Source organism: Lycium barbarum, chromosome 9, assembly GCF_019175385.1.
Source record: "Lycium barbarum isolate Lr01 chromosome 9, ASM1917538v2, whole genome shotgun sequence".
In the NCBI taxonomy this organism is placed as follows: domain Eukaryota; kingdom Viridiplantae; phylum Streptophyta; class Magnoliopsida; order Solanales; family Solanaceae; genus Lycium; species Lycium barbarum.
In genome coordinates this window covers 39,869,735-39,941,823 of record NC_083345.1, presented here as the reverse complement: position 1 = coordinate 39,941,823, position 72,089 = coordinate 39,869,735, and the positions used below count along the sequence as shown (strand labels likewise).

The 72,089-nt window shown below is 39.5% G+C and overlaps 1 long non-coding RNA gene across 1 annotated transcript; it reads right to left on the bottom strand.

The window, feature by feature from the left end:
- Positions 1-43,878: 43,878 nt before the first annotated feature.
- LOC132610257 (uncharacterized) lies at positions 43,879-53,182 on the bottom strand. The gene is made up of 3 exons (XR_009571070.1): positions 53,012-53,182; positions 52,561-52,618; positions 43,879-44,150 (listed from the first exon to the last, which is right to left on the bottom strand). It is a non-coding gene; the product is annotated as an uncharacterized LOC132610257 (long non-coding RNA).
- Between the last annotated feature and the right edge of the window lie 18,907 nt (positions 53,183-72,089).

Sequence of the window (72,089 nt, the reverse complement as noted above, 5' to 3'; positions counted from 1 at the left end):
TTCCCATCTTCTCATTTTCTCGCCAAACCTCAAGAACCCTCTAGAAATCTCTCCACACTTCATCTACAAGAATCCAAGAGAAATTAAGGATCAACTTCATCAAACCAAGGGAATCAAGAACATAAATGCTCACTAGGGTTGCACAAGGCAAGAAAACTCTTTGGATTGAAGCTAGGGCTTTCCTTGCAAGTGAAATATTTTCATCCAAGCTTACTCCTACACTATCAAAGGTAATTTTTATGATTCTTCCATGTTATTTAGACCATTGAGGGGTTGAAAGACTTGGATTATGGAAGGGAATAGAAAATGAGTTACAAGTATAAGAATAGTGACATTGTTGAGTAGTAGCTTAATATGAATCATGATTCTTAATATGTTGTGATTATAATTATTTTATAAATGACATTAAGAATATGGGAGAAACACCATATGAGGATGAATGTAATGTTGTATTATGACCATGGTTATGGATGATTTGAAATGGAATTGGGAGACTTGAATAATGTGGGTTGAAGGAAGATTGTTGAAAATGATATGATGATGTTAATGAAGTAAGTTAGAATGCATTATTTCTATTTTAAGTGACAGTCAGGTACACATTGTTCCTCACTTGATGTCTCCTTGTTTCATCGATATATTATTGTTGTTTATGCCTTACATACTCAGTACAATGTTCATACTGACGTCCTTTTCTTTGGATGCTGTGTTCATGTCCACAGGTAGATAGGGAGGTGACCCAGATTCATAGGAGCTATCAGTAGATTTACAGCAATACTCCATTACTCTGGAGGTGCTATTTTGAGATATTATTTTGTGTACATATTGGGGCACGACGGGGTCCTGTCCCGTCCTTATGCCTAGTAGTCTAGTAGAGGCTCGTAGTTACATATGTGTGGGTAAGTTGTGTCCCGTGATGATGTCAGTGTACATTTTGTATATCATTTTTTGTAGCCGTAAGGGCTTATGTATATAAATGTAGATATGCTTAGAAGTGAAAAATGGTTTTCCCTATAACTAGCAGTGTGAGAGTAATAAATGAATACAGGATAGGTATGATGACTAGTAGAATGAGTGTGTTCGGTAGTCAGCTCCGAGTACCCTTCATGGCCCCTATCCGGGTCGTGAAAAAAGTGGTATCAGGGCAGTTCCGTTGTAGGGTGTGTCTATGAGTCGTGTTTAGCAGAGTCGAGCTTATGGGTGTGAAGCGCGCCACACTTACAAACAAGAAGCTGCGGGGCATTTAGGAAAAATGACCATTCTTCTTCTTATGAGATCGTGTGATAGAGCCATGTTATAAGATTTTCTCTTCCCTAATTGTGCGTTATGATTTCGGTGATGCCGCCAAAGAGAAAAGCTACAGCCGCCCTGAAGGGCAAGGCTACGACAGAATGCCAGATAGAAAGGGAGCCGTGGAAGAAGGTGAATCACATAATGAGACTCCATCTAACACCTCTCATACTCCACCTATTATAGAAGAACAAGAGGGGGCTTCAGTTCCAGCTCCTAAGCCTACCATTCCTCCACCGGCAGCTTCGGTCAATAAATGACGGAAGCTATTCATCTATTGACACAGATAGTTGCTGTCCAGGCACAGCGACAGGGTACGGGTCTAAGTGACAGAGCGGTTAGTACTCGAGCAAAGGATTTTATGAGTTTAAACCCACCAGAGTTTTTCGGGTCAAAGCCGGATGAAGACCCGTAAGGTTTTATTCATGAGATGTTGAGAACGTTGAAAATTATCCATGCCTCTGAAACTGAATCCATGGAGTTAGCATCTTATAGACTCCGGGATGTGGCGGTTCTATGGTATAATAACTGGATATCCTCCAGAAAGGAAAATGCACCTCCTCCAGTTTGGCAAGAATTTGTAGATGCCTTCATCCGCCACTATTTGCCACCCGAGGTCCGTCGAGCTAGAGCAAACAGATTCTTAAATTTGAAGCAAGGGAATATGAGTGCCCGGGAGTATAGTCTTCACTTTAACTCATTGGCTAGATATGCTCCGACTATTGTGGCTGACATGGGAGATAGAGTACACAGGTTCGTGAGTGTTCTAGGGCCACATTTGTTCAAAGATTGTTTGACAGCTGCGTTGCAAGAGGGGATGGATATCTCCCGTATTCAGGCCCATGCCCAGAACTTAGAAGAGAAGCAACATCCGCAAAGGGGTAAGCGCGATATTGATAGAGGGCAGAGTAAGATTGCTAGATCTATGGGTGCCAGTAGCGACTATAGAGGGGGATCGAGACAGTCACATTCTAGATACTCAGGCCAGTCGGCGACTAGTGCACCTCCTCGGTTTGTCGGTAGGAGATTTAATTGCCTCGTTTATTTAGGACAGGGTCAGAGTTCACCAGTCTCAGGCTCTCAGTTTGGAGACGATCTTAGCCAGCGGAGACCACCAATGCCGCGATGTAGCCAGTGCGGTCAATTACATTCTGGTCAGTGTCGTCGAGGTTCAGATGCTTGCTATGCCTGTGGCCAGGTTGGGCACATGATGTGAGATTTTCCATCAATGGGTGGTAGAGTTGGGGTTCAGCCTACAGGATCAGCGGTTGGTTCTTCTTCTGTGGGCCTGATAGGGCAGACTCCCCAGATTCTAGTAGGTCGAGGTAGAGGCAGAGAGGGAGCGTCCAGTTTAGGTGGTATTCAGCCCCATATTTATGCTCTAGTCGGACGACAGTATCTTGAGTCCTCCCCGGATGTGGTCACAGGTATACTATCTATATTCTCTCATGAGGTTTACGCATTGATAGATCCGGGTTCCACGTTATCCTATATTACTCCATATATTGCTTGTCGTAGTGGGGTGAAACCCGAACCAATTAAACCTTTTGAGGTATCTACTCCGGTTGGTGATCCCATAATAGCTAGACAAGTATACAAGAATTTTGTAATTGTGGTTTGCGATCGCCAGACTAAAGTTGATTTAGTTGAGCTGGAAATGTTAGATTTCGATGCGATCATGGGCATGGATTGGTTGGCCTCTGGTTATTCCAATATCGATTGCCGAATGAAAGTTGTTTGATTTCAATTTCCGAAAGAACCCGTGCTTGAATGGAAAGGTAATACAGCGTCACCTAGAGGTAGGTTTATTTCCAACCGTAAGGCAAGGAAGATGATAGCAAAAGGCTACATTTATCACCTAGTCCGAGTTCATGACACCGAAGCAAAGTCACCGACTTTTCAATCCATCCTGGTAGTGAATGAATTTTCAGATGTATTTCCAGATGAACTTCTAGGCCTTCCTCCGGAAAGAGAGATTGATTTTGCTATGATGTGTTACCAGATACTAAACCAACCTCTATTCCTCCTTACCGAATGGCTCCTGCAGAGTTGAAAGAGCTAAAGGCACAATTAAAGGATTTGCTTGAGAAGGGATTTATTAGGCCCAGTTCATCACCGTGGGGAGCACCAGTCCTATTTGTGTGAAAGAAGAATGGTTCTTTACGAATGTGTATTGATTATAGACAGCTGAATAAGGTGACGATAAAGAACAAATATCCTCTCTCGAGAATCGATGATCTGTTTGACCAATTACAGGGTGCCGAGTGGTTTTCCAAAATAGATCTGAGGTCAGGTTATCATCAGGTGAGAGCTAGAGAAGAAGATATTCTCAAAACAGTTTTCAAGACGAGATATGGCCATTATGAATTTCGGGTGATGTCATTTGGGTTAACTAATGCTCCGGCAGTGTTTATGAATCTAATGAATAATGTATTCAGGCCTCTCTTAGATCTGTTCATGATTGTATTCATTGATGATATTCTTATATACTCTCGGATAGAATCAGAGCATGCAGACTATTTGCGTATTGTCCTTGGAATTCTTTGGACTCGAGACTTGTATGCAAAAAATTTTAAATGTGAATTTTGGTTAAATTCTGTGACTTTTCTGAGCCATATTATTTCAGCTGATGGCATTCGGGTTGATACTCAGAAAATTGAGGCTGTGAAGACTTGGCCAAGGCCTACAATGCCTACAGAAGTCCGTAGTTTTCTGGGATTGGTAGGTTACTATAGAAGATTTGTGGAAGGGTTTTCCTCTATCTCAGCACCATTGACAAAGTTAACTCAGAAGTTAGCAAAATTTCAATCGACTGATGCCTGTGAGCGCAATTTCCAGGAATTGAAAGACAGATTAACCTCAGCTCCAGTCCTGACACTCCCAGAAGGGCCAAATGGATATGTTGTATATTGTGATGCCTCTGGTGTTGGGTTAGGATGTTTTTTGATGCAACATGGTAAAGTCATTGCCTATGCTTCAAGGCAGTTGCGAAAACATAAGAAGAATTATCCGACCCATGACCTTGAGTTGGCTGCGGTTATCCATGCACTAAAGATATGGTAGCACTACTTGTATGGTGCACATGTTGATATTTATACAGATCACAAGAGTCTCCAGTATATTTTCAAACAGAAGGAATTGAATCTTCGACAGAGACGGTGGTTGGAATTATTGAAAGATTATGATGTGAGTATTTTGTACCATCCTGGGAAGACGAATGTAGTGGCTGATGCACTTAGCCACAAATCAATGGGTAGTCTATGTGAAGTCCCTTTAGAGAAGAAAGAATTAATTCATGAGCTCCACCAACTAGCCAGCCTCGGTATTCGCCTTATTTATTCAGGCAATGCAGGAATTGACATTAGCAATCCAACTTTTCATCCTTAGATAGGGAGATAAAAAAGCGTCAATATCAAGATCCTCAGTTGAGTCACTATAGAGATACATTTTATGAGAAAGAGAAGTCTTCATTTGAAATCTATACGGATGGAGTTCTTAGATACTGAGACAGACTATGTGTTCCAAATGTTGCGGAATTGCATCATCAAATTCTAGAAGAAGCTCATTATTCTCGGTATTCTATTGATCTAGGAGCGAGAAAGATGTATCACAATCTTAAGCTAATGTATTGGTGGGATGGAATGAAGAAAGACATAGCAGAATTTGTAGCTCAATGTCCAAATTGCCGACAAGTGAAAATCGCGCATCAAAAGCTAGGAGGATTATTGCAAGCAATGGAGATCCTACCTGGAAATGGAAAGTGATCAACATGAATTTTATTGTGAGGTTACCTCGTTCCCAAAAAAAGTATGATTCCATATGGGTAATCATGGACAGACTCACGAAATCAGCTCATTTTCTTCCAGTTAGAACCACATATTCGGTGGAAGACTATGTGAGGTTGTATCTTAAGGAGATTGTGCGACTTCATGGTGTCCCGATATCTATTATCACGGATAGAGGAGCCCAATTTACAGCTAAATATTGGAAGTCTTTCCAAGAAGGTTTAGGTACTCAGGTAAAGCTTAACACAGCTTTCAATCCACAAACTGATGGGCAAGCCGAACGCACTATTCAGACTTTGGAAGATATGTTACAGGCACGTGTGATAGATTTTGGGGGGGTAGTTAGGATGACCAATTACCCCTTATTGAGTTTGCTTACAACAATAGCTATCATTCAGGTATTCAAATGGCTCTGTATGAAGCTCTATATGGAAGAAAGTGTAGATCCCCAATTGGGTGGTTCAAAGTAGAAGAGGTACAGCTAATAGGCCCTGAGTTGATTCGACAAGCAGTGGAAAAGGTCAAGACTATCCGGGATCGATTATTGACAGCCCAAAGCCGCCAGAAGTCCTATGCGGACAACCGTCGGCGAGACTTAGAATTCCAAGTGGATGATTGGGTATTCCTGAAGGTATCACCAATGAAAGGCGTGATGAGATTTGGTAAGAAAGGGAAATTGAGTCCTCAATACATTGGCCCTTACAAGATTGTCCGCAAGGTGGGTCAAGTAGCTTATAAATTGAACTTGCCCTCAGAACTTGAATCAGTCCATCCGGTTTTCAATGTTTCAATGCTCCAAAAATGTGTTGGAGATCCTACTGGGATTGTGCCGGTAGACGATGTTCAAGTGACGGAAAAGTTGGCTTATGAAGAGGTACCTATTGTCGTATTAGATAGGCAAGTAAGGAGGCTTAGAAACAAAGAAGTGGCTTCAGTCAAGGTTTTATGGAGAAACAATAACCGAGAAGAATTTACTTGGGAAACGGAAGAAAATATGAAGTCCAAGTACCCGCACTTTTTTCAACCCCCGGAAGAGATCCAAGATAAGGCATTAACATCATAAGGTATGTATGCTTTCTTTTTATGCTTTCGGTCGTGTGTGGCCATAAATTTATTGCTATTGTGTTGTATCCATGTAAGGCAATGTTATTATGGGCTGTTGTGACAGGATGGTAGCGCCATATTACAGGGGAAACTCTAGTGAAATTTTTGTAGAATTCCTAAGAACTTAACATTCGAGGACGAATGTTTTTAAAGGAGGGAAGAATGTTACACCTCGAAAAAATTCATGTCATTGCACAGTGAATAGATTAATGCAGGGAAGGAAGTATAAGATGTTTCCACAAGTAAGAATTAGTACATAATGGTTTCCATTAAGATTCCGAAGACGTTTGAGGCAAGAGAAAGAATGTTCGTCAAGAAATGTGAGGTATATGTTGTGTTTGGGAAAGGATTTACAAAGTACCAAGTTGATGTTGACTTAATGATGTCTTAATAGAAGATTTATAACGCCTCTTAGATTGCTAATAAGGTGTTAAACAAGTGTTAAGAAGGTTCCATAAGGATTGGAGATCAAACGAGTCATCGAGGACAAGTTTCGGAGAACTGAGAATCATACGGACTGTATAAGCTGTCCAGAATTGGAGCCTCTACTGGAACAAATGTACGGTCACACATACGGACCGTATAAATTGTACGGACCGTATGTGTGTCCGTATAATTGTGTCGGGACAGAATTTTAAGGTTTAAATAAGTGACCCAAGTTCATTATTTTCATTTCCCATCTTCTCATTTTCTCTCCACACCTCAAGAACCCTCTAGAACTCTCTCCACACTTCATCTACAAGAATCAAGAGAAATTAAGGATCAACTTCATCAAACCAAGGGAATCAAGAACATGAATGCTCACTAGCGTTGCACAAGGCATAATAAGCAGTGTGAGAGTAATAAATGAATGCAGGATAGGTATGATGAATAGTACAATGAGTGGTGCTTGGTAGTCAGCTCTGGGTACCCGTCATGGCCCCTAACCGGGTTGTGACAAGAGAATGCCATTCCAAAGTGGAAGTGGGAGAGGATAGCGATGGATTTTGTGGTTGGTCATCCGAAGACCTTGGGTAAGTTTGATTCGATTTGGGTCATTCTCGATAGATTCACCAAGTCTGCTCATTTCATACCAAATTAGCCATACTACTCAGAAGTTAGCCCATATTTATATCCGTGAGATTGTTCTTCTGCATGGGGTGCCTATTTCCATCTTATCTGATAGAGGCACGACATTTACATCTCGGTTTTAAAAGGCTTTCCATTTAGAATTAGGTACTAGATTGAACAATAGTACAGCTTTCCACCCTCAAACAGATGGCCAGTCTGAGCGAACTATTCAGGTCCTAGAAGTTATGCTCCGAGCTTGTGTGATTTACTTCGGTGGCCATTGGGATCAGTTCTTACCATTGGTTGAGTTTGCATATAACAATAGTTACTACTCGAGCATTGATGTGGCCCCGTTTGAGGATCTTTATGGGAGGAGATGTACGTCTCCTATCACGTGGTTTGATGCAGTTGAGGTAAGGCCATTGGGCACTGATCTTTTGAGAGAGTCATTAGATAAGGTTAAGATTATTCAAGAAAAGCTCTTGGAGGCTCAGAGTAAACAGAAAGAATATGTGGATCGAAAGGTCCGAGATCTTGAGTTCATGGTTAGAGAACAAGTTTTGTTAAAGGTCTCACCCATGAAGGGTGTAATGAGGTTTGGGAAGAAGGGTAAGCTTAGTCCCAGATTCATTGGACTATTTGAGATTCTCATTGTGTGGGGGATGTAGCCTATGAGTTAGCTTTGCCTCTAGGTTTGTCAGGTTTTCATCCGATGTTCTATGTCTTTATGTTGAAGAGATATCATGGTGATGGTTCATTTATCATTCGTTGAGATTCGGTCTTGTTGGATGAGAATCTGTCCTATGAGGAAGAGCCTATTGCTATTCTAGATAGAGAGGTTCGTAAGTTGAGATCGAAAGAAATAGCTTCAGTAAAGGTTCAGTGGAAGAACCGTCCTGTTGAAGAAGCTACTTGGGAGACCGAATCCGATATAAGAAAGAATTATCCCTAGCTTTTCACTGAGTCAGGTACTTTTTCCCTTGTTTATCTTTTTCGTCCATTCGGGGACGAACAGTGTTTAATTGATGTCTGATGTGATGACCCGCTAGGTCACTATAGGGGGGAGGGGGCGCATCTTAAAAAACTAGACCTCCGTTGGGAATTTTGAGGCCACGGGTGAGTCCGCAACACGTTTTTATACATACGTGCATGTTTTATTTTGCGTTTGTATGGCCTCGGATTGGTCTTAGGATTTGTGGGTGAAAACTGGCGGGAAAAACCCGAGCTACTGGTCAAAATGGACCGCTGCAGCGGGTGTGATACTGATGTAGCGAGTTTGTCATAGCTGGGCGAGGCTCGCTGCAGCGAGGGTGGGGTAATAAATGAGGTACGCCATAGCGGGACCGCTGCAGCGAGTCCAGCGGTCGGCGCAAGGCAGAATCTGTGTTTTATATTCTTTATTCTGAACCCATTCCCCACACAACTCCAAAAACAGTTTCCAAAGATCTCCTGTGGCGAAATTCTAAGGCTAGCGCTAAGATACTCCTGAAAAGTAAGTCTCAACCCTCTACTTTGTTTATTCCATCATTGTAACACCCCAAAATTTTTTAAAACTAGCACTTGAATTTTTGATTGACAATATCTTGATAGTAAGGCTATATTTTACTTCACAATTCCTGAATGTGAACTTGACGATATTTGAAACTTGTTTGAAGTGTTATGGTGTAGTTATATAAACTACTCCTACTATGATTATCTTAGTAATTTATTAAATGGATTAGATATTTATAAAAGTGGGCAGCCCCTTTTTATTTTATTTTATTATTTTTCATCCTTATCTTACTAAGTAAGATATATACCCTTTTGGCTCTTATCCTCTCCACCACCCCTCCAATTTCGGTTTCTCCAAGGAAACAAGACACCAAAACCTCTCTCCTCCCATAATATTCATCCTCTAAATCAATCATCAAGACTTTCTTTGGTTGAGCCCCAAACAACTCCCCACGATTGAGGTAAGTTACAAACCCATTTTTGGACTGGACTACTGTTAGTGTTTTCAGCATAACTCCTTTTACAAAGCTTAGTTTTAAGTGATGAAAGATGTTCTAGAAATCTATTTCATAGCCTTACAACTTTCGTTCAGGCTCCAAAACCCATATTTTCTTTTATTTACTTGAAAAGGGGTGATGAAGTACAGGGCAGGTGCTGCCCAGATTTCTGTTTTGCAAACCCTACATGTACTACTATTAGTATTTTGAGCATATCATGTAGTACAAAACTGTTATAGGAGTGATTTAAATTTCTCTGAAATCCCAAGACATATATCTACAACTTTTATTAAGGTCACAAAGTCTATTTTTGCCGTTTACCCCTTTGAAACTGAGTGACAATACAAGACAATAGTACTGTCCAGAATTCTTGTTTTGATAGTTTAGGGTGATTTTCACTGATTTCATGTTTAGTTTCGATGTGCTGAAACCATTGAATCATTTTGATTATGCATTTAAGCTATATATGCTCTTGTACAAGCTAAAAGGAATTGATTGACGAAGTCGACTTTGGTTGGTCTATGGCGTAGACGATTCGAACTCCTCGAGTTGTGGTAGAACTTGTTGTGTGGTAAAACTCCAAGGTTTGTGTATAAACTTGAACTTGGAAAATCTTTATTTTTTGGAATTTTCGAAGTATCTTGATGGGTTGTTTCCTTGCTCTTCATCTTATCATTGTATGGTTATTATCTCAAGTATTGCAAAACGTTTGCTAAATTGCCCACTTGTACAAATTGCTTGATAATTTTGCATTCTTGTTGGGACTTTGTCCTTCTTGTTGCGGTGACTTTTTCATCGATATCGGCAAGCCTCTCGATTCGGATATTGCCCATCTTGACTGTGGATTTGCATTTTGTCTTAATGATGGATTTTCGTCCATTTTCGAGTACGAGTGGAAAGCCACTTTCAACATGGCTCTTGATTCTCTTGACTATTGGGTGACGACTCTTCTTGATTTGGGTCTTTGGTCCATCTTGATATTGATTGTGCTTGGTGTGATGGCATGGCGTACATATTGGGCGAAATTGGTTATTTGACAAACTCTCTTGAGCCTTCGAATATTGATATCGATATTTTGAAACTCTTCAAGGTTTGGTATTTGATACTTTCGATATACTTGGTTACTTGATTTATTTTTATCTCATTGAGCTACCTACGACGGATAAAGGAATTAGAGAATCTAATGGCTCCAAGCCCAAAGTTTATACACCACTAAGCTCTATGCTTAGTGATAGTTGTTTTCTATCGTAGGTAATGTACGGGAAGAGATTTGAAGATGGCCATTTGGAGTACACTTTTGGGAGCCTTAGTGAAGATCACATTTGCATATGCATCTAGGTCTTGTAAAATTTTGAGGACTTGTACATGATCCATATGTAACACTTATGTATGAAATTTTGGAGGCTTGTTGGACACAAAACAATATTTTTGTAACTTGAACTTGGTGACTTGTTTTGCTATTTTAGAGTGTGCTTCCAACCCAAGTCATGCCATGTACTGGGTTTACATTTTTCCTTGCAATTATGCACAAAGAAAGATACAAGTTTCTGTGATAATCACAAGTTTGAGTTTCGTGTATCTTATGGACCCGCAGTGGTGTTGATCTGAAAATATAAATTTCAAAACGAAGTTTCTTAAATGTGTTGACTATTTGAGAAGGGTATTACCATTTTAAATTGATACTTTGATATTATATTTCATCTGAGAAATATTTTTCGGAGGGTACAATGGAAAAAAAAGTCGCACTTTCAACCCTTTTTCGTATGGGCCTATTTCTGCTATTAAATATTTTTGTGAATAGATTTTGGCATAAATTTCTTCTAAACATTATAAGTGTGAAATTAGCTTTTGTTTCGTAAGTGGTATCCTCCCAAAGGAGATGCTACAATCATATTGCTAGGTTCCATGAGGAGTTAAAGGTTTTCTAATAGTGAATGAAAGGTTAGAACCCTAGAAACTTCAAACCCTTGAATAATTGATGGGTTACCGATGTTATTGTTGTTTAATTATAGGAGTATATATTATCACTTCCTAGGGTGATAAATTAGTTATTAATGATGGAAATTGTTGATTGAGACTTAAGGTTTCATAAAGATGGTAACTTTAGCATAAAAACTGCTTTTAAAAGGGTTGAAACGATTAGAAAACCCATGAATGGATAGAATATGATTATTGGGATTAATGTTAGTATAAATTCACACTTAGTGATAGTTCGCCCATTTGAAAAGGGTAGAAGTAGTTGGGTTCTTTTCTCCAATTGATGTATTGTTTGAGTAGATAATTTGAATACTCATGTAGCGCTATATTTCTAGACTTTGAATGTTCGGAAGCTTTACAAAAGGGGAAATCTATCGCGGAATGATTGCATCGTCCCAATTCTGCTTTGAGGTAGGTTACGGTCTACTTGCATTAGACTTTGATTAGTTGATTGTATATGTTACGAAACTGATAGGAGAAGCATGACTAGGGCTTCGGACATAAAGTGTGGTTGGAAATTTCTTTATTTGATATTTCTTGATTGATTATATGATTAACTATTATGATACGATAAAGAAGGAGCTAATGAAATCTCTTCTTGTTGATTTGGAGTAATTCCTTGTTCATGCTATTGATGAAATGATTCTTGAGTCTTGATATGACTTGTGACATGGTGACTTATGTTCCTTGATATTGATTTATAGATTGTTCACATTCCTTGATTGATTTTGGAACATAAATACATTGTGATGAGAAGGATAATATAAATTTGAAAAGGCACATTTGACAGGGGGTGGGGATGTGGTCTAGTTATGGGCTCGTGCTCCGAGGTCAGTTCCGGAGCGAGTGGTACATAGACACCACGGGTCCCTTACAGGTCATGGCTATTTGGGAAAACATTACCATTTAGCATGTGTGTAAGGATATGTGACAGAGTTGAGATAATTCGTGAGTTACTGTTGTGATGGTGATTACATGACTTGAGTTACTCTTATTGATTACTAATTGTGTAGATTTATCTTATTCCTGTGTTGGCTATTGATTGCTAATTGTGTAGACTTGTCTTATTCCTGTGTTGGCTGATAATTCCGGGTTGGAGGATTCTTGTTGATAATTTCATTTGGTTATGTGCTATTGTGCCTATCTGTCTAATTTATTGATTTTATGATTTTATGAATGATACTAATCTTAGTCAGCCTACGATATCTACCGGTACATAGTGTTTGTACTGATACTACCTTATTGCATTCTTTTGAGTGTAGATTGTGATCCAGAGATGTCTACCAGACCTTATATTTAGCGCGAGGCCAGTTTCCGCTAGATTTGAGGGTGAGCTCCTATCCATGCCAGGCCGCCTGAAGATCTTTCTTATTTTGGATGTCTATTTCATTTCAGACATTTATGTTTAGTTCAGGCAGTTGTTCATTCTTTAGACGGTTATGTTTTTAGAGTCCTAATACGATGACTTTCGGATTTTAGGGTTGTAATAGTTAGACTTCCGCATTCGTTAATTATTTATGCATTGACTAGACGTTTTGGATGGTTATTACTTTTGTTATATTCTTGATATGTCTAAAAGTGGCTAAGTAGTTGGTAATCATTGAATGGTTGGTTAAGGGGATTGGTTCGCCCACCAGGTGAATTAGTGTGGGTGCCACTCATGGCTACTTGGGTCGTGACAAAACTAATTAACCAATTAATTTCCTTTAAAATACGGTCATTGGCATAAAAAGAGTAATAATTGCAATTATAACCCTAATTGATCCTTAATCATGTAATCGGCTATTTCAAATATAGCTACAATCAACACATAGCAACTAATTGACTATTTCAATTGTAACCACAATTAACTAATTATAGTCAATTTTGAAAAATAAATGCAATTATAGTCATGCAAATTGAAAATTTGAGATGCAAATTGATAATTTATTTAATTAACCAATTTTCTTTAATTAACGGAGTAAAATACTTGTCAATTTGATATCTAATAATTTAAAAAATTAATTGAATAATTGTTTTGAACTATTTCAAAATAATTTTGTAAAAATAATTTTGTTTTACATATTTCTCTTCGCTTGCGATTCAAGAATTACGGATAATTAAATAATATTATTAGAGGGAAAAAATTAGGTGTCAACAACTACCCCTTCACTGTTCAGGAATGGCAAGCCCATGCCTGATCATCGAAATTTGATAAACCTAATTTTGGCCGACCAAATGTCAAAATACTTCTCTTTTGATGCAATTTTCCAAATTTATGGTCAGACTCTGGTCTTTGGATTTTCTACACGTCCCAGGCTATATGAGAATTCAGGTCATTTGTAGCTCGACTCAAATAGACTTCTAATTTCAAATTCAAACAAATCCCAATTTTCCCGGTGTCAAAACTGAGAAACCCGGAGTGGTTTTGTTGGAGTGTAACTGACTCTCTGATATTGAGTCCACCTACATATCTTTGTTCTTGGGACTCAAATCACTTGTAGTTCGACTCGATCGGAGGAAGAGGGTATCCCTTACGCGGGAATGCCTTTGTTTTTTGGCGTGTATCCGACCAGTTGCGGGGATTTTGAAAAGAAAGAAAATAAAGCAAACAAATAAAAAATCAAATTTGTACGGCTAAGCAGGGGGTTGAGTGATCTTCGAATTCCTGGCCGGAGAGCTTGACTTTCATGGGCACCCTATCTCAACCGGCTGCGTAAGAAAAAGTTTCATGTTTCCTCCGCATACGTCTAGATCTGGTTTGATCAGCCCGCTCCTCTTCTTGGTGACTGCTAACCTACTTCCATTTGCTGGTAACATTATGGTTGACCTCTTGGCCATTGTTTTGCTTTTACCACCCTTTCGTAGTTTTGATTGTACCATTTTGGTTTTGTCTTTGATAGGTGACCATCTTGGCACCATTTAAATTGAATGACCATCTTGGTATTCTATCTTTGTTTTACCACCCTTGCGTGGTTTTGATGTCATGGCCCTCTTGGTTTTTTGCTCGAAAGTGGGTGACCTTCTTGGTACCATTTGATCTGTTTGACCTTATTCGGACATCATCTGTATGAAATGGCCCTTTTGGCAGTGTTTGTATGAATGTCCTTCTCAGTATGTTTGTATGAATGACCCTCTCGGCAGTATTTGTATGAATGGCCCTCTCAGCAGTGTTTGTATGAATGACCCTCTCAACAATGCAAACGAATGAATGGCCCTCTTGGCCCACATATATTTGAATGAATGAATGGCCCTCTTGGCATGCATATGACAGATATGGCCCTTTTGGCTAAATCGTCTTTCTGTTGTCCTTTATGTCGTTGTGACTCCCTTGGTCGGATGTACCGTTTGTTCCTTTATGACCCTTTTCGCCTGATTTTCGCCCTTATGGCTTTTTTTTTTGGTCTTTTTGTAGCCCCCTTAGCTAGGTGGTTTCCCTTGTGGCATTTTGGTCCTTTGTAGCCCTTATAGCTAGATATTTTGCCCTTGTGGCATTTTTGTGCTTTTGTATAGCCCTTTTAGCCAGATTGTTGCCCTTGTGGCATTTTGTACTTTTGTATAGCCCTTTTGGCTAGATGTTTTGCCACCCTTGCAGTGCTTTTTGTTCTTTGTAGCCTTCTTGGATTAGTCGGGCCACCCTTCTGGCGTTCTTATCTTTGTAGCCTTCTTGGCTTAGTTGGGTCACCCTTGTGGCGATCTTGTCTTCATAGCCTTTTGGCTTAGTTGGGTCACCCTTGTGGTGCTTCCGCTTCTGTGTGGCCTTTGGGCTCATCGTGGTCTAGATTCTCTTTTGACAATTTGCATATTACCTGCTTTATCATCATAAACAAATAATGTTAGCAATAAACGGTCATCCTCCTGACGACACTGGAGACCTGCATCAAAAAAATGTATGTTCCTATAAGGTTGATCCATATTGTTCTCCTCTGTTGTGTCTTTGCTTTGCCGGCTTGGTTGCTTTCCTAGATCCGATCCTTTTGGATTCGGTAATTTTGAAAGATGAATTTATAAAATATTCTCGCAATTGTTCATCATAAATTTTATCAACCTTTTGTTTGAAAAAGTGTAATTTTTGAAAAATGTTTAAATTAGTTGTCATGACATGTGCATTTGAATGAGGAATCTTCCGCCTTCTGTTGCATCCTATGGTTGAAACTTCAGCTTATTTGAGTGGAATATTTTAGACCCTCTCAATAATGTTGCCCCAGTTTAAAGTCTTGTTTTTGGCGAACTCTCATGCCGAATCTTGATATAAGAAATTTTGAGAGGATCTCAAAATTTCTACCCCTGGTTTGAAGTCTTGTTTTGGCAAACTCTCGTGCCAAATCTTGATGTAAGCAATTTTGAGAGGATATCTCAAAAGTTTTGGCCAATTTAGGGTTGTGGGCCAGCTAACTCTTGGACCGGACTATTGTGAAGGAATTTTTTAGAAGATCTCAAAAATTCTGCCCCAGTTGAATATGTGTGGCAAACTCCTTGGGCCCACTCTGAGTTCCTCTTGAAGTCTTATCTCTGTGGCTTCCTAAGGGTTTCTTATTTTTTTTCTGATTGGTACGATCGAGCTCAGAGAGCGCCTACGTATCCTGTCGCAGCAGGAATTAGGTCAAACGTAGTTCAGACCAAAGTAATTGAGTTTTGGTTTTTTACTAATAATGCGACCGGGTCCCAAATGGACTGCCTACGTATCCCACTGTGGGAAAATCAGGTCATTGCGTAGTTTACATTACAAGGAAATCATATGGTTTTTTCTATCTATTACAAAATTATTACAAGCAAATAAATAACTATTGCAAATTGAAAAGCATGTCTTCACGCGTAGTACTGCTTGAGTGCGTGTGAGTTGATTGTTTTGGGCCATTCTTGGCCATCCATTTCTGCTAGTATCACCACTCCTCCGGAGAGTACTTTGCAGACCACGTATGGACCTTGCCAGTTGGGTGCACATTTTCCTTTGTATTTATCTTGGTGTGGCAACACTCGCTTGTGTACCATTTGTCCTATTTGGAGAAGTCGAGCTCCGAATCGTTTCTTGAAGGCATGTTCCATTCTTTGTTGGTATAATAGGTCGTGATAGGCGACAATCATCCTCTTTTTATCCATTAGAGTCAACTGCTCGTATCAGTTTCGAACCCATTCTGCATTGTCCAACTCTACTTCTTGAATGATCCTTAGTGATGGTAATTCTACCGTGGCAGGTATGACTGCTTCAGTACCATAGACAAGCAAATATGGAGTTGCTCCTATTGAAGTCTGAGTCATTCCAAGAAATGCATAAGGCAACTGTTCATGCAGACAATTGTAGTTGTCTGTCATTTTCCTTAATATCCTCTTGATATTCTTGTTGGCTGCCTCTAAACCTCCATTCATTTATGGCCGATAGGTGGTGGAATTTTGATGGGTTAATCAAAATTGTTCACAGATGTCCTTCATCAGGCGACTTTTAGATTCCCTCCATTGTCCGTTATGATAGACTCTGGGATGCCGAATTAGCATATGATGTTGTTTTACACAAAGTCAACTACTTTCCTCGTTACTGATTTGCGTGATGTAGCTTCTACCCACTTGGTGAACTAATTGATAGCGACCAGGATGAATCCATGTCCATTTGTGGGGGCAGGCTCGATAGGTCCAATGACTTCCATGCCCCAGGTGACGAATGGCCAACATGAACTCATGACATTAAGTTCACTCGGTTGGACCCTGATAAGATCTTTTTGCCGGTCTCGTCGTGCTGTCCTAACACGCATCCAAAGGCATTATCTGATACTGACAGGTATAGCAATAACGGGCTCCCAGGCCTAGGAGGCACCAAGACCGGCGGGTTGGACAAGTATTTCTTAATGGTGTCGAGCCCTTGCTGACACACCTTAGTCCAGTTTGTCGGTGCATCTTTCTTCAGCAGTTTGAGTATTGGTTCCGCAATGATGGTGGACTGGGCTATGAACCGCCCAATGTAATTGAATCTTTCCAGAAAGCTCACGACCTCTTTTTTAGTGCTTGGATGTGATAGCTCTTGGATAGCTTTGATATTAGATGGGTCTTTGATCTTAGATGGGTCTAGTTCTATGCCCCTTCGGCTGACTATGAATCCAAACAGTTTTCCGGCGGGTACTCCAAATGCACATTTGGCCGAGTTTAACTTCAGACTAAATTTTTGGAGTCTGTCAAAGAACTTTCGTAAGTATGTAGTATGCTTCGATCTTTCTCTTGATTTGATAATGACATCGTCCACGTATGCTTCAATTTCCATGTGGATCATGTCATGAAAGATGGTGGTCATAGCCCTCATGCAAGTGGCGCCGGCGTTCTTGAGACCGAACAGCTTCCTCTATAGTGGTACGCTCCCCATGGAGTGATGAAAGCTATTTTTTCTGCATCCTCCTCGCTCATCAATATTTGATGGTGTCCTGCGAAGCAATCCACGAATGATTATAACTCGTGCTTCTCGCAGTTATTAATGAGTTTGTGGATGTTTGGGAGCGGGAAGTTATCCTTTGGACTAGCTTGGTTAAGATCGCAGTAGTCCACACAAATTCAGATCTTTCCATCCTTGTTTGGTACTAGCACTATGTTAGCCAATCATGTCGGATTCGAAGTTACTTCGATTGTCATACCCCTTTTTAACTGGGTTAAATTAGAAGTACGACATATTGGTGATTCCTATTTTTTGTTTATTTTAAGGAGTCACCACCTAATTATTTATGGTGAATTAGGACACCTACAATTTATTAAAGTTTTTTTAAAGTTAGTTTTAAAAGTCTGCGAAATTTAAGATTCTAGGTAAGGGTTCAATTAGTCTAAAGGGAAGGTATTAGGCATCCTTTAAGACCCATTAACAATGGTTAACCGACCGGACTTATGTTATTTAATTAAGGCTAAAAATGTAGATATAATATTTAAATATTTAAGAAAATATCTTGTAAGTATTGTTAAAGTTATTTAAAGTAAGACTTGTAGAAAATAATAGTTGCATAAAAGAGTTTAGTTACAAATATGCTAAAAGAAACGATGTGTAACGTTTATATGTATTTGGAGAAAATGACTAACAAATTTAAAAGTTATTTAATAAAATTTTAAAGGTTTTATAGAAAGACTATTGATTCAATGTATGTTGTGCGAAGATTGTTTTAAACGAATATGTTTTTGAAATGTTGGAAAGGAACTAAAGTGGGACAGTTATCCGTTGAAGCTAGTTCGCCTTTTATTTCATAGAATAAGCTAACGTTAGTGTAAAATTTGCGACGTTTTAAACTTCTAAGATAGTAAGCATAAATTATGATTCCTTTAGCCAAAATATGTAGTCATGCTATTCTGAAAATCAATTATTCTAAAAAATAAAAATATAAAATATTATAGATACTATAAATAATCATAAAAGGGAAATGAAACCCATGGAGCTAATTGTTAGTTTCTCTTTGAATTAACTACCCATTACTAAAACTAAATCCCACTAATCTGCTGAAGTTCATCTAAATTAACAAACAAAAGTGTTAGTCACACAATACAAGTTAAATGTACGAAAGAAATAAAATGGAGGAATAAGATGATTTAGATGGGCTCAGCCCATCTTAAGATTGCTATCATCTGCTGTTGTTGGGCTTTTAGCCCAGTAATTTCTTTATATAGGTTGTTGTGGCTGACTCGAGGGAGAGTAGTTCACATTGGGCTTTTTAGCCCAACACCAAATGCGGGAAATGACGAGTTCCTTGGACTCGTAAGCAAGATATCATGCATAAAAAAATGAAAAGAAAGGATTAGTATATAATCAATAATAAGACTAAATATATATAATGTAAAAAAATAGACCAGTGGACTGGGCGTATACCATGTATATTCAAACAGATTCATTATCTAAACAGTGTCAACATTTAGCAATTAGGCAGAATGGGGAAGTGTCAACATTGGGCATTACATCCAGATCATAGAACACAAAAGCAGAGGGATGAAAGAAAGAATTTAGAAAAAGGAAAAGAAAAAAGAGGAAAGCAGCAAGCGTAATGGAAGCAGGTTTGGCAGTATGTGAATGTGTTGGATTCAAGTCATAGTAAAGGTAAAGGAACAGTGTCGTATGCATTTACTCCATTTACCCAAGTCTACAGAACATACCATGAAACAGAGAATGACGCAAAGAGAGAAGAAAGAATGGCCTATATGATTTTGACGTAAACGAAAGAGGCAGTATTATAGAATGATACATAATTTTCCTGACAGGTTACATATGTCATGAAGGTGTGACAAATATAGCATCCAAGGAAACAAAGCACGGAGCAACAAAATTAGAATTAACAGGAAATGGTCCAAACAATATGAAGCAAGAAGAGATAAGTTGTGACTTAAGGGAACCAGATTTCAGATCTGGGGACAGTTTAATGCAAGCAGTGCAAGATCAACATTTTGGTTTATGACAAACATTTCATTCACAAATATGAAGAAGACATAAATGGACAATAATTCATAAGCACATTTCCGGCTAAAGTGACATGGGACATGAGAATGCGAAGGCAACATGAGGCAATGACAAACATGGTAAATGAAGATGTCTGGTATCCCTTCCAGCAAACAGAAACAGTATCAAGGGAGTGCTAACTTATCTAAACACAATTTCACTCATTGAGTTTACGCCTGAATTATGGTGGATGAATAGTCAAGATGTCACATACCATCACATTTATATGTTGGGATAAGAATCATTCTAGTTTGGACTAGGAAAAATTAAGATATCAAACTTATTTCAAACATGTGCAGGCTGCTAGATCAAGCTGACAGGCTTCAGAGATTGGACAAGGAAATTGTGGACTTCATGGATTCGATAAATTACTATAATGCAGGGGTTTTAAACAGAATCCAAGTGTGACAACAAACAATGATTAAGAAGCTTTTAAAACATGGACATACAAAAAGTGACCCCAGGCAATCGGTAAACCAAATCAAAGCCAGGCAAATAATATGTAGAATCAATATGCATGACACACAAGTCCTGAGATTCAACAGAATTGAAGCATTTTAAGGTGCAACATAAGAACTGAAGCAGCATAAGGTGCAACATAAAAAAAACAGCAATAAAGAACATACAAACAGACCAGCATTCAGCAGCCTATTTCGCATGATCTAAACAAACTAGGTGTTACTAAAGAACTTGTCCTAAAAGAATCAAAGAGCATCCATAAGTTCCTACTGAGTTTTTGACCTCCAAAGAAATACTTAGTCCCACAGACGTCCATTCCTCAAATGGAGATTATTTAACACACATCATATGATCTGTTTTTATGGCAAAGGGAATCCTAGATCCTAGCTTAAAAATATTACTGGAAAGCATCAAACAATGCAAAGTAACAGCACAAGTGGTTAACAGCAGCCTAACACAGAATGAGGATTTAAGACGAAATGAAGCCAATAGACATGCTATATAGTCATTTCACTATATCTAAACCAAACAGAGAAATCCTTATTTGAACTTCATAATACTATACAAGTATCGACAAGGGGAATGCTCGACGTCTCTTCTCACAATATATCAACACGACATATATCAAAATATCGACACAAGTATCAGATATTTAACATTAACATGCTCCGAAGGCCTGATTTTACACTAGAGAACTCTAATTCATGCTTTTACTTCAAAAGAGCAGATTAATTATACGCTACCAGTGAAAGAAAACAGAGAAACGATTAAAGCTTAAGATTCACCGACCTTTTGTGGGTGCAGTGAACGGGGGTCGTCGGGGTTTCGGATTTACGGTCGAACTCGAATTAACCCGAACCCGATTAAAGTAGTTAAAGTTTCAAAACGAAAAACGAAAATAGAGTAATTGTTGGTCGCGGATAAAGTTCACCGGAAAAGAAAACATCATGTGCGGAAGATGGTATTTGTCCCTTCCAATACTCAATATTCCCTCTTTCTAAAAAAAAACGTTGGATTATTGTTCTTTTTCTCCGTTTTTGTTCTGTTTTTTTTTTTTTTTGTTTGATCTCTGTCTTTCGGTTTTTTCTCCTCAAAAATCCTCCCCTCAACGATTCAACTTCCTCTCCATTTATAGGGTTTTGTTTGTATTAAAGTAAAGATAGGAGCGTATGAGAGAGACGGGAGCGGGGGACAGGCGTGGTGGAAGTGGCAGAGAACGTGGGGGACAGGGGTGAGTGGGAGAGAGCGTAGGAGAGAGGAAAGGGAAGGGGGGCGGCGGTGAGGAGATGAAGAAGAGAAAGAGAGGGCTGAAGAGAAAGGAGAAAGGGGTTAGGTTTTAGAAGAAGGAAAGAGTGGGCCGAGTAGGGTAATTTAGGTTGGGCTGGACCGGGTAATTAAATAGGGCTGATCTCTTAAGTGGGTAGTGTAGAATAATGGGCTGGTCGGATTTGGGCCATGTGTTTGGCATATTGTGATATAACTTGTATAATGTGTATCATGTGGTTGGTGTAAAAAATAAATATTTAATTTAACAAGTCCGAATCCGAAAATGAAACGATGACGACCATTTAAAATTTGTGATAAAGTAATGCTAATAATGTTGATAGTAAAAAATAGTGAAAATTAATAATAGTGAAAATAAAGTGTTTAGCTTGTCAATAAAATTAGAAGCCCGAATAAATAAATTGAAATCAAGGAGGGACAAAATTGGGTGTCAACAGATGCCCCTCTTCGACCGGAGACGATGTAAGAGTTTTCGGGCGAAGAAGTTGACGTAGTAGCCAATTTTGTTCCGACCAACAAATATGAACTCGGAAGAACTTGAAAAAATATGGGTTAGGAGAATTGGTGGAAAATATTATGAAGGCAGAAGGAATTATGGTCGAACCTGTTGAGCGAATGTTATTTATGGACTTATAACTTTGCAAGGGTTGTAGACGGGTGACGAGAATGGAACATATGCTTCTATCCTCCTAATTATAAATGTGGCATGCAATACACCTATAAGTAGGACTCTTCTAGACACGATGTAAATTCTCAAAACAAATGCCCCAGTGTTGAGTTATGGGGACACTGGGATATAGAAAAGGATACGAGATTTATGAAAAGAGTTGATTGAGTAGAGTCTTGGCGGTGTATATGAAAGAAGAATTTTGGATAACCTACGTATCACATGTTTGTGGACGTAGGCGGAGTCGAGTTCGAGAGTAGATCCGTGTCCTTTGCTTATGAGTTTGACATTCCTCTTCAGCGTATTTGCCCCAGTTCACTGCGTAAGATAAAGTTCCACGTTGTGTTGCATCTCTACAGGTTGTACATTCTGCCAAAACTGAAATTCATGTCAAAATTAGTAATAAAGTTGAAAGTGTAAAATTATAAGGAGTGTAAAATGATAGTAAATATGAGTGTGGGAATGAAGATGAAGCCGTGTGGCTTATAATGAGGCAGTGTGGCCAATGTTGTCTCTGGTTGTCTTCAGGGACTTGAATGAATGTGATGCGTATGCCGAGGATGTAATAATATCTCTAGTTGCGGTTGAAGATGATAGCAGTAAGGCCTTCGGCTGTCTTCTGGTACTCGATGATGTCTGCGGAATTTAAGGTAAAGTCGTTAAAGTAAGTAAAGTAGATAATGAAGTAAAGTCATAAAGTAAAGAGTAAAGTAAAAGTGTAGCCGTTTGGCTTATGCAGATGAGGCCGTGTAGCCATGTGATGTCTCCGGTTGTCTTCGGGACTCGATGATATGATATCTCCAGTTGTCTTCAGAGATTTGATGAGAATTCTCATACAGTCCGGGGTAAAGTTGTAAAGTGGATGATGTCTCCGGTTGTCTTCGAAGATTTAATGATAATTCCTGCAAAGTTCAGGGTAAAGGCGTTAAAGTTGGTAAAGTGAATGATAAATTAGAGAGTAAGTTCATAGTGTAGCCGTTCGGCTTATGCATGTGAGGCCGTATAGCCGAGTGATGCCCCCGGTTGTCTTCGGAGACTTGATGATAATCCCTGCAAAGTTCAGGATAAAGTCGTTAAAGTTGGTAAAGTAAATGATAAAGTAATGGATAAAGTAGGGGGTAGAGTAAGAGTGTAGCCGTTTGGCTTGTGCAGAAGAGGCTGAATAGCCAAATGATGCCTCCAGTTGTCTTCGAAGGTTCCTCCAGTTGTCTTCGGAGACTTAACATTGATTCCTGTAAAGTTCAGAGTAAAGTGGTTAAAGTTGGTAAAGTATATGATAAAGTAATTGATAAAGTATGGAGTAAAATGATAGAATAGCCGTTTGGCTTATGATGTTGATGGTATCGTGACAGGCCGAACTAATGACATGTGATCCTGATTTAATTCGCCTTCAATTTCGTCAACCTACAAAAACAGGTATATAAAGTCATAAAGTTATTGTGATAAAAATAAAATAAAATTAAAGATAAAGTTGGAAATAAAGCCGTTTGGCTTTTAAGGCGAGGCCATAATGGCCAAGCGATGCTTTTAGTCGTGATCGATAGACTTGACTGTTGGTCTCGCGGCCTTTTGATTCCTGCACTCGAAGAAACATTCTTAGTTTGGGAGGGGGAAGTTGATTCGTGTTGACTTGAAGCTTGACGTTGTTGGCGCTCCATTCGTCTTGTTTGTTTGGATCTCGTGATCTTCGTTCAAGCCTCGGTAGATAGACAGTAGTGAAAAAATTGAAAGAAAGTATTTCATTTGAAAGGTAGGTATGTAAGTATATGTATAAGGAAATGTAACTATATGTGTATAAGTTGTGAAATATATATATGTAAAAATATGTATGTAAGTCGTAAAATATTTCTGCCAACTTCAGATTGTGACACTTCTGAAACAATTGAAAACGTCATTTGTCTAAAATACTTCTTGTCTAATAGCCTTAATCTTGTCGATATCTAACTCTAATCTTTCAAAATATGCCCCATTTTTTATTCAGAAGGGTGTACTAAACCTATGTTATGGTGTGACCGAACCTTATATAGGTTGCCTACGTATCCCTCCAAGGAATCAAGTCAGAACGTAGTTCGTAATGTACATAGAAATGGCTTGAAACTTTCTGATAAAGGGACCGAACCCGATGTGGATTGCCTACGTATCCCACCGAAGGAATCAGGTCAACGTAATTCTGTTATGTAAATGGTAAAAGTTTGTCGGATTTCTACCTAAATATGACTGACCCGTATGTTGATAGTCTACGAATCCCGCCGAGGGAATCAGGCTATGTGCAGTTCATCCTTGCATAAGGATTTTGGATTTTCTGTTATAATGCAACCGAACCCTATGTGGGCTGCTTACGTATCCCACCACGGGAATCAGGTCAGCGTAGTTCGTACGATTGTTAAAGGAAAGGTTGCAAACTAGGCTGTCTAACCTATATTATCTTTCAATGTCTTCTTGACTGATAGCTTTCATGCTTGTGTCATTGTCTATCGGCTGTTTCAATTTCTTCCAAGTGGAATCTTGTCTTGTCCTCTAGTTTTCTTTGTTAGTCTCTCAGGATGTATGTTGTCTTCATCTTATGTCACAATCATAGAGTTGGAAGATAAAGTACAAAATAGCAATAATAGACGTTTAAGGAAAATCAACAATGCATTCATAGATTTTGCAATTAAGCTTCCAAAAGGTGAAGCAAAGCAAACAAAAGTTTTAGGCATGATTCAAAGCCTCAATTTAAAAAAAACAAGTTCACTACATGTTCAAACTACCAAGACTCCCAGCGAATCATGGACGGAGTACTAGTCCAATTCTTTAGAGTCTCTCCTAGTTCGGCACCTCGGATGGTCGATGTCTCGGTATTGTAAGTAGTTGTAGCAGTAGTCTTCATGTGTGTTTGTTTTTGGATTGTTCCCACGGGAGCGACAAAAGTTGATGACATGCCCCTTTCCATCCTTCCAATTGACGTAATAACTTCTTTCAAACTTTGGCATCTTCGTGAGCAGGTAAAGGATTGTTGACCACATTGGGCTTAGCTCTAGTGAGCTGGACTACTCCTTCCTTAATCAGGGCTTCGATTTTGTTTTTAAGCCCATAGAAATCTTCAGTGGCGTGCCCAGCAACTCCAGAATGGTATGCACAGCGCTTGGAACCATCAAACCAATTGGGATAGGATCGAGAATTTTTCCTTCAATCGGTTGTATTACGCCTGCTGCTTTCATTATTTCAAACAATTGAGCCAATGGTTCAGCCAACCGAGTGTATTACGAATGTTTTTGGTGTCAGCGTTTGGACGGGCTTTATGTGTGGTATGTGGTCGATTTTGGTAAGTGGGAGCTTGGACGGGTTGATATGGACGTGGATTTTGATATGGAGGTGCTCGGGGTTGGTAGTAATTTGCTTGGGCGTTGTAGACAGGGTAAGGAGTTAGTAGAGCTTGGTAGGGTTCGGTGTAGTGGTAAGGGTAGAAAGGTTGTTGTGGGTGGTTAAAGTATGTAATGGCTTGGCTTGGCCTATGCCCTTGGATGTTCATGACTGCAGCTACGTCTTCTTTCTTCCTTTTAAACCCGCTGATAGAACTAGATTGAATAGCTTTGTTTACTGCTTGCAAAGCAGTAAGATCCTGAATCTTTCCTGATTTGATTCCTTCTTCTAAGGCTTCTCCCGTTCGGACAACTTCTGTGAATTTTTGTCCCATCATACCTATCATTTTCTCATAAAATACGCCAGCCTGGCATTCAATGAAGGTAGCAGTCATTTCTCTATCATTCATCGGAGGTTGAACCCTGGCTGCTTCTGACCTCCAACGCAGTGCATATTCACGGAACGACTCAGTTGACTTCTTAGTTAACTTAGTCATGTAGACTCTATCTGGTGTGATATCGGTGTTGAAACTGAATCTGTCCATAAATTCTTGTGCCATATCACCCCAACCATGCCACTTACGGACATCCTGTTGTGTATACCAGGTAAGAGCCTCACCAGATAAGCTTCTTATGAATAGCTTCATCCTTATATTTTGGTCTCTACCTACTCCAACCAGTTTGTCACAATAGGCCCTTAAATCCGTATGAGGGTCGCCTGTCCCATTAAATGTGTCAAATTTCGGTGGCTTGTAGCCTACGGGAAAGTCGACGTCAGGCTGAACACACAGATCTTCGTATTCTACACTCTTTCTTCCTCTAGCAACTTGAAGATTTCTCATTGCTTCTTTGAGACTGCGGATTTCTTTTAACAACATATCATCTGTCCTTGCTTTTGCCTCTTTTTCCATTTCCTCGTATTGATCCACCTCGGGTTGGAACTTGACCGTTACTGGGTTGGTAAAGGCTTGTATTTCTGCGGCATATACCGGAGGAACATATTGTGCATTAGGAGTGACAAAATGTGCCCCTTGTATATGCTGGGTCGGATAAGTTTGGACGGTGGGAGTGTTTTGGACTGGAGGTGGTGTGATATAAATGGTGTTTGTAGGTGGTTGATTTGGTAGGTTTAGAGGAGTAGTTGTAGGTGGTAGATTAGTGTTGGTGGGCAAAGGAACATAGGGAGTGTGAACTAGCGATTGACTTGGTGGGTTGACGGGTGGTGGATTAGGAGTAGCATAGGTAGGGTAGGTGGGTGGTTGACTCTGTGGAGGGGTATAGACGGATGATGGATTTGGTGGATTTGCGGGGGTGATCGGAGGTAAGTTGTTGTTGGTAGGCGCGTTATTTTGTGGAGGGAAATGTTCAGGGACTGGAGATTCGACTGATGGAAAACGAGGTGGATTTGGTGCGACAGTTCTGGGTTCGGGAGGCGGACTTTGGAGTGTGATGGATAAATTGGTCAAGTCCCTAACCCGATTCAGTTCTCCACGTAGATCCTCAATCTCTTGAGTCAGGCGGGCGATATGTTCATCACGTTGAATAGTAGTTCCGTGTTCGGAAGTCTCGGGGGGATCACTAGAGATCACGATGTTTTCCACACCAGCTAAAATAGATGCGGCAGGATCAGACATAGTAATTTCATTTCCTTGAACAACCCAACTACGTTCAGGTAACGATGACGTCTTTGACCTTGTGAGGTAAGGATGGTCGGCCATCGAGTGTCAACACGAATCAACTCTCTTTGGAATAAAAATAAAATGAAACTGTCACACCCCGACTTTACTAGGGTGTGATGGGCACCCGACCCCATATCTGGAGCCGAGCGAACCCGCTGACTCTTGTTACATACTTAACTTCCTTAGACTCTTATATCAATAAAAATGGAAAACATAGTAAAACTTTCAAGAGATTTTTTTTTTTCCATCGTACTCAAGTCAAACAGAATCTGCAATCACATGGACTTTATGATACAACATATTATCGACACTCTATACCCACGACTCTGTCTGAAAAGTCTCTAACATCAAACAAACATCATGGCTCAGATACTCTGACTCGGCAGCACTCCAGAACAAGTGGAGCCTGCCAACTCCGCTGGAACACCTTCTATGATAGCTGTGGCTCATATGGTGTACCTGCGCGGCATGAACGCAGCCCCCGAAGAAGAGGGGTCAGTACGAGTAATGTACTGAGTATGTAAGGCATGAATAGTGACATAATAAAGGAATATACAGTATGATTAATAACGGAATAGACATATGGAGATTATCTTGGACAGAAGTAACCTATACATATGAATGCCTTTCAGGCAGATGCCATGCATGCTTAGTCCCTTTTTTCAGAAAAATAGTACTTCTTATTTACATGTACATAAAACAGAACATTTCAGAAAACGGTATCCTTTATTCATATTTACAGACGCCGAGTACATCGGCTCTCCCACCCCCCTCCCCAACAGTGTAGACGCCGTATCCGGCTCTCCCATATCCCGCGTCCGGGCATCCCGCGTCCGGGACGAAATCCAGCTGAATCAGGTAGTGATATAACAGTGGCCCTTCCCCTTTTTCCCCATATGCATATACATATACATATTCACATTCATATACATATGTCATACCATTGGCATGCATGAGAGCTCAAAGAAAGTCATGTGTCCATCGGAGTGACGGAAGGTCGGTAGCCTCCGATTACATTATGGAATAACCATAGTCGCTTTGTCTCACCTTGAAGGAACGAGTATTATGAGGCGAGACTACCAATGAAAAGTGTCATTATGAGGAAAACATCAAATAGGGTCATAGGGTACAGTTTCATATACCTAGGACCTTTAGAGTAGTCATTACCTGTAATAGAGTTGAGATATCAAGAATTAGTTTAACGTTTCCATATTTTCCTTTTCATAGCAGAACATTTTGCCAACACCTCTACCGTAGGCATTTTCTCATCTTGGACTACATCGTTATCATTATAAGATCATATTCATCATCTTAGTCATGGAATCATCTTGGCCATACTTATCATAGGCATATTCCCTTTCTTAACATCATCATTATCATTGTCATCATAGAAGTATCCTCGTTAGCATAGTTACAGTACTTGTCACTCGGTGAACGGGATAAGGATCAAAAGTTTTCTTTGGATTCTGCTTCAAAATAGATCAAACGGAACAATAAGGAAAATCCGGGGACCATGGGCCCACCTCGGGTCAAATGAGGCGGCGTACCAAATTTACATATGTTACATGTCATGGCATTACTTGTGAGGGTTTTAGGGTAGTCGGGTCCTATTTATGCGAGTTCTAGAGGTTTAGAAAATTCTTCCAACATTTTGCACACTTTTTAGTTCAATTCTACTGATTGAAAAAAAGAAAACTTTAGGCGCGGATTCCGGAGGGTAGAGTTATTCCCGAGGCTCATATCCAACATATTCCGTCTAAGACATGCCATAGAAAGAAGGGTGAAGCCTTACATACCTTTTCTGCTTCTTATGCGACTCCAAATTCACGTTCCAAATCCGCCAAAATCTATAAATTGGTCACGTTTACCAAAACTTGATTAGAGCCTTTAGAAGTTGATTCTTTAAAGTAACACTTTGTCTGCCGAAATTTCGGCAGCATTTCCCCTGTAAATATGCCACCCCCGAGAATATGGCTCGACCCAATTCGCAACGACATCAACTAGAATATTACATGAAATCAATTCATCATAGCTTACCACACAATAACATTCTCGGCCACAACAACTACACCCCTATTTTCATGAATTTCCATCCTTTTCCATACATTGCAACAACAACTAACATACTACATAGAATTAATCCATCCTCTTCCAAATCACAATATGACCACACGGCCACAACTACATATACACGGACAACTATTCAACATCCATATTTTCATAATCTTCGTGAGTTCCATTCACTCCCACACACCACAACATACACAACCATACATAAAATATAAAAGAAGATTAAGTTCTTACCTTTTTTCTTCAATTTCCCACTTGGCTAGAATGTTGATCTTGCAACAATAAATGTTCTAGTTGTTCCAATGACATCTTCTCCTTGCTAGGGACCTTCCAATTAGTAGAGAGTAATTTTTGAGAAATTTTTCCAAGGTTCTTGTTTCCTCCAAGCTTGGCCGAAATTGGCCCTTTGTTTTTCTTCCAAAGTGTCTTCTTTTTTTCTTTGTTTCTTCAACTCTCCAAATTGATGAATTAGTCCTCTCCCTTTTATATATATATATAGTCTCCTCCAATCTTATGTGGCCACCTATCCATCTCTAGATTCTTCTTAATTTGGTGGCAAAGATGACTTATTTGTCATCTTTTTTTTTTTTTTTTCTAGAGTTTTCTTGAAATTTTAACAAAGAAGACTAATGTCTTCTTTGGCAAGCTTTGCCCCTTATGTTGTTATAATTTACCATTAGCCCTTATTAATTAATAAAAATGTGGACATATAGGGGCATGCCACACGGCCAAGGGCCCTTCAAGAACATTCTTGATATTTTTTGTGAAATTCCCATTTTGCCCTTAGTCCTTCGCAATATTTTCCATGAACCCTTTTCGCAAATTTTCTTTTTTACCCTTAGTCTTCCTCACTATTTCCATACTACCAATGTTCGTAAATAATATTCACAACAACTTATACATTATAATAAATTTTTGAAAATGGTCATTCCCTTTACTTCGTCACGACTACTTTGGGATATCCGAACGTACGAAATACGGGATATAACAGAAACATAAAGTGCAAATGATGTTAGTCTCATTAACATATCTAGGTAAAGTCATAATCACGTAAAGTCAAGTAAGGCATGTAGCAAATAATTCATCAAATAGAGTCAAACAAGTTGTCAAACAAGTATATCAAACAATAACACGTCCTAATATGCATGTGACCTCTTTGTGCCAGAGGTAGGCCTAACGTTTGTTTGAAGGGTAAAGTGTGCCATAATACGTCGTCCCATTGCTTTTGTTTAATTGAACAAATTCTATTTCCTAAAATAAAATACAAAAGTAATGTAATATTTATTACATATCAAATGAGTACAACATACATGTTTCCTAATCTAAGTAAAGTAATACAACGCCTAGCTCTATTTTGTGATATCTTTGGTCTTCGTCATTTGTTGATGTACTCCGATGCAACTTCATACCTGTCATAGAAATATTAGTCATGCCCTCCCTCCTAAAGTTTAATTAATTAGAGCAAATAGTCAATATTTAGGCACAATTATCCTTCAAACATGCACATAAAGTATGATTGGTGTCACTCGGGGTCGTGAACCCGCTTGGACGTTTGGGTAAAGTCAACTAATGGGTTTAATACACCAAGGTTATTAAACCTCCTAGGTCATGAAATTTATGCTCCTAAGAAAGGGTGTTGGTTTAGCTCTATCTTAGGCTGACTAAGAGTTGTTTTCCTATGACACAAGGCTCCCCCAAGCGGACAACTTGGGAGTGGAAGGTCCGTGGCAGTCGACTGCACCGCCGATCGACTAAATCCATAAGATCAATCCAACTAGGGGTGATTTAGTAGTGTACGGCCGCGAACCACGAAACCGCTTTAAGTGTGTGAATATGTGTGAGTTTTCCAGGAGTGGACGAAATATGAACGGAATGACAGTTTTATCAAAGCAAGTAACACATAAACAGTTTATATCAAACAAACAGTTTATATCAAACACACAATTAATAGCATGTAAAAACAATTAACAAATAAATAAAGTAATTAAAATAAGCACACAAAGCCTATTTGAACTAAGTCCGTTATGGTTAGAACCTAAGTGATCCCCAGTGGAGTCGCCAAGCTGTCATACCCCTTTTTAACCGTGTTAAATTAGAAGTACGACATATTGGTGATTCCTATTTTTTGTTTATTTTAAGGAGTCGCCACCTAATTATTTATGGTGAATTAGGACACCTAAAGTTTATTAAAGTTATTTTAAAGTTAGTTTTAAAAGTCTGCGAAACTTAAGATTCTAGGTAAGGGTTCAATTAGTCTAAAGGGAAGGTATAAGGCATCCTTTAAGACCCATTAACAATGGTTAACCGACCGGACTTATGTTATTTAATTAAGGCTAAAAATGTAAATATAATATTTAAATATTTAAGAAAATATCTTGTAAGTATTGTTAAAGTTATTTAAAGTAAGACTTGTAGAAAATAATAGTTGCATAAAAGAGTTTAGTTACAAATATGCTAAAAGAAACGATGTGTAACGTTTATATGTATTTGGAGAAAATAACTAACAAATTTAAAAGTTATTTAATAAAATTTTAAAGGTTTTATCGAAAGACTATTGATTTAATGTATGTTGTGCGAAGATTGTTTTAAACGAATATGTTTTTGAAATGTTGGAAAGGAACTAAAGTGGGACAGTTATCCGTTGAAGCTAGTTCGCCTTTTATTTCTTAGAATAAGCTAACGTTAGTGTAAAATTTGCGACGTTTTAAACTTCTAAGATAGTAAGCATAAATTATGATTCCTTTAGCCAAAATATGTAGTCATGCTGTTTTGAAAATCAATTATTCTAAAAAATAAAAATAAAAAATATTATAGATACTATAAATAATCATAAAAGGGAAATGCAACCCATGGAGCTAATTGTTAGTTTTTCATTGAATTAACTACTCATTACTAAAACTAAATCCCACTAATCTGCTGAAGTTCATCTAAATTAACAAACAAAAGTGTTAGTCACACAATACAAGTTAAATGTACGAAAGAAATAAAATGGAGGAATAAGATGATTTAGATGGGCTCAGCCCATCTTAAGACTGCTATCATCTGCTGCTGTTGGGCTTTTAGCCCAGTAATTTCTTTATATAGGCTGTTGCGGCTGACTCGAGGGAGAGTAGTTCACATTGGGCTTTTTAGCCCAACACCAAATGCGGGAAATGACGAGTCCCTTGGACTCGTAAGCAAGATATCATGCATAAAAAACTGAAAAGAAAGGATTAGTATATAATCAATATTAAGACTAAATATATATAATGTAAAAAAATAGACCAGTGGACTGGGCGTATACCATGTATATTCAAACAGATTCATTATCTAAACAGTGTCAACATTTAGCAATTAGGCAGAATGGGGAAGTGTCAACATTGGGCATTACATCCAGATCATAGAACACAAAAGCAGAGGGATGAAAGAAAGAATTTAGAAAAAGGAAAAGAAAAAGAGGAAAGCAGCAAGCGTAATGGAAGCAGGTTTGGCAGTATGTGAATGTGTTGGATTCAAGTCATAGTAAAGGTAAAGGAACAGTGTCGTATGCATTTACTCCATTTACCCAAGTCTACATAACATACCATGAAACAGAGAATGACGCAAAGAGAGAAGAAAGAAAGGCCTATATGATTTTGACGTAAACGAAAGAGGCAGTATTATAGAATGATACATAATTTTCCTGACAGGTTACATATGTCATGAAGGTGTGACAAATATAGCATCCAAGGAAACAAAACACGGAGCAACCAAATTAGAATTAACAGGAAATGGTCCAAACAATATGAAACAAGAAGAGATAAGTTGTGACTTAAGGGAACCAGATTTCAGATCTGGGGACAGTTTAATGCAAGCAGTGCAAGATCAACATTTTGGTTTATGACAAACATTTCATCACAACTATGAAGAAGGCATAAATGGACAATAATTCATAAGCACATTTCCGGCTAAAGTGACATGGGACAAGAGAATGCGAAGGCAACATGAGGCAATGACAAACATGGTAAATGAAGATGTCTGGTATCCCTTCCAGCAAACAGAAACAGTATCAAGGGAGTGCTAACTTATCTAAACACAATTTCACTCATTGAGTTTACGCCTGAATTATGGTGGATGAATAGTCAAGATGTCACATACCATCACATTTATATGCTGGGATAAGAATCATTCTAGTTTGGACTAGGAAAAATTAAGATATCAAACTTATTTCAAACATGTGCAGGCTGCTAGATCAAGCTGACAGGCTTCAGAGATTGGACAAGCAAATTGTGGACTTCATGGATTCGATAAATTACTATAATGCAGGGGTTTTAAACAGAATTCAAGTGTGACAACAAACAATGATTAAGAAGCTTTTAGAACATGGACATACAAAAAGTGACCCCAGGCAATCGGTAAACCAAATCAAAGCCAGGCAAATAATATGTAGAATCAATATGCATGACACACAAGTCCTGAGATTCAACAGAATTGAAGCAGTTTAAGGCGCAACATAAGAACTGAAGCAGCTTAAGGTGCAACATAAAAAAAACAACAATAAAGAACATACAAACAGACCAGCATTCAGCAGCCTACTTCACATGATCTAAACAAACTAGGTGTTACTAAAGAACTTGTCCTAAAAGAACCAAAGAGCATCCATAAGTTCCTACTGAGTTTTTGACCTCCAAAGAAATACTTAGTCCCACAAACGTACATTCCTTAAATGGAGATTATTTAACACACATCATATGATCTGTTTTTATGGCAAAGGGAATCCTAGATCCTAGCTTAAAAATATTACTGGAAAGCATCAAACAATGCAAAGTTACAGCACAAGTGGTTAACAGCAGCCTAACACAGAATGAGGATTTAAGACTAAATGAAGCCAACAGACATGCTATATAGTCATTTCACTATATCTAAACCAAACAGAGAAATCCTTATTTGAACTTCATAATACTATACAAGTATCGACAAGGGGAATGCTCGACGTTTCTTCTCACAATACATCAACACGACAGATATCAAAATATTGACACAAGCATCAGATATTCAACATTAACATGCTCCGAAGGCCTGATTTTACACTAGAGATCTCTAATTCATGCTTTTACTTCAAACGAGCAGATTAATTATACGCTACCAGTGAAAGAAAACAGAGAAACGATTAAAGCTTAAGATTCACCGACCTTTTGTGGGTGCACTGAACGGGGGTCGTCGGGGTTTCGGATTTACGCTCGAACTCGAATGAACCCGAACCCGATTAAAGTAGTTAAAGTTTCAAAACGAAAATAGAGTAATTGTTGGTCGCAGATAAAGTTCACCGGAAAAGAAAAAATCATGTGCGGAAGATGGTATTTGTCCCATCCAATACTCAATATTCCCTCTTTCTAAAACAAACGCTGGATTATTGTTCTTTTTCTCCGTTTTTGTTCTGTTTTTTTTTTTTTTTTGTTTGATCTCTGTCTTTCGGTTTTTGCTCCTCAAAAATCCTCCCCCCAACGATTCAACTTCCGCTTCATTTATAGGTGTTTGTATTAAAGTAAAGATAGGAGCGTATGAGAGAGACGGGAGCGGGGGACAGGCGTGGTGGAAGTGGCAGAGAACGTGGGGGACAGGGGTGAGTGGGAGAGAGCGTAGGAGAGAGGAAAGGGAAGGGGGCGGCGGTGAGGAGATGAAGAAGAGAAAGAGAGGGCTGAAGAGAAAGGAGAAAGGGGTTAGGTTTTAGAAGAAGGAAAGAGTGGGCCGGGTAGGGTAATTTAGGTTGGGCTGGACCGAGTAATTAAATAGGGCTGATCTCTTAAGTGGGTAGTGTAGAATAATTGGCTGGTCGGATTTGGGCCATGTGTTTGGCATATTGTGATATAACTTGTATAATGTGTATCATGTGGTTGGCGTAAAAAATAAATATTTAATTTAACGAGTCCGAAAATGAAACGATGACGACCATTTAAAATTTGTGATAAAGTAATGCTAGTAATGTTGATAGTAAAAAATAGTGAAAATTAATAATAGTGAAAATAAAGTGTTTAGCTTGTCAATAAAATTGGAAGCCCGAATAAATAAATTGAAATCAAGGAGGGACAAAATTGGGTTTCAACATCGACTCCTCCAGACTTAATCTATTTTTCCACTTCATCCTTGATACGGATACTAAGATAGGGTTTGAACTGACTGGCTTTCGGTTTGATCGGGGCAAAGCCCGCATTGATAGGTAATGTGTGGGCGCTATATGGGTGCTTAACCCAAACATGTCAGCGTATAACCATGCGAAAATATCCACATATTCTCTTAGCATGCTTATTAACTCTTCCTTTTGAGGTGCTTCCAAATGCGCGCTTATCCTAGTTTCTTTCACTGTTTCCTCGTCTCCTAGATTAATTATTTCTGTTTCATCTAGGTTAGGTTTTTGTTCATTCTCGAACTTCTCTACCTCTTCCACGAGACCCTCAGGGAACATTGTGTCCTCATCGTACTCTTTGTATTCTTCTTCGTCTATGTCACTTGACTCACTCGTTTCGCGACATATCATGACATTTAAGGTTTTTTTATCATTTTTATTACAGAAAAAGCAAGGGAAAGCAGGGTTAGTATAAAACATGTGCGTAAGTAAATAAAATAGTTATATTTCTCATAAGTCGAGCCTTCACTAATTTCAACAAAAAAAGTACAGACTGTGGACCTGACTCGGATCAACATCGAGTCATTCCCATTTTTTGAAAATATCATGAGGTAATTTAAAAGTGCAAATGGCGAGTAATTGGGCCTCGACTGATTCTCGCTGATTTTAAAGCATAAATTCATCATTTCTCTACCGAATAGCCAAAAGTGGGGTAGAGGTCCAATTGGATAGTTTCTCGCTCGGATTAGCATCACGGTGGTGGGCGCTTCAGTGCATTCCTCTAATATCACCAGGCAGTCTTTCTCTTGGAATAGCATCCCTAACCCTTCTTCTATGATCCCGTCATCAGGCATGGACATTCGTACCGAGAACGACTGGTACAGATTCGAGATTGGCTTGCGCAGCTTTGCAAGGTTCTTCTTCTTTCGTCATCATTGAGAACATACCCCAAATCGCAGTAAAAATTGTCTTGAGGAATAGGGACTGGCTCTGTGATGCCATGTAGGTCCCTTCCTAGACCTCGCCGGGGTTCAAACTCGTTATGGAGCATGGTTGAGGCAATCATTTTGTAGACTACGAGATGGTCACTTTTGTGGAATCTTCTTTGTTGCCAGCCCCTACTAGTTCCACCATGTGGAAATCTACTCCCTTTGGGGTTTTTCGATGACCGACACCGAGTTGTTCGGGTTGTTGTGGATTCTGCCTTCTCCATGGATTACGACCTCATGGCCTTCTTAGATGAATTTCACCGCTTGATGGAGAAAATACGGTACGATTCCGGCCATGTGGATCCATGGTTTTACCAATAATAAGTTGTAGTTAGTAGCTATCTCCATGACTTGGACCACAGTGGTGAACTTAACGGGCCCCATTTGGGCACAGAGGTCCACTTCTCCAATAGGATCACGTTTGGCCCTATCAAATGCCCTTACAATTGTACGGCTTTGGCGAATATTCCCAAGATCGTAGCCCAGTTGGCTAAGGGTAGATTCGGGGCAAATGTTGAGGCCAGCTCCATAATCAATTTATACTCGGGTTACAACTTTATCTTGGCACATAATGGTGACATACATTTCCTAGTTGTGTGTTGTGCCTTACTTGGGCAGTTCTTTCATAGTGAAGGAGATTTGATGTTCGCCTATGACATGTGCAACCATGTCAGTAAGGTTTTCACTACTGGTGCTCGCGGGGATATGAGCTTCGTCTAGTACTTCATTAAAGCCAGACGGTGTTGAGGCGAACGCAACAACAATACTAGTACAGATATCTGGCTGGTGTCTTTTTCAGATGCTCCACATTGGAGTCTTCGGCCTCACCTTCAGTAATGGGCCTTCTTTGATTTCCCTCTTTTCTTAGCGCTCCTTGGGACAATTCTTCAAAAATGTAGCGCCTTCCAGGACGAGTCATCCCATAGGCAACTACTGTTTGGACAATGAATTCTTTCCTTGGTGATATCACCACTTCTTGAGACACAGGCGCTATGATGGGCGCAGGGATTAAAACTTTAAACTGTGGGCGCTCTTGGATTATGAGTGAAGCCACTATCTTCTCAAGTATTTTGACTGGGTCTCGAATTATGCCCTTGCATACGACCCAATTTTCCTCTCTTTCGATCATATGGATAGTGTTGTTACCATGATTGGGTAGAGGGTTAGTGTTTACGTATGGCGTAGCAGTTTGAAGAGTGATCTCTCGTTTATCGATCAAATCTTGAATCTTGTGCTTCAGGTTGATGCAATCTTCAGTGCTATGTCTGTTTCCATTAGAAGGGTAAGCATATGTTTGTTCATGCTGGAAGAATCGGTTTCGAGGGTTGACAACCTTTAGTGGGACCGCTTGGATTAATCCAGCAGTACTTAACCTTTCAACCAAATGGGTTCGCGTCTCCATTAATGGGGTGAATACGCGAGCGGGCTTCTTCTTGAAGTTAGGTCGTGGCGCATTGTATGTATTTGGGGGTAGTTGGTTTGGGTAATTTGTTGGTGGGTTATTTTGTGGGGCTCTATAGGCTGGTGTGGGAGCTTAGTAATTTGGTTGTGGAGCTTGGTAATTCAGGGTAGGTGTTAGGCAATTTGTTTGGGGAGCTTGGTAGTTTGATGGTGGCATTTTGAAATTTGTCTATGGAGCATGGTAATTTGGCGGTGGTGTTTGGAAATTAGGTTATGCGTAAAAGACATGCATAGGGTTGTAGGGCGCGGGTAAGTAAGAACTTGGTGGTGGTGATTGATAAACTTCGATGGGAGATTGCAGTTCCTCTCCTTTTTGGGTTTTGTGCTAGGTGTGTGGGAGACGTTTGCCATATCTTTTTTTTTCTTCCTAGTGCTTTGACTGGTAGCTTTGTTGGCTACGTTTATGATTTTTCTAGATTTGAGACCATCTTCAATGGCCTCTCCCATTTTTACTAGTTTCGAAAATGGTCTCCCGCCATGGACAACATTCGGTCATAGAAGTCTGTCTCTAGTGACCGGATGAAAACGGAGACCAATTCTTCTTCACTCATCTGTGGTTGCACCGTGCAGCTTCGGCCCTCTATCTACTTGCATACTCGCAATAGTTCTCGATAGGATTTTTTTTAACCTTTTCCATATAGTATCGGTCAGGCACTGTTTCAACTTTAAATCGGAATCCCTCCACAAAGGATTCTACCATATCTTCCCATGTGGTCCATCGACGCATGGCTTATGTGGTGAACCACTCGGGGGCTTCTCTAGTTAATCTTCGACTGAACAGCCTCATGATGAGTGCCGAATTGTTCCTTACACTGACCAGTTGGTCGCAATAGGATTGCAAGTGGGCCTTGGGATTGCTCGTTCCATTGAACATCTCAAATTTGGGCACTTTGAAGCCCTCAGGAAAATCCAAGTTTGGATGTATACAGAGATCATCGTAACTTAGGATAGCCGCCTTACGAGTAGCTCTCGTAGATTGTTCCAACATTTCTGCCATTTTGCGCTCTATTTCTTTGTCGAGCCTGTCATGTTTGTCTCTCCAAGCCTTTTCCATCCCCTCGTAATGATCAATCTCATAGTGTTTTGGGAAAAGGTGCTTGGTGTGACAGGGGTGTGGAAAGAGACAGTTGGGTGTGCGGATTGGCTTTTGGATATATGAGTAGTTTTTTAGGTCGGTAGCGAAATGGTGCTTGGGAGTATAGTGGTGTTGGTGTGAGTGGGTTGAGGTGCTTGATATGATGGCACTGAGTGAGTGGTTCTAAGAATTTGGACAGTGTTGAGTGGTGGTGAGGTGCGGTAGGATATGGTTGGTTCAGCAGGGAGTGGGTTTTGAGGATGGCATTGTTCCGGTAGGGTAAGCGAGAAAATGGTCAAGCAATGGTGACCTTAAAGATGGAAAAAGCGGAGGAGGCATTCTTGCCTCAGCAAGTGCTTCTTTGGTAGCACTAGCCATTTCAGCTCTAGCGACCTTCTCTTGAAGGTCGGCAACTTTCGCAAGCAGCATGTTGATCACATTCTCGGAGTGCGAGGGTTCTTTCGGGTTTGGGGATGTTGAATCTTGATGACAAGTTCATTCCTACTGTGCTCATCTTCCGAAGTACCAGTCATTTTTTCTTTGCCTTTGTCTTACTCGAAAAGGGATGCTATTGCGGCTTTCTATCTAGTGAAGTATGTCAGCGTGTAACAACACGGATCAACCTTTTCTATAAGACAAAAACAACTCAAAGGCAAATGACATTAGTACGTTAGATAATAACATATAATGCAAGATATCGCACGTAATTGGCACATAAGCACACAAAAACACATAAAATTCATGTATTTGATTCAAACGTTTGATTGATCCTCTATTCCGACGCTTTGGGTATTTTCGCTCTCTTGAGTCATTTGTGGATTTTGGTTTGGAAGTCTATGGTTGACTTGCTTTAAGCAATCTTCTTAACGGTTGCTGGTGCTAAAAATAACTATGGGAAAATATATATTTTATATAATATAGGGACCGAGTCTTACGTAGACTTCCTACGTATCCCTCCACGGGAAATCAGGCCCTTCCGTAGTTCGGTTTATATAAAAAATATTTTTTTTTCTAAATCTACCCAAAAGCTTCCCCGGCCAGGCCCGATAAGGGCATCCTACGTATCCCTCCTCGGGATATCAGGTCAGACGTAGTTCCTTTTACATATAAATAGGGGGGAAGGGACAAACTTTAGAATCACAAAAGGGATCCCCTAAATCTACCCAAAAGATGACCTCTCTTTAAGATCGGAGCGGGTTGTAGTCCTTACAACCACGCGCTTGGAAAAAGGCCCTACTTCCTAGTAATAGGGTGGGAGCACTACCCAAATCTCCCCGGTGTGGACCAAATGTTCCAACTCAAACTTGAAAGCTTCGCATTCTTTGATATCGTGCCCAGGCACTCCTGAATGAAACAAGAAGACCCTCCTTTGACTTGGCCCGCCAAACCAGGATTTCCAAGCAGTCTCGACTAGACGGATCTTCCCAGTACTTGATAACTTCTGAAAAATACTGGCATACTAGTCCTTCAAGATAGTAAAGTCGTAACGCCAAATATGGGTGTCCAAAGTGATCCCTTGACTTCGAGTGACTGTGTCATAGACCAACAAAGATTGGGGTCCCTATAACTTATGGATCGTCTTGTTGTCAATCATCCTTATGATCCTTCTTCTTAGGGCGACGCATTGGTAAGAAGTGTGGTCGGGTTGGTTTTTGTGGAAAGGGCACCTCTTGTGCACCTAAATCAGAGCGCAAGGCAATAACTTTTCATAGCTAGCATATGTGGCCCCTACACTCTTCATCTTCTCGAAGCCCTCCTCGCATCACAAACGTTTTAGAGTGACACGGTAAGGGCAAGCAAGAGCTTTAAGGGTTATTACCCACCAAGTTGGTGATGGTGGACGAGCGATTCCTTGTGGTATCTCGTAGTTGTCAGCTTAGGCCGCAGAGGCGGCGGTGGTGGCCTCTTTAAATGGCCAGGTTTATTCCTATGGCTCATATTCCTCCTCAGGATCCACAGTCTCTTCCCTAGGAGTCTCAGATTTGACTATCAGAGACATACAGCTCCGTGCCATTTCCTTGACCTTGTTTGAAAGGTTCTCTCGGTAATTCTCCAATTCAGTAGTCTCTTTGGGTGGGCTCCTAGCTAAGTCCAAAATTCGGTCAGCCTCTTTGATCTTGGCTCGGGACCAACTTGATCTTTCCCTCTAGATTACGAATCTTCCTACAAAGTGATCCCTCGTCTTTGCTAGTAGTATTGACCATGGGGGTAGTGTTACTTTGGTACTTTTACAGGTCTATGATAGCGAATCAACCTTTAAGGAGGTGCAAAGGTTAGTTTTTGGCATTCGGGCCTTTTTAGCTATTTTGTGTTTCTTTGTGTCTTTCTCTGGGATAGTGATCGGAACATAGAATCAATTAACCATTTAAATGAAATATGTGAAGCATATAAGCATCTAATCACATAATCATGTAAAACTTTATGCTACTTGCGTTTCTAAAGAAAAGTCATCCTAATCGATTTGAAACATGAATGTGCCATTTGCATTAAACCATTGCCCTATAATCATAGTTTTCATAAAGAAAAAATCAACAGAAGCATCCTCCAGTGGACGATGATGAAGCTCTCTCGGTCCTCGCCTTCTTGGCCCTTCGATAGGCAGTCTGGATTTGGAGATGAGTCGATGTCAACACAGCATCCATTAAAAACCGTTTCCCGGTAAAAAGGCATCGGTGTGGTGTCATCCATTTTATTTTTCATTCAATCATCAATCTCCAAAAGGCAGTCATGTGTGAACTCCAACTCATAGGTTAAGCTAGCTAGGATGGCTTGATCACACTCAACCTCCTCCAAATACTTGGTTTCCCTATCATCGGATCGCCTTTGGGTCAAGCGGGCCTTGATCTCGGCCTTTGAAGACTTATCTTGGATATAGTGATAAAGGATAGGACCAAAGGTGAGGGTGCCTTGCAAGTGGGCCCTCAACCAATCTCCATAATCTTCATCACATCCGGGATGGAACCTATCATGAGCTAAAGTGTTATGCCCCTAACTGATGCGACCATTCCATTCTTGGACCATATCTCTAACCTTTTGGATCTTATCTTCCTCATACTCAATTATGAACTCTCCCATGTTCCCCACTTGGGGTATGATTTGGGTCCTACCAAATTGTCTCAAAACTCTAGCAGGAACATAAGGTGAATCCCTCAAATTCCCATAAGTGGCAAGAATGGACATTTTCTCCCCTTGACTACAACTGAGTCGGATATGAAATCAACAAACATTCATTGTATGCTATCTTCCCTAAGCTTAGAAAAGATGAAGTCCCAACCCTTTTTGGTTTGTCATCCGAAGTCCGAGCAATGAGCGTACAGGTCGTCTTTTCCAGCTTGCTTGCTTAAGTATTAGGTACCCTTGCTTAATAATCCACCATTATAGGAGTAGGTTGCATCCTTGGAAATACCTATAGTGGTTTCGGCACAATCTTAAGGCTTGGTACATATCAGCAAGGATGATAGGGATTAGGTCAAAGTATTTGGTTTCTCCACTTGTGGTTATGCCATGAAAGATAGCATGGATGACCGAAATGACTCGGGTGTCTATGGCTTGGTACCTATCTTTTGGGAACACCATGAGTCCCAGTAAGAAAATGGAAAATGCTAAAGGTCGAGTAGCTTCCCACTCAGCAAAGGTTTTGAATTCTGTAGGGTGGTCCAAACATCCTCTTTGGGTCCCAAATCTATTGTACACATCCCTAAAGGCTACGATTGGACCGAATATCCAATTGGCATAGGATAGGGATAGCATTTTTAGAATTTGGTCGGGGGTAGACTTATGTGGGATTATAAGGTTTTGGTCGGGTTTCTTCCTCTTTCTTAGGCAGGTCCCAATATTATCTATGACATCACGATGTTCCTCCAAAGTCGAGGCCATCTCTATGTCATCTCCAAACCTAAACATCATTCTATCTCGGTCCCAGTATCCAGCAATCACCTCGATTAACTCCCTACAACCCTTTATAGTCAACAATGAGGGTAAATTTCCTAAGAAATTCATGACTTTATTTTGTTCATCCCCGATTATCCAACCCCACTAAGTTTTTAGCATGTCGGGTGCCTCGAGAACCATGTCTAATTTCAATTCGGTATGCATATACGAAATAAAATACGATTAATTACCCCTAATTCCCCCCCCCCCCCCCCCAAATGACAATGGTTTAGCATATGGGCAAATGTTTCCCATTAGCACATAGTGGGATGCGGTGTCTTTCAGGTCATAAACCGTCTCAGCACAAGGTAGTCTTCTTAATGGGCTTTAGATACGTCTCCAATATCCAAAACCCGTCTAGGTAAGCATGCGCTAGTCCATTGGGATTTACGTTCGCTCTATCCTAGGCAATTCTAGAGTGGGCTTTTCAAATAACTGGGACTCGAGCGGACTAGTCTAGGTGAACCACTGTCGGTTGTTGGACGACCGCGTACCAACTCCGCATTCAATGTGTTCCAAAGAAATATTTTTGATTTTTTAGTGAAGGCTAGACTGCGAGAATGCGTGTCCCTTTTGAAACCATACAACTGTTTGCCAGTGGTGGTGGAGTTTATGATATGCATGCCATGACAATTATATATACAAGAAAGTAAACAAATAAGCAAGTAATCACAATTAATTACATTATATTGAAACCCTTATGGTTAGAACCTATTAAATATCCCCAGCAAAGTCCCCATCTGTTACTGTTTCACTTTTACGTGGGTGCATAAAAGCTACTTCGAGGTTATGGACTCTATTCGGATTTTTGTGTTTATAGAGTCGCCACCTAATTTATAAGGGAAATTAGGAAAACCAAGTAAAAAAGGGTTTATCAAACAAGAAAAAAATCATTTTTAAATCAGAGTTTGAGGTAAGGGTTCTGGTGATCCCCTAGGGAAGGTTTTAAGCACCCTAGTATTAAGGGTCCGTAGAATACGGTTGACCTACGAGCTTCAATGTGTAATTAATGTAATTATTTGCTTAAAAGAGTTTACTTTCTTGTATAAACTTTTCATGGCAGATCACAACTCATTTTGGCAAAAGTTTATTTTATTTGAAGAAGTTTATACTGTCACGTCCCAAATCGGGGAAACGTGCTGGCACCTACCCTTTTCCCACTTGGTAGGCCAACCAGTCCCTTAATCATCATTCAAACAACAATAAATATCCCAACCAACATAAATATCTAACAAGTCTGAAATAGATAAGTAAATAAGTGTGGAAATATTACATCAATCCCAAAATCTGGTCTAGGCCGAACAAGAGCCACTACACAACTGAAAGTCTGAATACATAGTATCAAAATGAAATATTGTCTCTGAAGTAGCGAATAAGACGAGTAAACTGAGAGGAGTCATCCGGGCTGCGGATATGGCCATGTGCTCACCCGAGATGCTCGACAGCGATTCCTCGGGAGTCAGTCTCGAGGAGAAGAAGCCAATCTAGCCACGTACTCTGCACTCATAAAAGAATGCAGTGAGGTAGAATCAGTACAACAATACGTATTAAGTAGGCATCATAGGCCGACAATAATTTGCTAACATATATATAAGTAAGAGACTGAAAGATAGACATGCTCACAAACAAGTACAACCAACACTGTCCAAGGATGGAATCACAATCACAAAATACCAAGTCTGAATTTCACCACAAGTACAGAATACCAAGTCCAAATACCTCTACAAGTACAGATCACCAAGTCCGAATATCACCACAAGTACGAGTACCAAGTCCAAATCCAATAGTACAAATATGTAAATATGAATGCAATGCAATGCAATGATACACACACGCTCTGGGCGGCATAACTCCATGCCGCAATAGTTATGACCCATAGGGGGACTCGCGAAACCCATGTACCTGTTGTGGCGTATAGCTCGATCCAATATCTGTTACGGAACGTGCAACCCAATCCAATAGGTGTTGCGGAATGTGCAACCCGGTCTAATATATGTGTTGCGGTGCGCAACCCGATACCAATATATGAGTAGGAATGCATGCATGATACCAATGTCAACAAGAGTATATCAATGCCAAATCGTGCCATACATGGACACATCTCTCGATATCAGTAATAAGTCAAGTTCTTTCCTCTATCCAAGAATAAAACCGAATAAGTAAGGGATAGCAATATAACAATCATGATAAAATGACTAATCATCAAATCTGGTATCACATACGTGGCAACAAGCCAATAGATCACAACAAGGCAACAAGCCAAAATCAAACAGTACCAACCCAAGTAATCCATCCCAACTTCATACCCCGAAGGCATAACATGCTTTCTCCAACAATCCCTAACTCTACATATGCTTCGCTAACCGAAGTCTAACCATAAGGTAAACCTTAACTTACATGGTAGCCGAGTAGGATCCACGAACAATCACACCTTCACTATGCCCTTTCGTAGCGCCTCCAAATACTCAAAGTCTAATCATAATTGAATTATATATTAGAAATAATGAATAACAACACACATATTGCTATACTTATCTTTCGAATCAAAATCAACTATGGAGAAAGGGGAAAAAGGGCCCACAAGGGTAAAATGGTCATTTCAAAAGTGGAATATGTAATTCGACGTTCTAGGAGTTCAATCCTACTAATCAATTGCTAAAATAACTCAAGAATGGGTCAATTTATAGATTCAAGTGAAAACCTCCAATTTGGGTATGAACCCTAATTTTTCAACTTTCAAATTAATCAACACAAATGGAAGATTCAAGCCTATTAGCTGTGAAATCATCGGATTCTGTGATTAGATTAGTCAAACCCACAACCGATTTCCATTTAGAAAGATTAGAACTCATTTAAGGAGTTATCATCAAAACCCAGTTTTCCCCATAGATTCTAATGGATTTCTAGCATAGATTCAAGCATAGGAAGGTTAAAATAATGAATGCTAGGTTAGGAGACTTACCACCAGGAAGAACCAGCCAAGCACTCTTTAATTTGCCTCAAGAATGCTTAGGAAATAATGTATGAAGTTATAGAGAGTTAAGGGTTTTATCCTAGCATTTAATGAATTTGGAAACACGCTACCTAGTCGCAACAGTCACAAGTCTGCTACAGCGGGCTCGCGCTAGCGATACACGGCTCGCTACTGCGCATCTGCCATAGTGGATTCCTGTCTGCTATGGTGGCCCAATCGAATATCAACCTCCCGCTACAGTGGACCAAGACCCCGCTATAGCGGATCTGGTGCCCCTACAGCGAACACCACACACCATAATTTCTGGTTTTTCACCAACAAACTCCCGAAATCCGACAATCAACCGAGACCTCACAGACACAAACTAAACAGGTATTCACACATAAAAATATGCTACGGACTCACTCGTTGTCTCGGAATTCCCAACGGAGGTCTATTTGACGGGGTCGACACCCAATAGCCAAACCCTACCTTTCCAACCAATAAACCAAAACACTCCCAAGTGCCTTGGGAACCAAACCAAACATCCTACCAAGTCACAATCAACCATCCAGACCTCTCGGAATCGACGAATTCCCAAAAAAGGTCTGTTTACCCAAAAGTCAACTATTGGTCAAACATTTTTCATTTTAAAGCTCTAATTCGTACAGTCATCATAAACCTCGCGATCATCTCGGGAACTATACCACCCATCCCCACAGGTCCAAATCGTACTCATAGGGCTCGAGGAAGGGTCATCGGGGGTAAAAGGGTCAAAAATGCTATAACGACCAAACGGGTCTTTACATATACCTTTTTTGGAAAATGCATATAAGGTTTTAGTGGTCATGTTACTTTTCGGACCAAAAACACACTCAAGGTTTCCCTTGGGTAGAGTTCGACTTAATTTATTCCCAAGTGTTTATGTCCAACATAATCCTTACAATTTATTTGAAAAGTTGAATGTACTTCTTTCGTAAATATGACATGGGTATACAAGTACATAGAGAAGTTTTTGCTTTTTTTTTTTTTACTTATCTTTTATCCACTTTTAAGTCAACCATATTCTACTTTTAAACCTTTACCCCCAAAAATAAGGTTTAAGTGTATTTCCTCTTGCTTATTGACTTAAGGTTTGGGCTTGGCCCCAAACGATTTAAACTAACCTTAAGTTTTGAAGTTGGGTTTTGAAAACAACTCACTTGTTTTCTTTGAAACTAGTTTCTGTTTTTTCCCAAGTGTACCAAAAATCAGTTTCCAATTTCATGAATTTATTCTAATTTAGCCGTGTTTGAGACCTTGAGAATTGTTTTTGAAAGTTTTCCTAACTTCTACGTGATTTAATTCGTCCTAACCATTGGGTTCCAGTATTTATACAAACATTCTTTTACATATATATACAATTACATATACATATATGATGAAATGAGGGAGTTAGGCTAGTGGGCCTACCAAAGCCCACTAGTTGCTATTTTTACCCATGGTTGGGCCTTCTAAGTGTTGGACTGGATAAAAGAAGAGTGTTGGGCCTCTAGCCCAACAGAGGCTAGTGAAGAATACCTAGAGTATACCTGATATACAAGCCATATAAAGACTGTATAGATCCAGTATCCCTGTGTATATACCTCATTTTGTTGCAATTTCAAAGGGTTTAGGAACAAATATAAAGCATGAATTTGAAAGCTAAAACAGAAAGAGGAAAAGGCATCATTTACATTTAATTCTAAAATGTAATATACCATTTCATATTCAAAGGTCTTATGCTCAGTTTGCCCTTTAGACACACTAATATTCCAAGCTTGGATTTTCTTTCAGTATTGACAGGAAAGAACAAGGAGAAATAAGCAATAAACTAGTCCATAAACTTCAACTCACTCTTTAGATACAGTTTACCCATTTTATCAAGAGTAAAAAGGAAATATTATGCAATAGTCAAGAAAACAGTGCTATCCAAGATCCAAAGGCAGCATGACTGATAAAACATTCTCAATAAATTGCTTCGAAAACGACCATTATTTCAAGAGAACTCAGTAATCTACATGCTTTACTCAAAGACAGTTTCAATTCAATTGAGTAGACAAGTATGAGGAAGGCAAGTGTTATAGCAGTTGAATTGGTGAGTTACACATGACCGTATGCAGAGTTCAAGTTGAGATCAAATAAAATTTGTCATCTTTCAAGTCAAGTAAATATGGAAAACATGTTAAACATCCTTTCTGAATCATCATTTAGACTACACATGCTTATGACTAGTTAGTAGATATGTTCTCCATTTATGCTATCAAAGAGGCAAGGTAAAATACACAGCGCCAAGTATAGACAGCAATAAAACACAAGGGTGGCATACTTCATGATGTTGAGGTCAATCTTATTCAAGTAGGACTCATTTAAACCATGTACTAAACCTTTGATTCATACTTAAACAGTTCCAAACACCAACCACATCCTATATCTCTACTACATGAAACAAGATTATCGATTAGATGCAAGATGCGAAGCAGAAAGCTATACTTCAACATGGAACAGGTTGTTTTAGGGGTGCAAAATACTGATGCGGATATTATTTAGATAATTCATCAGGTAGGACATGGTACAAAAGAACTTGAAAGGTGTGACATACTGATGCGGATATGTTTCAATATTTATGCAGACAGGGCAAGTATGACCAGTTCTGTAGGCAAATGAGACATAAAGAAGGACTAATAACCATTTAAAGAGAAGCATTTTCAGATGTAACTGTTATAGCCCGTGCTTTGTACGTTCGGGTATTTCGAGGGAGTCGTGGTAAGTTAAGGGCAAGACCATTTTCCAAAATTATTTTAATGTACAAGTTGTTTATGAATCTTATTTATGAACATTAGTAGTATGGAAATATTGTGGAAGGCTAAGGGCAAAATGGGAATTTCACAAAGTATTCAAGAAATTTCTTAAATGAACCATGGTGGCCGTCCAACTTAAGGTGGGCCTTGGCCCACCTAGATGAATTATGTGTATATATATAAGATATATTAGTCATATTTCTCCACAAAAAATTCTAGAACCTTGGAGAGAAAGAATAGGGCCATGTGTCCATATTCTTACTTGAGGGACTAAAGTATAAATATGGATAAATGGTGGGGAAAAAAAGGATAAATAAGACACATTGATCTTCATCTTTTAGAAAGATGAAGAAGCTTGGAGAAGAAACAAAAAAAAAAGAGGGAGCTAAAGGCATTCGGCCATGGCTCCAAAAATGGAAGCCATGGAAGATGATCAAAATAAATTATTTCTTCTAGCAATCTAACTAATCGAAACGTCCTCTTTAAGATGGAGTGATTGTTGGAGAAAGTAGAGCACTTGTTGTGCAAGTTGGGAACCTAGTCGACCAAGAAGAGCTAAGTGAAAAAGGTATGTATTCAATCTTCTTTCATGTGTTATGGATGATTGTGAGTATTGTAGTATGTAGAAAAGGATGAAATTCATGAAATATGGGTATGTTGGTGGTGGCCGAATATAGTTGTGTCATGTAGAATAGATGAAATGATTTTATTTAGCATTTTGATTGTTGTTGTGTTGTGGATTTTATGAAGTTAAATGAAGATTTAATGATTGGAAATGAAGTTGTAATCATTTGTGGATTGTGGAAGAAGCTAAAGTGATATTAGTATGGTTCCTTATAATTATAAGAATAGAGTTGCTAATGTGTAAGTTGTAAATATAATTCATGAATTTGGAAGGTGAGATATGTGGTTGGAAGATTGTAAGTTGGGTTATTGTGTATGAATTTGAAAGAAGGAAATGTGTTGTTATTGTCCTTATTGAATTTGGAAGGCTTTGGGTGAAGTAGAATGTTAATTGGGTTGTCTTGCATATTATGAGAATTGAATTGAATATAAATGGAATGTCGTTGAATCGTATGACAGAGGTTGTTAATGTTAGAATGTATTTGGATTAATTGTTGAAGTTGTTAGTATGATTGTTGGTAATATTGTTGATAATTTGGCCGAGTTGAATTCTTGGATTGTTGATTGTTGATTTGACCGAGTTAGATTCTCGGGGGTGGTGTGTTTACAGGGGAGAGGCTGTCGAAATTTCGGTAGAATATAAGTAAATTTATGTAAGAAACTAAGGCAAGTATATGATGACGAATCTAATGATTGTGTGAATTCTTTTGAATGTAGACTAGCAAGCTTGGATAAACAAGTGTAGCTAATAGGACGTGGAGCAGGTTTGTAAGGCTCATCCTTTCTTTCTTTTGGCATGATCTTTGTGAAACCAATATGACAAAGTATGTGTATGACTTCAAAGAAACTCCCATTCTTAGAGCCACTAGGATGGCTAACGTTCTTGATTTCCATAAGCTGTTTCATATGACTTTGATACGTATCCATGATGGTCTGAAGTTCTATTTGATATGTTTCCGAATTGACATTCGAGAGATAAGTGATATGGCTAATGTCTTGATTGTCAAATGATAACACGTTGGAGTATTCCATTGAGTCTGTAATCTATTTTGATACGTACATATGCTTCCAAAAGCTCTATCCGATTTGATCCATAATGATATCCGAGAGGCACTTGACATGATTATGGCTTTGATTTTCCAAAAATGGTTCCTAAAACGCTTGAAGAACGTTATGTACTTCAAACACTCATAACTTTCTTATACTAAGTCGGATTGACCCGAAACTTGTTTTTGAGCCTCTAGATGTCGGTAAAAATACTTATCGATCGAGTCTTGATTTATGTGCATTTAGTTTCTCACTACTCTGCTCGTGCATACTTCATGATCTCCTTCGCCGAGTCCCGGGCTGGTATGTATCGTGCGTATGGTTCGTCGGGTGCCATATATGTATTCCGGAGTTAGATGTGTTACGGTGTTATGATGTGTTTATGGTTCGCCGAACCATATATGATGTGATATTATGATGTGTGACAGAGATTACGGAGCAAATCTTCTGGAGTATGATGTGTGTGGCGCCAAAGGCAGGGTGGCGCCACGTTCCCCGGGTTCCGCAAGGGACCGGATACCGTTCTTGGCATGCATGGTTTGTGTTTCCAGTAAGTGGTTTTTTTTATCACTTTGCATATCGTGCTTACTTTCTGTTCTAATCTTCTGTACTATTTATCTGCTTGTGATTCTGTTCATATTACTCTATGCTTTACATGCTCAGTACATATTCCGTACTGACCCCCTTTCCTCGGGGGCTGCGTTTCATGCCACGCAGGTACACCCAGATGAATAGAAGACTTTGCTAGGAGGTGTTTCAGCGAGATTGGCGAACTCCACTTCCTTCCGGAGTGTTGCCGAGTCAGAGCGTATATAAGCTGTGATTTCTGATTTGTGTTAGAGACTTTGCAGACAGGGTTGTGGGTACAGAACATCAGTTTGTAAGCGGCTCCATCAGTCGATGTGACACTTTGTGATATGTTACAGATTTTATATGATTACAGATTTTGGTTTGATTTGAGAACGATAGAAAGAAAGTTTCTGAAAACCTTACTTTGTGTTTTATGCTTATCTGATTTGAAAGTCCGAAAAGAGTATGTATGTAATAAGAGTCAGAGGGTTCGCTCGGCTCCGAATATGGGGTCAGGTGCCCATCACACCCCGGTACGACTAGGGTGTGACAAAGTGGTAACAGATCAATCTAGGCTTAAGCTATGCACACCAAGTCTTATAAAGGGGGAATATAGGCAGACAAGATTCAAACATGGCATATTAGTAAGGAATCAATGTTGTTCCAGTTCTCAGAAAACTCTGTATCATTCTTTTAGATGTTTTAATACAAGTATGCCAGCAACAGGATTAGTCTTTACATAAATGAGGCAACATGATCATATAGGAACCTTAGAACAACATTCATAGACTAAACATTAGGGGGAAACATAGGCATAATGGCATAACTGGTCACACTGGCATACAAGACCTGATCTTTGACTTAAATGATTACTGTGAGGTCTTAAACATGTAAAAGTAGTTCAACAAAGCATGCAAAACCAATCTAAGTAACCTAAATCAGCATTGGTGTATTCATGAGTCACATCTAGATATTAGATAGGCATACAAACAAATTAAAACCCATTTGCGGGGTTTAAACAGACATTTACACTATACTAAACTCAAGAATGGTTGAAGGCAAAAGAGAGAATATTCATTAAAGGGCCACAACAGAGGCATGTTGATTCAATACAAAGCTATTTTAAGCAGTTCTTTGTTAGGCTAAGTAAGTCATGCCCAAATAATCATATGAGACAATTTTCTGCTACTTCAAGTCTGCCTTTAGCATATAACCCCCCCCCCCCCCCCCGGCCCCACAAATGACTGAGTACAATCATACTTAGTCAATGATTAGGCTAGGATTGCTAATGAGTCAATTAACGATAAACCATTCGAGCATTTTTAGCAAATCAACTATTAAATAGATCCTCAAACATGCTGAAGGCAAAGTATAAGCTAGCAGTACCATCAGATACTCAGAATTTGAAACTTTAAAGATCATATCCCTATATGCTTTAATTAAAACCCACTTGGATATAGCTATGTAACCACACGAACTGCTAATGAACATCAGGGAGGGGGGTAAGATAAGCATATAACTAACTAATAAGTGATTAAGTTAATCTAAACAAGTGATTGATACTATTTTGACAGTAAAAGGATGGCATTTTACACAATAAATGAACTAAATAAAAAATAACTTAAGCTAATACATGAACTTGTTAACTAATCATGCTTAAAGACTGACCCACCATAATAGCACTAATTAACACTAAACTAAATCAAATCACACATATACAACAGGCTACTAACTTCACATATAAACACCTAATAATATCATATGCAACTAAATAGAGCAGACCCCTAACAGTAAACCGACTAAGCTAAACATCATTAATCAACATAATCACACCTAAACATATATAAACTTTAAACACTTAAAAAAAAATTACACCAAAAGGAGGAGTTTTTACCTTTTTTTCGTGCAGCCTAGTGTCGAGATTGAAATTTGAAAATCCTTTCTCCTCAACCCTGAATCTCAGCCACAAAGAAAAGAAAAAAATGCTAAACTTAAGCTCAAAAATTAAAATTTCAACTAAGTGTCCAATTCTAGTTCTAGTCGTTCACCGGTCAAAACCCTAGTTTCGAATTTTTTTCTTGTGAAAATATGATTTTCTCTATGTGTTGTGTTGAAACAAAGGGGTTCTTTATATAGAAACCCCAAGGCCCTTAGATTTCTCTTGAAATCGATGTGGGACTTTGGGTTTTCTACCAATTTGTAGATTTATCCTTTTTTTTTTGAAGGACTTTAGACCGATAACCAATCGAAATGCTTCGTTTGAATTTTAATAAGACAAAACCCATTAAAATCTCTATACTTGAGCACAGAAAGCAACAAATAGAGAGAAAAGGGGTTTTTCTTACCTCTTCGCGGTTGTATAACGACGGAGAGAGAAGATGAAATTAATGTTTTGCCACAAATGGCCACGCATAGACTGTTACAAGCATTGTACAGCCTTGACCCTGCCAAAAATGGTGAGGGTGAAAATGAGAGAAATGGAAAATGCAGGCGGCGCAGCTAGGGTTTACAAACCCTTCGCCCTAAACGGCAAAAATGAAGATGGGGCCGTTTGGTTATACGTATATGTTTGTAGAAAATAGGGATTTGGGCTGGGTCGGGCCGGTATGGACTGGGCATGGCCATTTTTTTAAAGGGGAAAAGGAAGTGGCCCATTTGTATACATATATACTCACGGTATACATGTATATATGCACATATACATGTATATTCGTGTATATACGTGTATGCGAAAGGGCAAAGCATGCAATTTAATAAATGGTCAAAATAAAAAAAAATGTGATAATTAAATAAACATTTCAATTATAACCGAATTAAAACTAATTAACCAATTAATTTTCTTTAAAATACGGTCATTTGCATAAAAAGACTAATTATTGCAATTATAACCCTAATTGACCCTTAATCATGCAATCGGCTATTTCAAATATAGCTACAATCAACACATAGCAACTAATTGACTATTTCAATTGTAACCACAATTAACTAATTGTAGTCGATTTTGAAAAATAAATGCAATTATAGTCATGCAAATTGTAAAGTTGAGACATAAATTGATTATCTTATTTAATTAACTAATTTTCTTTAATTAATGGAGTAAAATACTTGTCAATTTGATATCTAATAATTTAAACAATTAATTGAATAATTGTTTTGAACTATTTCGAAATAATTTTGTAAAAATCATTTTGTTTACATATTTCACTCCGTTTGCGATTCAAGAATTCCAGATAATTAATTAAAATAATTGGAGGGCCAAAATTAGGTGTAAACAGTAAGTTACTAATATTGTAGTATATGGAAGGAAGTATGTAGCACAAAATTATGTATAACCGCCATAACTCGCATTAGTGGTTTGTCATATTATGGTATGTATAATGGACATTGTAGAAGATGTTTATTTTATGCGCAACTAATGTTTATGTCATTAAATATTAGTGTTATGCGGTTATTGGGCCAAGTGAGAGAATGCTAGACTTTTATTAATTTTAATATATATGGCCCAACTAATGTAAAGGCCATAACTAATATTTAATGAAAAATAAATTTTGTCCGTTAGATCAGTTATTTGATGGGCATACCGAATTAACTCACAACTTCTATATATTGGTCCTCCCTCCACCCATTAGGGTTACCACACATTCTCTACACTTTTTCCATCGCTGACAACTGGGGTGACATAAGGCTAGGGCAAGGAGGTACGTAGAAACCAATTTTGCAACTAATGCTTCCACTCTTCTTTGCGATAATGTCTTTTAAATCAGGTATGTTTTTCTGTAACGTCTCTTTTTAAGATTATTCTGTTCAAATACTGTTGTGCATTAAGTTCAGTTTACATTACATACATGATTGAGTATATTAAATGCTTTTAATGGATTAATAAATTCCAGGAATGGAATTATTATAGTTGGTTGAACACCTTGAGTAGTAAAATCAACTTCCGTTTCTTCCCGTAAAAGTTTTAGCCATAATTGATATGGATGGAATTAAATTGGGTAGATTGTGAATTGTTGGAGATGTAGGGAAGTTCAGATTTAGTTTGTGAATCGAATTAATTAAAGTAAATAGATTCATTTTTTTTGGCGACTAATCTGATCCGACTAATCGGAACTGAACTTAAAGCAGGGGAAGAGAACTTCGATAGGTGAGAGGTGTAAGCACCGCGAGGTGTGAAGCGATCTCGTACTAAACGAAACGACTTATTTGTTGAGTCTTACTTATTTTTGGAGTGTTTTCTTAAAATTCCGTAAAAATTAAAATAGTTTAGAAACTCTATTCTAAATGTGAATACTAGCATGTGAGAAAAGCGTGTTAGGATTGCACAATTATTTTTACATATGAAATGTTAAATTTGATTAAATATTTTGCAAGACATGTGTTTATACTTTAGAAAGCTTAATGTTGAAAGGGCAATTTGCAGGATTGTCCTTCACTGGGGTGATCTTTAATTTTTACCCCTCAAATTTGTGGTTTTTAACTTTTGCCCTTCAGGCAGAATTTCGCTATAGAATTTGCACATGGGCAGAATTCTGCCCATGCAAATTCTGCCTTAAGGCCTAAATCCATGGGCAAGGCAAATTCTGCCTTGCAAATTTTTATTTTTTTTAATTGAGCTGGGGTTTGAACCCACAACCTCGGCGTATTAGGCGAAGGGAAAAAACTTAAAGACCACCAATTTGAAGGGCAAAAATTAAAGACCACCCCAAATGAAGGGCAATCCGTGCAAAAAAAAAATGTTGAAATAACACTTGTTTGAACAGTTAACTTATTTCTCATTTGATAAATGCCTTGACAAGCTTTGACATAGATATTATATTTGGTTGAGCCCGGAAATTTTTTAACCCAAAAAATAACATTTGGAACCAAATTAACCCTTTAAAAAAAAAATCAAAGTAGGCTTCACACACAGAATCCTCTTTCCCCCGACACCAACCTTTATTCTTTGGAAATCAAACTCAAAATTAAGCTTTATTCCGTACTTTGACCGAAGATTAGTCACGTTTCAAAACACCGGAATATAAATATTTTATATAGAACTTAATATTTTTTTTAGCGTAAAATAATGTCGGCTCATTACATCAAGTATACATATGTGTTTGCATCATCGTTTTAGGGGTTGTAAAGTACCTCGAAGTAAGTTTGGAAACTTGTTATTTTTAAGTTTTTTTCGTACTTTTGACCGTTTTATTTGAATTTAATGCATATTGCGCAACATTTCAATGCACAATATAATATGATTTGACAACACATCATGGTTGAAAATTTTAGCTTTTTTATCACACATAAAGGACCGATTTGATAACACATCATGCCTGCCAATTTCAGCTTTTTTATGACACTCATGCTTGATTTGACAATACATCATGCATGGCAATTTCAGTTTTTTTTATGACACATAAAGGATCGATTTTACAATACAATGCTGCATTATTTGACTGTTTTATTAGACATTAATTCATATTGTGCAACATTTCAATGCGCAATACAAGTGTATTTATACCCCATGCTTGATTTTACTACATGCCATCAGGGGCGGATCTACGTCTAAGTGAGGGTGTTCACCCGAACACCCTCGGCAAAAAATTACAGTGTATATATAGGGTAAATTTTCTGTATTTATGTGCATATATTAACTTTTGAACACCCTCAGTAAAAAATTACAGTGTATATTTAGCTTCTTTTTTTTTTCGAACACCCTGAATGAAAATCCTGAATCCGCCACTGACGCCATGCATGCCAATTTCAACTTTTTTATCACACCTAAATATAGCAAGTTTTTACTTCAGAGCACTTTACAACCCCTACAACGATGATCCAAATGTATATGTATACTTGATGTAATGAGACGATATTATTGTACGCTAAAACAAATATTTATATTCCGACGTTTTGAAACGTGATTAATCTTCGGTCAAAGTACAAAAAAAAAACTTAAAGATAACAAGTTTTCAAACTTACTTCGAGACACTTTATAACCCCTAAAACGACAATTCCAAACATATATGTATACTTGATGTAATGAGCGTACATTATTTTACACTAAAAAAAATATTAAGTTCTATATAAAATATTTATATTCCGGTGTTTTGAAACATGACTAATCTTCAATCAAAGTACGAAAAAAAAAGCTTAATTTTGAGTTTGATTTCCAAAGAATAAAGGTTGGGGTCGGGGGGAAAGAGGATTCAACGCACAGAATCTGTGCGTAAAAGGTGTTTACCCCAAATTTGGATAATCAATTAAGTTTGTGAGTAGGTATAGGATATGTGGCTAACCCTCAATCTATTTGGTGGACAAATATATATATGGATATGATATGAAGAAGCAACTGATAATCAGTGGTTTGCTATAGATTTTGTATCTAGTAATATATGAATATTGTTTGATCGAGCAAATCTAAAGGATGAACACGATAATCCGGACCAAAATCAGATGTTAGGGAGAGAGATTTTATATATTTTTCTATTACAAAAGTTCTTGATCTGAGAATCCAACCCCTCAAAAGTGGGGCAATGACCCCTATTTGTAGTATTGCCCCATGGGTTTCATACAACAAGTGTTTCTAAAAAATAAAGAAAAACTCTGAAATGGATTAGGTTGGACTAAGTTGGTCGTACGGTCTGACACCCGTACGATTGGCAGTTAAACATGGCAGAATGGTATCGACGCGTGGCAATCGCGTAACGGATCTCCCGGACCAACGGCCACGATCAAACGGACTAACGGCCACAATCAACTCGGCTATGGAGAAACCGGACCAAATGATGTTCTTCCTTCTCTTCCTTCGGTCTCTGGTCTTACCGGTTTAACCTATATCCGGTTTTTACCGTATACAGATAGTCCCCACACTTTCCGGACCGTAGTTTTATCGGAGTAACGGGAAGTGGATGCATCAAGAAACCGGTGGCTCAATTTATCCGTTGTTATCTTTTCATTTTGGCTGGAACAGTTGTGTCACGTCCCTCTATCATCGGCCACGTGTTCTCATCCCGGATGGTCAACTCTGACAACCGCCGTAACGCACGTCGCTTCAAGTCATTCCTCATTAATTATGGGACACGTGGCACTCCCCGGTTGGCTGGGAACTGTAACTGCCTCGACCCCATGTCTATATAACGTCTTCCACACTTCATTTTTTCATTTTACGATCCCTTTAATCTTACTAATTTCACTGGAAGAAGATGATGTGTTGTCATTGTCGATATGGGCGTAATAGTCCCCTAACACTTATCCGAGCTGCAAGATCGGGTAAGCGCTATTAAGTCCCCATTCGTAGGGTGTGACCTCGAGTTTCCGGGCGTTTTTTCTTGTCTTCGTCGACTAACACGTTGTACTTGTTGCCTCATTAAAAAACTTGTCGGAAAACCCATTTTGGGACAAAACCGTACTAAGGAAAAGAGTGCAACACGTGTTTTCAGACCTAGATTCTAACTTTATCCGGTACTTGACCTCCTGCAAAAGCGAAAGGTTAAAAGAAAAAAAATGGGGAGTCCATACCTTAGCAGTACTATCTTTTCAGATGAGCCACATTCCAGTTATTGCGCAACCGTTACCCGTCCATGAATTCTAACTGGTACGATCCTTTGCCCGTTATCTCGGTTATCTTGTACGGTCCTTCCCAGTTCGGACCCAGTTTTCCTTCGTTGGGATTCTTAGTGTTCAAGGTAACTTTCCGAAGCACCAAGTCCCCAACTTGGAAATGCCGAAAATTGTCTCTCCGATTGTAGTACCTTCCATTCTCTGTTTCTGGGCTGCAATACGGACCAACGCGTTTTCGCAGAGTTCATCCGTGAGGTCGAGCTTTACGGCCATGGCCTCCTCGTTTGACTCCTCGATGGTATAGCTGAACCGGAGAGTCGGTTCACCAACTTCTACGGGAATAAGGGCTTCGGCCCCGTAGACCAACGAGAAAGGAGTTTCCCCCTTGCTAGATTTTGATGTGGTTCTGTAAGCCCACAATACCTCCGGTAATATTTCCCTCCAGTGATGCTTCGAGTCTTTTCCTCAGATTTTTGATTATTGTTCTGTTCGTGGATTCCGCCTGTCCGTTCGCACACGGGTGATATGGAGTTGATACAATTTTCTTGATCTTCAACCCTTCGAGGAAATCATTGACTTTGCCGCCCACGAACTGGGGACCGTTATCACAAGTTATCTCGGCAGGGATGCCGAAACGACAGACGATGTGGTCCCATATGAAGTCAATGACCTCCTTTTCTCTAATTTTTTCGAAGGCCTGTGCTTCAACCAATTTGGAGAAATAGTCAATCACAAACAAAATAAATCGGGCTTTATCCGGTGCCCATGGCAATTGACCAACAATGTCCATTCCCCACTTCATGAAAGGCCACGGTGACACCACTGAATGCAGCAACTCCCCGGGCTGATGAATCATCGGTCCATGTCTTTGACACCCGTCACATTTCCGGACAAAATTTTTTGAGTCTTCCTCTATCCGGTTCCAATAATAACCGGCCCTGATAATCTTTCGGACCAGAGCTTCAGCACCGGAGTGGTTGCCGCAGGTTCCTTCGTGCACCTCTCTCATCACATACTCCGTTTCTCCGGGACCCAAAAACTTGGCCATGGGTCCGAAGAAAGACCGTCGATACAATTGGTCGTCTACCAAGCAGAAACGCGCAGCTTTCATCCTTAATGACCGTGATTCTTTTGGGTCGTTCGGGAGATTTCCCTCACGCAAGTAATCGATGTACGTGTTGCGCCAATCCCAAGTTAAACCCATTGTGTTTATTTTGGCATGTCCGTTTTCTATCACCGTATTCATCAAGTGTACCATAGTCCCGGGGTTGATTTCTTACCCTTCGATCGAAGATCCCAAATTGGCCAATGCATTGGCTTCATTGTTCTGCTCCCTCGGTACATGCTGTATGGTCCATTCTTTAAATCGGTGTAGTATCACTTGGATTTTTTCCAGATACCTCTGCATCCGTTCGTCCTTGACCTCGAAAACGTCGTTCACCTGGTTTACGACCAAGAGCGAATCGCACTTTGCCTCAATTATTTTGGCCCCCATACTCCGGGTTAATTCCAAACCTGTAATGGTAGTCTCATACTCGACTTCATTATTAGTCAATTTAATAGTTCTAATGGATTGTCGAACGGCATCCCCGGCCGAGATTCTAAGGACGATTCTTAGCCCGGAACCTTTGAGTTTCGAGGCTCCGTCCGTATGTAGCGACCAAATACCCGAGGCTTTCCCCGAGGTTAGCAGAAGTTCTTTCTCAACCTCGGGGACCATAGCCGGGGTGAAATCCGCCACAAAATCGGCCAAGATCTGGGACTTGATGGTCGTTTGAGGTTTGTATTCTATATCATATCCGATAATTTCTACGGCCCACTTAGTTAGTCTACCCTATAATTCTGGTTTATGCATGATGTTTTTTAGGGGGTAAGTAGTCACTACACATATCGGATGGCATTGAAAGTAGGCCTTGAGTTTTCTAGAAGCACTTACCAATGCCAATGCCAATTTTTCCAAGTGGGGGTAACGGGTCTCCGCATCTCCCAAAGTACTACTTACATAATAAATTGGGAATTGCGTACCTGATTCTTCTCGGACCAAAACGCCACTTACCGCTACCTCGGAGACAGCAAGGTAGACAAAAAGTTGCTCGTCCGTTTTTGGTGTGTGCAACAACGGTGGGCTGGACAAGTATCGCTTTAATTCTTGTAAAGCTCTTTGACACTCCGGTGTCCAAATGAAATCGTTCTTCTTCCTCAGTAAGGTGAAGAAACGATGACTCTTATCCGAGAACCTCGATATGAAGCGACACAACGCCGCTATCCTTCCGGTGAGCCTCTGCACTCCTGGACGTTATTCACTACCTCGATGTCCTCGATGGCCTTGATCTTGTCCGGGTTGATTTCAATCCCCTGGTTTGACACCATGAAACCCAAAAATTTTCCAGACCGGACACCGAAGGCACATTTTTCCGGGGTGAGCTTCATGTTGTACTTGCGGAGTACATCGAAGGTTTCCTGCAAATGTTTTAAATGGTCCTCTGTTTCCAAGGAATTTACCACCATGTCGTCAATATAAACTTCTATTATTTTCCCTATTTGTTCTTCGAACATTCCATTAACTAGGCGTTGGCAAGTTGCACCGGTATTTTTTTAGTCCAAAAGGCATGACATTATAGCAATAAGTCCCATATCGGGTAATAAAGGATGTTTTCTCTTGATCCTCCGGGTGCATCCGAATTTGGTTATACCCGGAGTAGGCATCGAGAAAACTTAACATCTCATGTCCAGCTGTCGCATCGATCATTCTATCGATGTGAGGCAACGGAAATGAATCCTTCGGGAACGCTTTGTTTAGATCCTTTTAATCAACACACATTCGAAATTTATCACCTTTCTTCGGCACCACTACTACGTTAGCTAGACAGTCCGGGTATTTTACCTCCCAGATAGAGCCTATGTTCAAAAGCTTTGTTACCTCGTCTTTTACGAAGGCGTGTTTTGCTTCTGCCATGGGCATTCTCTTCTGCTTTACCGGGGGAAACCTCCCGTCCAAACTGATTTTGTGAGTTGTTACTTCCGGTGGTATACTTGTCATATCTATGAGGGACCATGCAAAGAAATCAGCATTAGTTCGAAGAAATTCAATTAACTTGTTCCTGAGCTCCGAGATTTACCCCGTGCCGAGGTATACCTTTCTGTCCGGTAAATATTCGAACAAGATGATCTGCTCCAGCTCCTCTACTGTTGACTTGGTTGCATCCAAGTCATCTGGCATGACGAATGATCTGGGTACACCAAAATCATCCTCTTCATACCCCGGATCTAACCCCGACTGCTTTGATTGCTATTTGGTGCCCTTTTCCCCGGTTGAATCTTCTTCCTTTTGATCTGATTTTTTGGGCTGAGGTGTCGCTTCCTCGACCGCGAACATCTCCCTTGCAGCGGGTTGTTCACCTCAGATGGTTTTTATCCCCTCCGGAGTCGGGAATTTTAGCAGCTGATGCAATGTCGACGGCATGGCCCTCATGCTATGTATCCAGGGTCTACCCAGTAATGCATTATACTTCATATCTCCTTCGATTACATAGAACACCGTTTGCTGTATAGTGCCATCATTTTTTACCGGCAATGAGATCTCCCCCTTTGTGGTTTCGCTTGCCATGTTGAACCCGCTGAGTACCCGGGCTACCGGTACAATCTGATCGAGTAGCCTTAGCTGTTCGACCACTCTCCACCGGATGATGTTGGCCGAGCTACCTGGGTCAATCAAAATACGTTTAATTTGAGTTTTAAAGATAAGAATAGAGATTACCAATGCATCATTGTATGGTTGAATGATGCCTTCGGCGTCCTCGTTGCTGAAAGAGATGGAACCCTCGGTCATGTAATCCTGGCCGCGCTTTTCACGCACAGCAGAAACCTTGGTTCGTTTCATCACCGGCCCTCATGGGGTATCGGTGCCCCCAATTATCATGTTGATTATATGTTGGGGTTCTACTGGCTCAGCCCTTTTATGGGTCTCCCTTTCCTTGTAGTGACCTTTGGCTCTTTCACTCAGCAATTCTCGGAGATGGCCATTCTTCAGTAGCCGGGCTACCTCCTCTCTTAACTGGCGATTATCCTCAGTTCTGTGTCTATGGGTTCCATGATATTCACACATCATGTTCGGGTCCCGCTGGCCCTGATCCGACCTTAGAGGTCTCGGCCATCTTACATCCGGAATACGACCAATGGCCGATACGAGGTCCGAGGTGCTGACATTGAAGTTGTACTCCGATATCCTCGGCGAATCTTTGTTGCCGGCAGAGCTTCCGGCATCACTCCTGAATGAGAGACCTCGACTGTTCGGCGGGCGCTCGACCCGTTTATCACCCCGACCGGAGAAATGGCTCGGGCCAACCCTGGATTTCTCCGACCTAAAGCTTGGTTTCTCCGAATGGGAATATGCCCGATACCTTTCCCTCGATGACCTCGCCTCCGGTTCGTAATTTTTCCTTGGTCTCTCAAAACTTTTGTTCATATTTACTGGCCCTGGGGGAAGCTCGAGTTGGTCATCCTCCACCCGAATCTTCGACTCATATCGGTTATGGACATCTGCACATGTGACTGCCTCGTATTCCAGGAAGCTTTCCTTTAATTTGAACGAAGTCGTCGAGCTCCGAACATTGAGCCCCTTTGTGAAAGCTTGTGCAGCCCATTCCTCTGGAACCAAGGGGAGCTCTATTCGTTCCCTTTAGAACCGATTGACAAATTCACGCAGTAAGGATCTTTGATCGGCTAAAATAATAAGGAAAATAATTGCAGAATTTAAAGAAAGTACTTACAAGAACTTGAAAATCTTTTATTCAAACATTAAAAAGTACATGGGAAATATTACAGAGAGGGAAGGGAAGGCTATTTCGAAGTGGGGAGGATTTCGAATGCCTTAGCTGATACAACTTGAGAACCTTATATAGGCCTCTGATGAATGATTTACATCTTAAGATGTTTACATGTGGACGGTCATCTTTAAAGATGCCATTTGCTTTTCTAAAAGTTGGACGGCTACTTTTTGTAAAGTTGTCGGCCACCTGTCTTTTACCTGAAGGGGTAAATCTCTTTTTTGAAAAGTTGGACGGCTGCTTTCGTAAAGCTTGTCGGCCACCTTTCTTCTTTTTGACTCTTACCTTCTGCTTTTCTGAAGAGGCAATTTTATCTTAAATCATAGTCAAGATATGCTTGGGTTGTTCCTTGTGGGTCCAATATATCTCCGTTGTCACTTGTTGATTATGAGGCGGTATCCAATAATTCCTGGATTTCCAGAGGATCTGCTTCATCTAACCTGTTCAAAGCTTGAAGAAGCTTTTTCTTTAAATCTGCTTTAGATTCTGTTGATCCTGTCTTTCTGCTGGTTGATGGTTGTTTTGATTTTTGATTTTTATCTTTAGGAATCCATCCTTTAATTTTTATGGTTTTGCTAAGATGTTTAATCCTATGTACCTCCGTGATATCAAAGGACCAGCTGAGTATGTAGGATATTCTCTTGTTAACATAATATTTGCATAATTTAATATGCTCTGGTAAAGTTGAGATTCCTTGTTCCACCTGGAAGGCTTCATAATGTTTTTTGAAGCTTTTGGGCATGGTGAGCTCATTGCCACCAAATCTTTTCCACCAATCATAAAACCATCTGGGGATGATGGACCTGGAAAATTGTTCGCCATATTTTACGAACCATGTGTGGGTGTTGGGACGTACATACATGAAGTTGTACCAAGCTTGTTCATAGTTATAGTAATTATAGACTTGTGTTCTATGTTCTTCTGATAAGATCATAGGAGTGTGAAGATGGCTCACATTCCATTGAAAAGGACTAATCACCTTATTAATTGTAAATTTTGAATATTCAATACTATCTGGATCATTTTTATCTTTTAATTTATGTTCGATAGTCAGAGATCCTGTGTCCATCAGGATGAATTCAAAATACCTTCTGGTCTTAATGGGATCATCTGTATCAACATACTGAAAATTAGTGTAGCATGGTTTCAGTAAATCTACTACCTTCCAATTTTCATATTGTTTATCAAGTGCCAAGATTGGTATTTCGATCTTTCTGATGATATCAAACTCTTCTAGAGGTTGTTCTTCTTCTTCTTTTGCTGAAGGAAGATTGGGATTAACTGCTTGTGCAAAGGTCTCTAGGGCCTTCATCTTGTAACTCTTACTGGTTTGAACTTTTGGTTCATTGGACGATGAGCCTTGTTCCTTTTTAAACGGGGATTTTGGTTCTATTTTGGGAATAGAACCGAGTATGGTTAAATTTGGTCTGATATTTGGTAATGTAGGCCTCATGGGCCTAAGTGATGGGTTAGGATATTCAGTTAAGGCTGAATACCTATTTGGCTGATTGGGCCGTATTTGGTTGGGTTTTTTCTGGAAGGGTGAGTTTGGGCCTCCTGGCCTCATGGCTTCCCTGTAGAAATTCCCTTGTAAGAAAATCTGGAAAAGAATTTAAATCACCTTTTATAAATTCAATTTCAAAATCGAAGCTTGACAATAGTGCTTGCCATCTGGAAAAAATCTGTTTTGAAACATGATTTTTAACATCTTTCTGTAAAATGTCTTTCGCTGATTTACAATCAACTCTTAATAAAAATTCTTTGTTTATTAAATCATCTTGAAACTTTGTAATACATAGTACTATAGACAAAATTTCTTTTTTGACAATACTTTAATTCTTTTGAGCAGGATTCCAGATCCCTGATGTAAAAAGAACTAATTGTTCTGTAGAGACTGAGGGGAGTCTTTGTTTAAGAATTCCACCGTATCCTTCATTAGAAGCATTGGTTTCAACAATCATGAAAGCATCTGGATTTGGAATACCTAGACATGGGAGTTTTTGGACAACAGTCTTTATTTTCTGAACTGTCTTAGTTTGCTCTATACTCCATGGAACTGGGTTTTTCCTGAGACGTTTGTAGAGTGGTTCACAGATTTTTCTAATATTAGGAATGAAGTCTGCAACATAATTAAGACTTCCTAAAAACCTCTGTAACTGGGTTTTGTCAGGAATTTCATCTGCAAATTTGGAAGAGAACTCAATGGCTCTACAAATGGGTTTATAAGTACCTTGGTAGAGATCATGTCCTAAAAACCTAATTGTTGTTTGAAACAATTTAATCTTTTTAGCACTGACCACTAAACCATTATGTTTAACAATTTTAAAGAAAATGTTTAAATGTTTAAAATGAGAATCAATGTCCTCAGAAAATATTAATACATCATCTATATAGACAATAGACATATTGCTATAAGGATTAAAAATATTATTCATAATATTCTGGAATTCTGATGAGGCGTTTTTCAACCCAAAAGGCATAACGTTCCATTCATATTGTCCAAAGGGGACATTGAATGCAGTTTTATATTTATCTTTTTCAGCAATTTGAATTTGCCAAAAACCTGATTTCATATCAAACTTACTATAGATGTTAGCCTTGTAAGTTCTTTTTAATAAATCTCTTTTATTAGGTATCGGGTACCTAATCCATTGTAATACCTTATTTAAAGGTTTATAATTAATAACTAACCTGGGAGATCCTCTTTCCTTTTCGGCACTTTTATTTACATAAAACGCTGAACAGCTCCAAGGGGATCTAGAAGGTCTTATTATCTTCTTTTGCAGAAGATCATTGATTTCGTTTTGCAAGTTTTCATTAATTCATGGTTCATCTGAATGGGCCTTGCCTTTGTAGGAATAGCCTGTTCATTGAACTCATTAATAAATGGTAACTCGACTATGTGTCTTTTTCTTTCCCAAAAAGCACTTGGTAATTCTGAACAAACTTCTTGTTCGAGTTTTTCTTGAAACCTTGTTATTTTCCCTTTTATCACCGGATTTTTTAAAGTTTGTTCAATCTTTTTAACCTTAATTTCTTCTTTTAAGAAATAAATTTGATTAGTTAATAAACCTATTTTGAAAATAATTTTTGATTTAACAAAATCACTTTCTTCTTGAGAAATAGCAGATACATAAGGAAATTTGATTTCCTTTCCTAATACTCTGGTATAGATTGCATCTAAACTGGCAAAATATGGTTTTATTTGGGTTATAAATGGGGTTCCCAAAATGATTTGTTCATTTATACCCCTGGTTACCACGAAATTATTAATAAAACAAACTCCATCATTACAAATGTAGGCTTTGGATAATTTATAATTTATTTTAAGTTTTTCTCCAGTGGCGGAGTATAACCTAGAAGTACCTTTTTCCAAGTATTTTGTAGGTATTAATCCTTCAATGATGTAGTTTTTATCTGCTCCTGAATCAATTAAAGCTAATTTATTAAGGGTCATGTTTCCAACTTTTAGAGTGATAGGAACGTGCCAGCTTTGTGATTTAACAATTGCAACAGTTTTCCCTGTTGTATTACTGTCTTCGGGAGTTCCTATAATTTCACCAATTTCATGATGGTCTATAAAATCATTTTTATCCGAATGATTATCATCACTATCTTCAGCAAGAGTTTCTGTTACTCTTTTGTGAGATAAAACTCGGTCTGTTAGATAATCCATTTCAACTTTATTAAGTCTTGACTTAATATCTTTTACTTCCTTTTTTACAGAGATTAATTCTCCTTGTAATTCTTGGATAGTCGGTTTTTCATCTTTTGAAGAAAACCTGTTCATAACATTTTTCATGTTAAAGGGTTCAATTGAAGATTTCTCGTTTGTTTGACTGAGGAGAATATCTTTTAATTCAATCAGATATTTTTTTCTAGCTTCTTCACTAGGTAAATAATTAATAAGATCTAAAAGAAATTCTTTTGATTTCTTGGTAATAACTCTAATCGAATTCTGACTACAGGAACATATAGTTTCTGTACATTCACAATCTTTAGATTCAGAAGAATTGGAACTAGTGTCTGATTCAATTTCAATGTCACTAATTTCACTGGAAGAAGATGATGTGTTGTCATTTTCTTCTAGAATAGTGTAGAGTTTATGTTTTATTTTATCATCAACTTCTAGAAGATTTATCTTCTTTTTCTTTTTTATATTAACATGACACTCATTGGATCTATGGCTTGTTTTGCCACATGTCCAACACGTATCACCAGAACTTTGTTTTGGTGATCTTTTAAATCTTTTCTTTTTATAGGATTTATCTACAGTTTTCTTCTTCCTATGAATAGGTTTAGAATTAGTAGATTTCTTAGCCATTAATCTATTTGATTTGGATGGAGCAGAGATCTTCTCAAAACCAAAGTCTTGACAGAAACTTCCTAACTCCTTCCTTGATTCTTTACTTTGTTTGAATGTTTGTTATGACTTCCGCCTAAATCGTCGGTCCGTTTTAAGGAGTCATTTTTATCTTCACCTGGCACATTTTGTCCGGGAATTTTATGGAGTTTTTGCCCGTGGGACTTGTCTTATGCTTTTGTGAATTCGGACGTCTCCGAATCACGACGGACATTTTTAGGGCCGGTATTTGTCAGACACCTGAATCTCAGCCTTAGCTAAATTTTGATGTAAGAGTCCCCGTTTGTGGGATTAACGATTTTGGCTCGGTTCACTATGACCTTGTTACCTTTGTCGAATTTCGACCGTAGTGCCCGGAATAGGGTATATGAATGAAGCAATGCTGAAATACGGTTATAATCATCGGGGTAAAGTGTTTTAACAGGAAGATATCTGAGATATCGTTACCCAAACTTTCGATAATTTTGGCATTGCCAGTATTTATATACATGAGAATGAATTATTTCCTTCTGCCTTTGCCGTAGCAAATACTAAACGGACACGATTCATTCTAATCGTTTGGTCCTTACATCAGAACTTAATGCAGAAGGTTCGGTTCTTGGTTTTGCCGTAGCAAATATTCCGTGGACACGATTCATTCTGATCGTTTGGTCCTTACATCGAAACCTACTGCAGAAGGTCCGGTCTTCATTTGTTGAGCTTCTCCGTCTTCCGTTGACCGGGGTAGACTTCAATATGGGCGTAATAGTCCCCTAGCGCTTATCCGAGCTGCAAGATCGGGTAAGCGCTATTAAGTCCCCATTCGTAGGGTGTGACCCCGAGTTTCCAGGCGTTTGTCCTTGTCTTCGTCGAGTAACATGTTGTACTTGTTGCCTCATTAAAAACCATGTCGGAAAACCCATTTTGGGACAAAACCGTACTAAGGAAAAGAGTGCAACACGTGTTTTCAGACCTAGATTCTAACTTTATCCGGTACTTGACCTCCTGCAAAAGAGAAAGGTTAAAAGAAAAAAAATGGGGAGTCCATACCTTAGCAGTACTATCTTTTTAGATGAGCCACATTCCAGTTATTGCGCAACCGTTACCCGTCCATGAATTCCAACTGGTACGATCCTTTGTCCGTTATCTCGGTTATCTTGTACGGTCCTTCCCAGTTCGGACCCAGTTTTCCTTCATTGGGATTCTTGGTGTTCAAGGTAACTTTCCGAAGCACCAAGTCCCCAACTTGGAAATGTCGAAAATTGGCTCTCCGATTATAGTACCTTTCATTCTCTGTTTCTAGGCTGCAATACGGACCAACGCGTTTTCGCAGAGTTCATCCGTGAGGTCGAGTTTTACGGCCATGGCCTCCTCGTTTGACTCCTCGGTGGTATAGCTGAACCGGAGAGTCGGTTCACCAACTTCTACGGGAATAAGGGCTTCAGCCCCGTAGACCAACGAGAAAGGAGTTTCCCCCTTGCTAGATTTCGATGTGGTTCTGTAAGCCCAAAATACCTCCGGTAATATTTCCCTCCAGTGATGCTTTGATGCTTTGAGTCTTTTCCTCAGATTTTGAATTATTTTTTTGTTCGTGGATTCCGCCTGTCCGTTCGCACACGGGTGATATGGAGTTGATACAATTTTCTTGATCTTCAACCCTTCGAGGAAATCATTGACTTTGCCGCCCACGAACTGGGGACCGTTATCACAAGTTATCTCGGAAGGGATGCCGAAACGACAGACGATGTGGTCCCATATAAAGTCAATGACCTCCTTTTCTCTAATTTTTTCGAAGGCCTGTGCTACAACCCATTTGGAGAAATAGTCAATCATAAACAAAATAAATCGGGCTTTATCCGGTGCCTATGGCAATTGACCAACAATGTCCATTCCCCACTTCATGAAAGGCCACGGTGACACCACCGAATGCAGCAACTCCCCGGGCTGATGAATCATCGGTGCATGTCTTTAACACCCCTCACATTTCCGGACAAAATTCTTTAAGTCTTCCTCCATCCGGTTCCAATAATAACCAGCCCTGATAATCTTTCGGACCAGAGCTTCAGCACCGGAGTAGTTGCCGCAGGTTCCTTCGTGCACCTCTCTCATCACATACTCCGTTTCTCCGGGACCCAAACACTTGGCCAGGGGTCCGAAGAAAGACCATCGATACAATTGGTCGTCTACCAAACAGAAACGCGCAGCTTTCATCCTTAATGACCGTGTTTCTTTTGGGTCGTTCGGGAGCTTTCCCTCATGCAAGTAATCGATGTACTTGTTGCGCCAATCCCAAGTTAAACCCATTGTGTTTATTTCGGCATGTCCGTTTTCTATCGTCGTATTCATCAAGTGTACCATAGTCCCGGGGTTGATTTCTTCCCCTTCGATCGAAGATCCCAAATTGGCCAATGCATCGGCTTCACTGTTCTGCTCCCTCGGTACATGTTGTATGGTCCATTCTATAAATCGGTGTAGTATCACTTGGATTTTTTTCAGATACCTCTGCATCCGTTCATTCTTGACCTCGAAAACGCCGTTCACCTGGTTTACGACCAAGAGCGAACCACACTTTGCCTCGATTATTTTCGCCCCCATACTCCGGGCTAATTCCAAACCTGCAATCGTAGTCTCATACTTGACTTCATTGTTAGTCAATTTAATAGTTCTAATGGATTGTCGAACGGCATCCCCGGCCGGGATTCTAAGGACGATTCCTAGCCCGGAACCTTTGAGGTTCGAGGCTCCGTCCGTATGTAGCGACCAAATACCCGAGGCTTTCCCCGAGGTTAGCAGAAATTCTTTCTCAACCTCGGGGACCATAGCCGGGGTGAAATCCGCCACAAAATCGGCCAAGATCTGGGACTTGATGGCCGTTCGAGGTTTGTATTCTATATCATATCCGCTAATTTCTACGGCCCACTTAGTTAGTCTACCCGATAATTTCGGTTTATGCATGATGTTCTTTAGGGGGTAAGTAGTCACTACACATATCGGATGGCATTGAAAGTAGGGCTTGAGTTTTCTAGAAGCACTTACCAATGCCAATGCCAATTTTTCCAAGTGGGGGAAACGGGTCTCCGCATCCCCCAAAGTTCTACTTACATAGTAAATTGGGAATTGCGTACCTGATTCTTCTCGGACCAAAACGCCACTTACCGCTACCTCGGAGACAGCAAGGTAGAGAAAAAGCTGCTCGTCCGCTTTTGGTGTGTGCAACAGCGGTGGGCTGGACAAGTATCGCTTTAATTCTTGTAAAGCTCTTTGACACTCCGGTGTCCAAATGAAATCGTTCTTCTTCCTCAGTAAGGAGAAGAAACGATGACTCTTATCCGAGGACCTCGATATGAAGCGACTCAACGCCGCTATCCTTCCGGTGAGCCTCTGCACTCCTTGGATGTTATTCACTACCTCGATGTCCTTGATCTTGTCCGGGTTGATTTCAAACCCCCGGTTTGACACCATGAAACCCAAAAAATTTCCAGACCGGACACCGAAGGCACATTTTTCCTGGTTGAGCTTCATGTTGTACTTGCGGAGTACATCGAAGGTTTCCTGCAAATGTTTTAAATGGTCCTCTGTTTCCAAGGAATTGACCACCATGTCGTCAATATAAACTTCTATTATTTTCCCTATTTGTTCTTCGAACATTTCATTAACTAGGCGTTGGTAAGTTGCACCGGCATTTTTTAGTCCAAAAGGCATGACATTATAGTAGTAAGTCCCATATCGGGTAATAAAGGATGTTTTCTCTTGATCCTCCAGGTGCATCCGAATTTGATTATACCCGGAGTAGGCATCGAGAAAACTTAACATCTCATGCCCAGCCGTCGCATCGATCATTCTATCGATGTGAGGCAACGGAAATGAATCCTTCGGGAACGCTTTGTTTAGATCCTTTTAATCAACACACATTCGAAATTTATTACCTTTCTTCGGCACCACTACTACGTTAGCTAGCCATTCCGGGTATTTTACCTCCCAGATAGAGCCTATGTTCAAAATCTTTGTTACCTCGTCTTTTACGAAGGCGTGTTTTGCTTCTGCCATGGGCATTCTCTTCTGCTTTACCGGGGGAAACCTCCTGTCCAAACTGAGTTTGTGAGTTGTTACTTCCGGTGGTATACCTGTCATATCTATATGGGACCATGCAAAGAAATCGGCATTAGTTCGAAGAAATTCAATTAACTTGTTCCTGAGCTCCGAGGTTAACCCTGTGCCCAGGTATACCTTTCTGTCCGGTAAATATTCGAACAAGATGATCTTCTCCAGCTCCTCTACTGTTGACTTGGTTGCATCCGAGTCATCTGGCATGACGAATGATCTGGGTACACCAAAATCATCCTCTTCATACCCCGGATCTAACCCCGACTGCTTTGATTGCTATTTGGTGCCCTTTTCCCCGGTTGAATCTTCTTCCTTTTGATCCGATTTTTTGGGCTGAGGTGTCGCTTCCTCGACCGCGAACATCTCCCTTGCAGAAGGTTGTTCACCTCGGATGGTTTTTATCCCCTCCGGAGTCGGGAATTTTAGCAGATGATGCAATGTCGACGGCACGACCCTCATGCTATGTATCCAGGGTCTACCCAGTAATGCATTATACTTCATATCTCCTTCGATTACATAGAACACCGTTTGCTGGATAGTGCCATCGATGTTTACCGGCAATGAGATCTCCCCCTTTGTGGTTTCGCTTGCCATGTTGAACCCGCTGAGTAC